The following is a 72,089-nucleotide window of genomic DNA, read 5'->3' as shown; positions in this document are numbered from 1 at the left end:
TGCCACATAGTTACAACTGGTTTTGCTGATCATTTTTCAAGAGAGCTAATTTTAAGAAAAACAAAAGGATGAAAGAAAAGGGAGCTATGCTGCAGGGAAAGCAGGTTTCTGATCATTTCTTGAGGACTTCATTTTCTGATTTTTCCTGTATCATTACTTAACAGCTAGTCTCCAAGCTAAGCCTTAGACTTTTCCCTTACCTTTGCTTTGCTTCTTCATGATGGAGACTCTCTCCTTTCATCTGTAACAGTATCCAGCCTATCCACCATCACCTCCAGGATTACCATGCTCTCAACACAGCTATCATTTATGGTTTTAAATTCTTAGAACAACAGCTAAGGCCACTGCCATTGTGACATATGAATTGACTTCTCTCCTGTGAGCTCTTTTAGCCAGATGGATTAAGAAGCAGAAACACATCATTTTGTGAATCCCTGGTGTGTAGAGTGAATCTGTTGAGACGTTAGTGATGGTAAAACCTGCCTGAGAAGACAGATGCTTGCATTAAAAAATTCTGTCCATACTACTGTTATAAATTCACCATCTGTAAAACGTATTGCCTATAACTGATGCTCAAATAACAAGAGATGAATTGGTCTGTTTTTCTGATATAAGTTTTCCTCTTGAATAGATTTTACCTGTAACTCTTACCAGGGATTACTCTTCTTAAATAGAAATACACTTAACTTCCTTAACAAATCAATTTTTAAGGCATTTTAATTATGGCATCAGTACACATTAGCTAATTGGTATAAATTTAAGTGAAAATAGATTTTTTGAGAGGAGTGGCTCATCCAAAATTAGTGTATTTTTGTACTAGCAATTAGAGGATGGTATAAAACCCATGATAAAAGCAAGCATATTTAAATCATGCAATATTTCTTAGTAAACACACAGCAAAAATTTGCAGGGCCTTTTCAATTTTATTTTTTAATTTTAATTTTATTTTTTGAGGTTTTATTAAGTATATTTATTCATTCACTTTATATCCTGACTGCAGCTCCCTCCTTAATTTCTCCCAATCCAACCATCCCACCCTCTGTTGGTATTCTTGTGGCGTTCTTGTCCCCTCTGGGTCCCTAAACTCTTCTATAAGAGTCCCTGAGCTCCACCTAATGTTTGCCTGTAGGTCTCAACATTTGTCTCAGCCCACTGCTGGGACTGAATCTCCCAACAAGACAACCCAAGCTTTAAACCTAAAAACTCCTGGGTCAAAAACTGTCTCATGCATGTCTCTTTATGAGGGACTCTTAGACACACCCACAAGCAAAAGACCGCCTATATCAGGCAGATGGAAATAAATGGAGTGAATTTAACATAACAGAGGTGACTTACAAAAAATGTAGCTGTGTGTTCCAGTAAGGGTTAGGGTTAGGGCTAGGGCTAGGGTTAGGTTTAGGTTTAGGGTTAGAGTTATGTTTACCTTATCCTCCCACACCTGACCAAGAAACACAAGCCACTTTTAAGGTGGAAATGAGGAAGGATTTATTAACAATCATGTTTCTTTCCCCAAACATTACATTGTTGTACACGTGCAGGTCAGACACTGCCTACTGATCCTGACAGAGCTGTCAGGGAACTTTCCTTGTTCAGCTCACACAATGGTGCCTGGGAAAACTTCAAGGAGACAACCTAATTTGAGTCTACATGCAGTTTAAATACAGGCAATACAGTCTAAAACAATATGGATAATTAATATATGCTCTAAACAACCTAGCGGTTTCCTAGTATGGAGCTTCCACAGAAATTAAAAGATAATTAGCCTAAATAAATAGCAAAAAAATGAATAATTAATTAATGCTCAAAACAACTTTCAACTCATAGGAACTCTAACTAACACAAAATAATTAATTCCTTTAACCTCACCACTTGGGCAAGAGGCAAAACCTGGGCTACATAAGACAGCCTTATCTCCATAAAAGTAATAATTATATCTCTGTAAAAATATTTTTAACTCATCACAATATTATTCTAATTTATCAACATAAGGATGTTTATATATTCAATGATAATATTAATCATCCCCTTTGGGGAAAATCAAGATACAACAGACCTCCATACAAACTGGATTGCTAAACTGGATCTTTCCATGCTTACAATAACTTCCAACTGGAGGTACAAAACTATATTATGTTGGAAGGGAAGTTTTATGTTTATGTTAACAGGAAAAGGAAAAGGGCTTCAGACTTCACAAGATAAGAAGGATCAGATATGACCGGAGGGGACCTCCTAAATATCTTGCCTACACACACAAGAAGAAAAAGGTCAAAAACCAAACCAACAAACAGGACAAATAACAAAATCACTGATCCCTCCCCATAGGAACAGCTCTAAAACCAACTGAGACATAAAAATGTCTCCAGGCAGAACTTCAGCTGTGGCCAATACATCCTTGGCTACAATATCCTAAAGAATGCATCACGCCATTCTTTTAAATGGCTTAGATAAAAATTGATATTACAGTTTAGTTTACAATCCAGACTGACTTATGAAAAGATGCCTTTTCTTCGACTTACACAAAGAGCAAAGAGCCATCCTTAATTGATCTGTGCATCCAGCACACATCATATAATTACAATTTTAGGACTGCATAAAACTTACGAGAAATTATGTTTTCAGAACAACTCTGGATGGGACCTGACAGGATTCATCCTCCAGCAGACGGAGATACTTCCGTTTCAGTATCCTGTATGTCCCAGCTTCGCTGCTGCTCATCAAAGCCTGCTCCCAGGTTTACACAAATACTTTTAAACTGATATTGCAGACTGTTTAAGATAATTAGGTAATATAAGTTAATGAATAGTCAATCCGATTCATGGTCATGTCAAATACTAGTCTAATTTATCACAGGAATATACATCCTAGGTTTAACAAATAAATATGAGTCTATAGACAGATTGTATAAAAATAGATAAGGTCTTCAAAAACTTCTGAGACCTGCAGAACATGGCATTTCAAGGTGTTTTCATTATTTTAAGGATTATTTGAAAACAAGACAAGTCAACTCCTAGCAGCACCCAGCCTACCTCAAAGAAGATGATGAGCATTGAAGAACCTCCTTATAGAGATAGCATCAAGTGTGGCAAAGCTACCAGATAAACAAAATGTCCTCATTTCTACCACAGACAAAATTCTGCCTGAAAGGGCAAGTTTAAATGCAGGCAAAGTCAAGTGCTGAACTCTGCCAAGACAGCGTAAGCAATCCCTTAATAATTCCTGCTTCAGAAATATATGTCAGATATACTGGGCCAGAAGGCTAAAGATGATCCTCCAACATTATAGAGATTTTTGGGTGGCTGTCCAAGTAGCAAACTGTGTCCATAATTTTTCAATTTTGGAAGCTGCTAACCTGCACTTCCTATTTACTTGCGTAATTAATTTTATTTCTTTTCAAATCTCTGATGGGGTTGAAGACTAGATTATTAGAGTTTTACAACTAAACTTAGTTGTTTAGGAATTAAAAAGGTGTTTTAAAGTCTACAGAGATGTTTTAAGTTAACAGGATGATAGAAATTAATTCAGGCTCAAAACTTTAGAATCACCAAGATAGGATAAATAATATTACTTCAAGGTTACCAAATACCTTTTAATTAAACATTGTGTATGTAAGTCTTACCTATTGGTTTCATGGTTGTTTGATAGTTGTTCTTACTATATGTTGTTATATTTTAAAATGCCCTTTTTATTTAGACAGAAAAGAGGGATTATTGGATTATGACCTGGTGCTTCGTACTTGTTAATTACTTGCCTCCTGAGCCCCTTACTGCAGACTGTCACATACCCCACATATTGTCATTAAGCTTGCCTCCCTGTTTAACTAATAAAGAAAACCTGTACCTAGGTAGGGCTGGAGGAAGGCAGTCATGGCAAAGGCTCACAGGCTTCTGGAGCAGAGAGGATCTTGGGAAGGAAGCAAATGGGACAGGAGAAGGACTAAGAAACAGAGTCACCGTGGCATAGGGAAGAGACACATTGACCCAGAGGAGAAACTCTGAAATTTCACAAAGAAAAGCTGGCCTAGATGAACAGCCTGAGCAGGCATTTTGGGATTATGGAGGGTTGATAGCCCAAATAGAAAGTATTAAAAGCAGATGGCATGGGATGGAGGCTGGGAGACAATGGAAGGTAGCTTAGGAGGTAATAGTTGCCATTCTCCAGGTGAATTGAGGCTATTCTAAAATATATCAGGTATTTGTATCTTTATTGATTGTGAAAGTGGGTAAATAATACCACCATTATAATTATAAGGCTAATAATAGACATTTATTAGGCCACATTTTAAACTAATAGCAACAACCCTCTTTTCTGCCTCTACTAGGAATGTCATGCTCACTCCTATAGCTGGAAACCAGTCCCTCAAACGTGTTTTGTTGTCCATGATAGCTAGTATTCCCTGAGAACTGAGCTGAAATATGTTTTTCTTATCGTATGATGTTTTGTCAGATATTATGTCAGAGAAAGCAGAGAATTAACTAAGCCACCACCTGACCACACTCTAAGATAAACTAAGTAAAAGCGAAGAGTATTTCCTGCTCTCTTGTGTTCAGAAAATAAGATCGGGTAGTGATGACAGAAAATAAGATCGGGTCATGATGACTATGGTCACATGCCAGTCAAGTGTTGGTTACATACTCTATATCACCATCCACCTATAAATCAACGTCCGTCCAGCCAAGTTTGCTACTTAATCTTCTCAACCTGATTTTAATCTGCAATCCTCTGAACCATGCATATTTAGGCAGGTCTGTGAGGGCTCTTTCAGGAAGTATTTCTAAGCAAGGAAGACCCTCTCCCAGAGTGAATGGTGCCTTATGGTGGGCTGCCAGATGAAAGAGGACCAAACCAATGATGCCAAAATGCCTTCTAAATATTTGCGTGTATACCCATAGATTAGTGCGACTCCCAACCTGATTCAGGCATTACTCAGTGCAAAGACTAATAACTGGTCAAAGTGCTGAGATTTTGTGACTGTTGCACTCAGCACACTGTATGGGAAAGGTGTAGCAACCTCCCCTAAGCTCAGAGAACGTTACTGAGGAAAAGGGGTAGAAAAATATGTAAGAGCCAGAAGATGAGAAGGAGTGCTGTAAAATCCTGTCTTCTGCATAGGACACGGCCCTTGTGCTCAGGAACTCACATCATCCATGCATATCTGTACAAAGCCTGCACTAAATGGAACTAGTCACTATTCTAGCTTGGATAGGGAAGGGACTCTCAAGACTCCATCTCGAGCTGAGGAGATACTGACAGCTTATGGCTTCTGGAGGAGTGTGCTGGATAGTGTCATGTCAACTTGACACAAGCAAAAGTTATCTGGAAGAAAGGAGACAAGCTAGTCAGCTACCAAGAGGGAACAATTTAAAAGCTACTTCCTTAATATTGTGGTGCAGGCTAACCTGTAGGGCAATTTCTTAGTAACTGATGGGGCAGACCCTACCTTTTGCAGGTGGTACCATTCCTCGGCTGGTAGTCCTAGGCTCTATAAAAAAAGCAGGCTGAGAAAGCCATGAGGAGCAAGCCAGTAAGCAGCAATCCTTCATGGCCTCTGCATCGCTTCCTCTGCCATGTTCCTGCCTCATTTGAGTCCCTGCCCTGATGTCCTTTCACGATGAGCAGTGCTGTGGAAGTGTAAGCCGAATAAACGCCGTCCTTCCCAAGTTGCCTCAGTTGTGGTGTTTCATCACAACAGCTGTAGCCCTGACTAAGACAAGGAGAGGGAGCAGTTTTTCCTCAGAGGTGTGGCCTCTGGTGAGCTGCCTTTACTCCAGTCAGTTGATCTTCACACATGCACATGTAAGCAGTACTAATTGAGCTCCGTGGGCTATGGGGAAAACAAGATGAGGACACGTGGCAGGGAACGGTGGGCTTTCGGGGCCAGGCAAAAGGGGAGATGTGGGAGAATATGATGAAAATATCTTATATGAGTGTGTGAAGTCGTCAAGGAATAAATAAAATAATTTTAAAAGGAGGCTAGAGAGATAGCTCGTATGTCGAAAGCCAGGGAGGCTCTCATGCTTTTAGAGAGGACTTAGCTTGGGTTCCTAGAACCCACACGTGGCTCACAATGACCTACAACTCCAGTTCTATGGGCTATAACGCCCTCTTGTAGCCTGTTGTCAAGACACATATGTGGTGCAGACACACACATAGACAACACACACACACACACACACACACACATATATACTAACAAATATTTTTAAATAATATTATATAAAATATGTTATTTTAAATACACTACATATTATTTAATATATATCAATAATTTAATAACATATTATTTTAAAAGACATTAAAAAACAGGTTAAAATAAAGATCATTGCTGCTTTCCAGGCTGCCTGCTCTGTTTGCTGGTGAGAGCTGCTGCTGTAGCTAGAGCTGTAATCTCTCACTGATATTGAATCTAGCTTCTGGGCTTTCCAGTTCACAGGAAAGACGAACAGCTCTCCACAGGCTTCCTCCAGGCCCTTAGCACCTTGTTGGAATTGGTGGCCCATTCAGCTTCATGGACTGAGAAGCTGGCAACCTTACATTCTCTCCAACATGCATATGGTAGAGTTTTTTTTTTTTTTTTTTAACATTGTGGCCATTCTAGGAAAGCTTACTATCTTTGAGCTGTTTTCCCAACCCTGTCTTGGACTGTTTTATTTTGACTGTAGCCCACATAGGCCTTCAACTTTTGATCCTCCTCCCTCAGAATTCCAAGTATCTGGAACTCCATATCTATGGCAGTAAGCCCAGTTCTTGAGTTCTTTGAAATATATTTTCAAATAGAAAATTTTATGGGAAAACGGAAAAGTTCAATTATAATATTTAGTCAATTAGAAATATATTACTTTGATAGTTTGAAACATAAAGTTATTTAGCTCATATGTTGCAGGAATAGGAAGCTCTGACTCTTTGTAGGAAAGTCATGAAAACAAAAAGCCTTTTGGATTGGTTTGCTCATTGGACTGACATCATGAAGTGAGAAACTGCACAGCTCTGCTTTTTACTTATATACATGATACAATGTACATGACAGGTGAAAAGTTAAAGCTATTACACACATAGGTCTATACAGAATAGGAGCTCAACATTCATTTATTGAGACAGTAGATTATGTTACCACATTTCACAACAGTGCTTGAATTTTCCTGGGGAAACTATAGCAAATGTCCCAACATTGGTCCACCACTAAACCGGGGAACACATTTCTTTTTGGCCACCACAACAGAGAATAAGGAAATTGGTTGGTGTGTTTTCTTCTAATTACCTCTTCCTTTCAAAAATGAAATAATTAATAATAATTCATGTGGACAAAATATTAAAAATAAATTATTTTTCATTTTTGTATAGTCAGCTGGATTTTAAATTCCTTAAGTGCATAGTATATGCTCTCTGAGTAGTTAGAACAGAAATCTTTATCCCACTGTAGAAAAATATTAAGGATTTAATAATGATCCTGCCTTAGGATTACTTAGATTCTTATTAAAATTGACTCCTAGATTCTGAAATCACCACACAGTCTTGTGAGACTGAATAATTAAACAACCTCTACTACTAAAATAGGGAAAATTGTGAAAAGTGGGGAGAGGTTGCAGTGATCCATCTCACAGTGGACTAGTATTGTAGACCACCCTATAAATTCATCTTGGCTTCACACTCTTTTCTGATGAAAACTCTGAGAAGCTACCTAGCAGTAACATTGAGAATAATTTTTTAAAAAGCTATAGTAAGTAGTTTACAAGCATTTGCTTTGTACTTCCATTTTCCACAAAAATGAGAGCAGGATTTTATGCCTCATCCCACAAAAAGGCAAGGAATAAGCATGATGACCAGGAATATGTACTTTTAGAAGGTAGTGCTATGTTTAAAACTCAACAAATCCAACAGAGTGCTACAATAGTTAGAGGCACACAATAGCCAAATCAAAAAGCTGACAACTTCAAAGATATGATAACACAACTAATCCAATTTGGATTATAATAAAAGGCATAAAATCAGTATCTATGGGAAGTACTAATGTTAGTGCTTGACTCATTAAATTAAGGGAGATCTAATCAAATTGTCCTAATGAGAATTGCATGTAATTTATGTAGGTACCCCATTTTCCCCTATTATATATTTATTTAATCACTTTTCAGCCTGATCACATCCCCCTCTTTCTTCTCTTCCTAGTCTCACCTTCACACCTCCCCCTTTCTTCCCCCTCCCCTTCTTCTCAGAGAAGGGAAGCCTCCCATGGGTAACAGCCTACCCTGGCATATCATTCTCAGCAAGACTAAGTACATCCTATCCCATAAGGCCAGACAAGGCAGCCCAGCTAGGTGAAAGGGATCCAAAGGCAGGCAGCAGAGTCAGAGACAGCCCCTATTCCCATTGTTAGGGGACCCACATGAAGACCAAGCTGCACATGTGCTACATATATGTAGGGGGCCTAGGTCCAGCCCATGAATGCTTTTTGGGTGGTAGTTCAGTCTCTGTGAGCCTGACCATTGTTCTTTAAAACTGATGATGTCATAAAAAAAAAAAAAAAATAAGGAAAGCCGCTGAGTCTTGTGGTATAGACTAGTTCCCAGCTACTCAGGAGGCTAAGACATGGGATTGTTAGTTGAAAGCCTACCTGAACTACTGGGTGAGTTCAAGTCTAGCCCAAACAATAAGATTCTTTCTGTTTTACTTAGGTTTATAGTGCTATGATAAGACATCACGATAAAGACAACTTAGAAAAGAAGACATTTAGTTGGGATTATAGTGTTAGAGGGTTAGAGTACGTGATGGTAAAGCCAGGGATGACACCAAGAAACCGTGAAAGCGTACACATTGATCTACGAACAGGAGACAGAGAGGAGCACACTTAGAGTGGCATGAAGGTTTCGGACCCTCAAAGTCCACCCCAGAGAAACTCTTCTTCCAGCAAGGCCACACTTCCTAATCTTTCCCAAACAATTCCACCAAATGGGGACTAAGTATTCAAGCATATAAGCCTGTGGGACTGTTCTCATTTAAACTGCTACACTGCTAAAAATGAAAAAAAAAAAAAAAAAAAAGAGTGAGAGATGGTGTCAGGAGACATTTACCTTCAACAAGAAGGTTCTGACCAGTCTGCACTCAGAAATCAGTTGAAGCTTAACTGTTGTGATTGGCTGAGGCACAGCTATTTGTTATAGGATTCTGAAGTTAGGTTGTAGTTTATTTATACCTAAAGGATTTCATAGTTTATTACATACAAATTCAAAGAATTGAGGCTGTTTTAAACCAAATTTAATGTAATTTATCAGCGGCAAGGAACTTCATTCTCACCATTATGGTTAGTGTCACGCTAGAAGTCTTAGATAATTCCATTTAAAATGTTAGTAAACAACACACAGACTGAGGAAACCCAAATCAAACTGCACTTCATTCCAGAGGACATAATAATATTTGTAAGATAATGTAAAAGTTTACCAAGAAAGTTATTCAAGCTAAAAATAAACTATAGAGAAATTGAAGAATACAAGGTTAATATGCAAAAGTTCATAGCCTTCTTATAACAACAATGAGAAGAGGTAGAATTTGACATTTAAAATATAATAACACATATTAACATGTAATAAATCTAAATACTTATATATATATTTAAATTTGTAAATATCTGATATGTATTTGAGGAAAATCACTACAATGTACAAAAGAAATAAAAGAAGAAATTAATAAATGGGGGAGATTATATGCTCACAGACAGGAAGTTTCAATATCACCAAGAAGCCAGTTGCTACCTGTCTTGTCCATAAATGTAATGAGATAACAATCAAATGGTCACCGCTGAAAACTTATATACAGACATTATATGGATTCAGCAAGTTATATTTAGGAATATATAGTGTATATACAAATACAAATATGCACACAATTAAACAGATCAAAAAGCGGCCATGGATTTGAAGGAGAACAGAGAAGGGCATACATGGGAAGGTAATGAGAAAGGAAGAAGAAGAGGAAAATATTGTAATTAAATTACAATCTCAAAAGTGAACAAACAAACAAAGCAAACCCATAGATAATTTTGTTAATATCCACAGAGTCTAAAGTTTCTATTGTAGGCAAAAGATCCAGGACAGAAAACTCAATATTGAAGGGCAAGAAACCCAACAGCTTAATGTTTTCCATCTTCATGACACGGCATAAAATAATGATCAATATGATGGGGTGAGATGAGTTCTCAAGACACGGAAAAAAACATGGAAGAATATTAAATACATATTGTTTAAGTGGTAACAGCCAGCGCAAAAGTCTATGTGTGATGAGGTTAACTATTTGGTATTCGGTAGAGAAAAGCATGGCAACCATGAAGACTTCAAGGCTAAATAGTGGATCGAGGGAGGAGTGGTCAATTTGTAACATATCTAGTACATACATAGCATGAAAAGTGCCTTATCTGGGACCATGGGCATCACTGCACATTTTTTTCTGAACACACAACACAACAAGAATGAATGTTAAAATTGCTGTGGGCTTTAGATGATAATAAATCCGTGTAGTTACTTCAGTTACCAGAAATGTACCACTCATGTGGGAGACATTGAACACAGTGAGGTGATGGATGGATGGATGGATGGATGGATGGATGGGGCACAGAGAATATAGCAATTTCTTTGTTTTCCAGTCTTTTGGGTTTTTTTTTTTTTTTGTAAACTTAGAACCTGCCTGAAATAAAAGCCCTTTAAAAATCCAACACCACAATCCCAATCAATGCTATATTATGTTCGGGCATCTCACTGGCTATTCTGTTTTAGCAATCACTTATTTAATTCACTTGACAACTCATCCATTGCATATTATAGAAAATTATGTTCTCTGTCAAATGAACTCTTACACGATCAGTAAAAGACATACATGTCTAACTAACTAGTCTCTTACAAAAGCCTAACTTAAGTTTAATGGAGGGTGTTCTCAAACAGACCAAGGAAAGTGTTATTCTACTTTTGACAAGTAAAAGCATTCTCTCTTTAAAGTAACAGCTGCATAATACAATAAAAAGTTTCACTTATAAATTTGTAGAGAAAGCAGTGTTCTTATTAGCTATAAAACATCTTTTCTATGATCATATTTTAAATGAAACAGCAAATAACAAATAATCTTTTAGTATGAAATCACCAAGAAAATCCACTTTTATAAGAAGGACAAAAGTTCTGTGTATTTAGCCTAAGCACTAAATATCAAGTACATACCTGGGTTAACTCCCATCTTATTCTTTAGACTATAGGCAAGTACATTGTAGATTTCTTAATTGTGCTATAATTTTTCTAAAGAAAAAAAAGGATTAAATAATTGTTACCAAAATAACTGTATCTATTTTATAGTGGCGTACGGAACTGGCATAGTTACTATGCAGGTTATCCCTGCCCTCAAGCCTATGAGATATGTCTGATCAGTGAAATGCTGTCTTTTCTGGCTTATGCCAATATGCTCACAGCTGCCTGTCTGTATGTGTCATAGTTGTGGGTTTTGCCCTTACATACTGGAACAAGCTTGAAGTCAAGACTGACCCTCACTACCCTGCCTGAAACAGCCCTGCTGTCAGTAAATAAAGACTCCATATCGCTTTGTCAGACATATCAGAGTTTTTCTCGTTCAGCTACACCATAACATTATCATTTTTGCCTTAAATTAAGTAAAATAAACTGGGGGCTTAAAGCCTGTTAGATTCTCATCGAGAATGGGTCTCAACCTTCTGAATGCTATGGCCTTTTAATGCAGTTTCTAATGTTGTTCCATGTTTTCTCGGTTCCCCCAACCATAAAAACATCTGTTGCTACTTCATGACTAACTCTAGTTTTGCTGCTGTTAGGAATCATAACGTACATATCTGATATGCGCCTCCCGGTTGCGACTGCCACGTTGGGAACCATTGATAGCAGGTTTGCGTATGTTATTGTGTGGGATTTCATTGTACGTGCTGTTACCACTCTGTTCGCCTTTTCTTTTCTTTTCCTTTTTTTTTTTTTTTTTTTTTTATTAATTTATTCTTGTTACATCTCAATGGTTATCCTATTTCTTGTATCCTCCCATTCTTCCCTCCTTCCCATTTTCCCCTTACTCCCCTCACCCATGACTGTTCCTGAGGGGGATTTCCTCCCCCTGTATATGCTCATAGGGTATCAAGTCTCTTCTTGGTAACCTGCTGTCCTTCCTCTGAGTGCCACCTTTTGCAGTTCGTCTGGACTCCCAACTTGAAACATCAGCGACAAGGCTAACTTCTCCCTGCGTGCCACAGACCTCTCAAGTTACCAAGAGTTTTGCGGGAATCACAAGCGAGACCCTGCCTCAGAACTGAGAAGACCCATGCATGCTGAGCATGTTTGTTAGGAAGGGAACTCATTTTAAATGCAGTTGGCTTACAAACTTTACCAAATTCTGTTTAGGCCAACAACACCTGTGAGGCTCTTTTCCACCCAGGTTTTGTTGTTATGAAAACTTCAGAGACGGCCTATAACGAGAAGAAGAACTGTGTAGTGAACGCGATGTCTTCTATATTAACGCGGCCACCACGCGACATTTTAAAAATCCACACAGCTACTCTTCATCCCTTTGCCTATCATTAAATCTGCTTTCCCCCCCCCCCCCAACATTTTAGAGTTCCAGATATCACGGTATTCTAATCTTTGTAGATCACTCTTTATGCAGTCGTGGAATTTATGCAGGCTAGAATTTAAAAGCTTAAATGTATATGTACCTAGTATACATATTCAAAAGCTTACCAAATTTATGTACTCAAACTGCCAACCAACCAGTGATTGCCAAGACATCAGTTGCTGCCGTTGCACTGAGAACTCACCCTGTGTTCCTGATAAGCAGTGCCCACTACACTATAATATGCAGACCAAAGCGCAGTCCTGCCACTCCTCACAATGTAGTTAAAGCAATGTCAGGGCCTCGTTCACTCTCACCTTCAAAGTCTGTACTTACGGGAAATGATATTGTTCTGAGGTCTTTTAACTATGCCTTGCAGTCACCCTCTGTATTTTTGTGGCTGTCATTTTTATTACTTCCTAGTTTTCGGTTGTATACTTATATCCAATGTTGTTCACTTATTCATCATTTTATGAGCAAAACTATTTTCACTTTTAGGCTATTCTGAATAATACTGCAGAACATTTACATATTTGTTTCTGCGTAGAAACCTGGTATCACTTACTTTGGACACAATCCCAAATGTGAAATGGACTGCATTGGTAGTTATTGCCTTTAGCGTTGTTTAAATACTGGGAAACTATGTTTTTGGAGGTAGTTCTCTCGTTTTGCACTCGTGCAAGCATTGTACGAAGGCTACATTCTCTAGATGCCCTTGTCCCCTTTTTGCAGTTTGTCTTTTCAGAATTATATCCACATCAGTGCCATGCAGTGCTATCTCTGTGAGAGTAAAATTGGCATTACACAAAGGATACTCTCAAAGAGCAAATTCTCATGGGTTCAACCTCGACTCTTTGTTGAAATGTCTCTCCAACTATTCAAATACTTTTCCAATTAATAATTGTAACTGGAGGGGGAGGATCCAAGATGGCAGCATGAATCACATACTGTGTCTGATCAGCAAGATAGCAGTGACCACACAGTGACTGACTGATCAAACTGAGAGCTCCAAAACACTAGTGCTGGTGTTTCCCAGGTGAGAGGAAGAAACAATATGAAACTCAGGAAGATATGACTTGGGGTCTCCTGGCTAATCAACACAACAGGTCATGGGTCCCTGCAGGTGTACACACAGTCTTCAGCTCTAGCCTTAAGTCAGGTATCTCAGACTGATCTATGGGCCACAAAACACCAGTGTCTGGGTCTTCCAGCCAAGAGGAGACCCACAGTGTGGAACCCAAGGGGATTTGACCTCAGGTCACCCAGCTAATCTTACAGAAGAAACTAGATGGAGAGGAAAATTCAACCCAAAGAGGCTAACTATGCCCCAGGAAAACACAAGAAATAGATAACTTCACTTTAGAAAAAAATTAGACAAGCATACAAACAGACTACCACAACCAACACCAAAATAAAAGAATCTAATAGTCACTGGTCATTAATCTCTCTCCGCATCAATGGACTCAACTCTCCCCACCCCCCCCCCAAAAAAAAAAGAAAGAAAGAAAAGGACAAAAACTAACAGAATTAATAAATGTGTAAACAGGACCCAGCATTCTGCTGCACACAAGAAACACATCTCAGCCACAAAGATAGATATTACCTGATAGTAAAGGGCTGGAAGAAGATATTCCAAGAAAACAGACAGAAGAAGCAAGCTGGACTACCAATATCTAATAAAATAGGCTTTCTGCGGTGGAATTTTTGGGTCACTTACGTATACTGTTATTTTATCTGTGATACTTTGACTTCTCCCTTTCCAAATTTTATCCCCTTATGTCCTTTAGTCGTCTTATTGCTCTAGCTAGAACTTCTACTGTGTTGAGGAGGTGTGGAGAGAGTGGGCAGCCTTGTCTTGTCCCTGATTTTAGTGGCATTGCTTTGAGTTTCTCTCTATTTAATTTCTTGTTGACTATCAGCTTCTTGTATACAGCCTGAAAATGAAGAATTTAACCAATTAACATTATTTAAAGAGAGAGAAATATAGATTGTACCTCACTGTTCAAAAAAATTTAAATTCAAAAGTGTTCTATCATCATAAACATTCTGAATTCTGACAAGTTTTATGGAATAAAATTTTGTCTCCAAAGCAAATTCATAAAAGCAAACAAAAACTGGAAAGGTAGCTCAGTGCTTAAGAGAAATGGCTGTTTTTCCAGTGGATGAGGTTTCAGTTCCTAGCACCTTCATAAAAGTTCACAACTTTGTCTAACGCCAGATCTAGAGAACGTGATGCCGTCTTTTGGCTTTCACAGGCACTGCATACACAACATACATGTGGATTCATTCAGACACAATAGTCATATGCATAAAAATAAACAAAATTTTATATAAAAGAAACTTATAAATTGGAAACATTATAAGACTTTACATCCAGGCTATAATTAAAACATAAACTTCACATTTAATCATGAATAAAATTTTCAAATGATCTAAGTATTTATATCCAAATATTTTAAAAATCTAATAATGTAAATACTGTAATCAAAAAATATCTGGACACAAATATTTCCAATAAAGTATACTATCACATGGTAGCAACTTGTGTCATATTGCCACTGCCTAGATTAAAGGTAGGCACATTAAACTTAATTAAAATATAGGATTGGCAAAATGTATTTTTATGAGCATAATTTAGTATGCTGTCTGTATCAGGCTTAAAAGAGAAGTAAAGACACAATTAGTTTGGAGGGCAAACAGATGAAGAAAGACAACCTATGTAAGTTGTAACTAAAAGAAAGAGGTTATTACACACACACACAGAGAGAGAGAGAGAGAATAGGCCTTACATAAAAATATCTTTCCAGCCTAAAAAATGTGTGCAGAAAACTACAAGGTTTGGTTTTCGTGAGCTGTCACTCCTGTTAGGTTGGACTTTTTAGTAGAAGTTCCTTTTGAAATACCTTTGCTCCTGTAAGTAACTTTTCTATACTCCTGTTAGAGACCCCGTAAAAATACATTGGTTCACCAAGCTGGACTTTGGTGCAGTTATTACATTGGTCTATAATGGGTTCCCTTTCTAAGGTAAATGATGTGTGTGTGTTATTTGCCCAAGAAATATCTCTAAACAATTCATGTTTCTAGTTTTATGTTTTAGCTATTTGGTATTCAAGAAACCCTCTGTCAAGCATTAGCTGTCAGGGTTGGATAGACTGGCTCAGTCAGCAGGGTGGCCTGCTGCACATGCATGAGGACAGGAATTTGGATGCCCAAAACCCACATAAAAGCTGGACAGTGGGTACCTGTCACCTCAGCAGGGACGAGGGTTAAATTGATGGTTAGCTAGACTTCCAGAATGGGTGAGCCCTGGTTTTAATGAGAGACACTATCCAGTACATAATATGGAAAGAGGCTGAGAAAGACACCCAGCATTGACCTCTGTTCTTCACACACATTAGTGTATATACACACATGTTTAAATACAGACACATATTCACAAACAGACACTAGCTACCAGGCCAAGCACAGCTCCAGCCTTTACAAGAATGAAAAAAAGGGCATTTTTCAATTGAATTCACAATGATAATCTTAACAGCTTCTATAATGGCCACTTTTGCCTTTTCCAAACCTCAATATTCTCATTTAACTTCAGATTAAATAATTCCCCAGTTCTTCCCAAACACTCTTTTTTGCATCTGTGGAAAGGAAATAATTTGATCCTACTAGTTTTGACTATTTTATTTTATGCCTGGGGGTGAGAGCCTCATATATAAAGAATGCCACATAATTTCTCCCCTTTCATGTTCACAGGGTAATGAAGACACAGAAAAATATCACCTGTAGAAATTATAACAGAAGTACCATGGAGGGTAATGCCTCACCCACCGTGGCATTGATGGAGGTCATGGAACATTCTCCTTCATATCTGGAATGAGTCTGAGCAGTGAGGAGGATTAACTTCACAGGAAGTGGCTCCCTCACTTTGGCAGAGTTTGTGTCTTAATTACTGTTGTAATGCTGTGAAGCAAGGACACCATGACCAAGACAATCCTTACAGTACAAAGCCTCTGATTAGGGTTTGACTTAAAGTTTCAGAGGTTTAGCTTATGATCATGATGTCACCTTCAACTTTACATCCTAATCCACAGGCAGCAAGAGGGAAAAGGGGGCTGGACCTGATGGAAGCATTTGAAACCTCAGCACTCACTGCAGGTGACACAACTACTCAAACAAGGCATTTCCTAATCCTCCTCAAAATAATGTCACTCCCCTGGTGACAGAGCATTCAAATATATGAGCCTATGGGGTGCATTCTTATTCAAACCACCTCAGCTAGGAGTGTCAGGCAGGGGAGGATTTTTCCTTTCTATTCCCCCTCCCAGCTATACCTAAAAAAGACACAAGGCAGATGTAGTAAGCAATTGGTCAAGAGGACCCTGGGAGGCAGTGAAATTATTAGCAATTCTTTTTACTATTGAAAAGGAGGTAGGGGCATTTGCAGGGTAATAAGCGGTTACCCAAAGCCAGGGCGTCAGTCATTTGACCAGCAAATCTAAGAGCAATGATAGGTTGCCACAATGCCCTCTGCTTACCAGATGTTGTTGAGCGTCAAAAGGAGAATACTCATTGCTTTAAGTGCTTTAAAACACTGGGCAGATAGCCCATGGCTTACCTTGGGATTCCATCCCAGTAAACCCACTGGAAGTTGACTATATCATAAGTTTAAAATGCCTTTCAGTTAGCTCACTCCTCAATGTAACTTAAGCTAATTAACATTAAACATACACAGAATCTAGTTGGACAAAGCCATCTAACAGAAAGCCCATTTTATTATAGAGGATTAAATACCCCCACGTGGTTTAAGTGAATATAATGAACGAACGCAGAATGCAGATTATCTGCCCCTGTGACAAAGGAAGCCATGGCTCTCTCTTTCTGTTGGCCATTAGCAAAGACTGTCTTGTGACATTATTAGTAGCTCATGGAAATATCCAAGTTTGAACTTAAAAGTTCTGCCGGACATGAGTGCTTCCATGCCATTGTAAAATTTAAAAGGACTAAGTTGAACCAGAACAGAGGCAGTAGCTGAGAGGTCACATCTAACCCACAAGCCACTGGCAGAGAAAGCATTAAAGTGGGTCTGAACAAAGCGACAGCCTACAGACTTGAAGATGATCTTCACCAACCCTGCATCTGACAAAGGGCTAGTATCCCAAATATATAAAGAACTCAAGAAATTAAACTCTACCAAACCAAATAACTCAATTAAGAAATGGGATTCAGAGCTAAACAGAGAGTTCTCAACACGGTAATATGGAATGGCTGAGACACACTTGAAGAAACACTTGATATTCTTAGTCATCATGGAAATGCAAATCAAAACGACTCTGAGATTCCATCTTACACCCATCCGAATGGCCAAGATCAAAAACTCAAGTGACAGCACATGCTGGCAAGGATGTGGAGAAAAAGGAACACTCCTTCATTGCTGGTGGGAGTGCAAACCTGTACAACCACTTTGGAAATCAATATGGCACTTTTTCAGAATACTGGGAATAGGGCTACCTCAAGACCCAGCTCTACCACTTCTTGGAATATACTCAGAAGGTATATACCCACCACACAGCAAGGACATATGCTCAACCATGTTCATAGCATCCTTATTCGTAATAGCCAGAATCTGGAAACAAACTAGATGTCTCTCAATCAAAGAATGGATGAAAAAAAAAACTGTGGCATATTTACACAATGGAATATTACTCAGCTATTAAAACCTAGGAAATCTTGAAATTTGAAGGCACATAAATGATCATCCTGAGTGAGATAATCCAGACCCAGAAAGACACACATGGCATATACTCACTTATAAGTGGATATTACCCCAACATAGATGTCCTCTGAGAGTCTCTACTCAGTGGGGGACTGAGACAGATGCTGGGACACTCCTGGACTCCAGGTGAGAGTAGTATGGAAGAATGGGGTGACAGAAGGACCTAGAGTGTCCAGGAACCCCACAAGAAGACCATCAAGGCCGGCGGGTCTGGATCTAGGGGGGCCTGCAGAAACTTCTGTACCAATCAAGGACAATGCATGAAGTCCTTGTTCAGATCTAGCCAATGGACAGCTCTCCACAGTTGTATGGTGAGCAGGAAATGTCTCTGACATGAACTCTGGTACTCCCAATTTGATCACTTCTCCTTGGTGGGGAGGCCTGGCAGCACACAGAAGAAAGGGAAGCAGGCTATCAGGATGAGAGTTGATAGGCTGTGGTCATATGATGGGGAGGATGGCATCTTCTGTCAGAGGCCTAGGGGAAAGGAATAGGGTGAAAGGGGGAGGGAAGGGGAGAAACAGGAAGATACAAGTGAGGGGATAACAATCGGAATGCAATCTGAATAAATAATAATAATAATAATAATAATAATAATAATAATAATAATAATAATAATAATAATAAAAAAAAAAAAACAACGGGGTCTGCCATAGGCTTTCGATCCCTCAAAGCCCACTCCCAGTGAAGCACCTCCTCCAACAAGCCACACCGTCTACTCCTTCCTAAGCAGTCTACCAACTGGGTACCAAGGATTTGAAATTACGAGTCTATAAGATTCATTCTCATTCAAACCACCACACCAAGGAAGGCTCAGAAGGACAGATACTTCCAAAGATTTTTCTAAAATTTACAAAATCAGGATTATTGCTCTAGAACTATTTCTAAAGCATCCTATAAATTATGATACCCAACACCAACGGCCCAGGCCTTAATGTCAACAATTAATAAATGGAACGTCATGAGGTTGAGAAGCTTCTGTAAGGCAGGAGACACTGTCAAGAGAACAAAGTGACAGCCTACAGACTGGGAAAAGATCTTCCCCAACCCTACATCTGACAAAGGTCTAATATCCAAAATATATAAAGAACTCAAGAAATTAAACACCACCAAACCAAATAACCCAAATGAGAAATGGGGCTTGGAACTAAACAGAGAATTCTCAACAGAGGAATATCAAATGGCTGAGAAACACTTAAAGAAATGCTCAACCTCCTTAGTCATCAGGGAAATGCAAATCAAAACAACTCTGAGATTCCATCTTACACCCATCAGAATGGCTAAGATCAAAAATTCAAGCGACACCACATGCTGGCGAGGATGTGGGGAGAGAGGAACACTCCTTCATTGCTGGTGGGAATGCAAACTAGTACAGCCACTTTGGAAATCTATCTGGTGCTATCTCAGAAAAATGGGAATAGGGCTTCCTCAAGACCCAGCTATTCCACTCCTTGGAATATACCCAGAAGATGCTCCAGCACACAACAAGAAAATTTGCTCAACCATGTTCATAGCAGCCTTATTCATAATAGCCAGAACATGGAAACAGCCTAAGTGTCCATCAGTAGAAGAATGGATAAAGAAACTGTGACACATATACACTATGGAATACTACTCAGCTATTAAAAACAAGGAATTTCTGAAATTTATGTATACATGGATTGAGCTAGAAATGATCATAATGAGTAAGTTAACCCAGAAGCAGAAAGAATCAAATGGTATATCCTCACTTATATCTGCATACTAGCCCAAGGGGCATGTCGCACGAAAGCCTTCACTTACCAGGAAACTGGGACAGAGGGGAGGACATCCTATTGAGACTCTAGATGAGAGAAGCATGGGAGAATAGCAAAGTAGAAGGATCCAGAGGGTCCTAGAAATCTACAAGTAGAACAATATGATAGGCAGATTTGGGCCCAGGGGTCCCGCTCAAACTAAGGCACCAGCCAAGGACAATACAGGCGGTAAACTTTAAACCCCTACCCAGATCTAGCCAATGGTCAAAACAGTCTCCACACTTAAGTGGACAGTGGGATATGACTTTTTCACGTATTCTGGTGCCTCACATTTGACCATGTCCCCTGGAGGGGGAGACCTGGTGGCACTCAGAGGAAGGACAGCAGGTTACCAAGAAGAGACTTGATACCCTATGAGCATATACAGGGGGAGGTAATGCCCCTCAGGAACAGTCATAGGGGAGGGGAATAAGGGGAAAATAGGAGGGAAGGAAGAATGGGAGGATACAGGGGATGGGATAACCTTGAGATGTAACAAGAATAAATTAATAAAAAAAAATAAGTAGAAAAAAATTATGATATCCCCCATGTTTTGATTGGTCAATTGCAATTCAAGTGTGGTAAATTAAAACTTAAAAGAGGGTCAACACAAAGGCTTATGGGATGCCAGGAAACTAAGGGCTTGTGGGAAAGAGGCCCACAGAATTTCACTAATGCATCTGAATAATATTCGCATTATGTTCAAATGTGCACTTTGAGTCATAGCCACTGATTTTAAAAAAAAAAAAAAAAAAAAAGTCGATGCTTTTGAAAACATCTAGTGCTTTTGATGATTCTGTTCCCTGAATGGTGCTTAAAAATCTATAAGTAGAGGGAAGCTGTGGTTAATTTCGAAGTATGGTCTAATAAATGCTTATTATTGGTCTAATTATTATTACGGTGGTATTTTTTTTTTTAACCTGGTAGCAATCAATGAAAACACATTCACCTGAGGAATTTTAGATTAAACCTTTCCTCGGGGCAAGGCAGTTGTTACCTCCTAAACTATCCTCCAATAACTCCCAATCCCCATTCCATTCCATCTACTTCTAATAGCTCCTGTTTGGGCTGCTTCCTATTCCATTATCCCAAAGTACTTGCTAGTCGTCTCCATCTCCTTCCACGTGGAGCTTCAGAGTTCCTCCTCTGGATGCAGGCAGTTCTCTTCCTACCCCCTGGCGATCCTCCTCCTCCTTCCTCTGTCCTGGCTCTCCTTTTCCTCAAGATTCTCTCTGTCTTCAAAAGCCTGGGAACCTTAGCCATGTGTACCTGCTTTTTATTGGTCAATCAGGAATAAGTTTTTAGGCACGGTTACACAGCAATATTTGGGATATATTAAAAGACAGCAAGCAGTAATTAGCATCAAAATACATCAGACCAACCTCCAACAATTTCCCTTTTCTGTCTCAATAAAAAGGCTACATTTTATAATATACAGTAAGAACAATCATGAAAAATATAAAAAGCCAACAGACAAGATTTACATACACAATACTTAGTCAAAGATATTTGGCAACTTTGAAGAAAATATTTATTCTATTTTGGTGAGTCTAAAATTTTGAACCTAAATCAATCTCTACCAACCTAAAATCATCTATCTATACCTAAAGCCTTTTTTTTTTCAAACTCCAAAACAACTAAGCTTAATTGTAAAACTGAACTATCTGTTCTTCAAGCCCATCAGAGACTTGAGTAAACAGGAAGTGTAGGTTAGCAGCTTCCAAAAATGAACAAATGACAGAGACAGTTTGTTATCTTGACAGCCACCCAAACCCTTCTATAATGTTGGAACATCAGAGGGACATGCTGTGTCCTCCCCAGGACTGAAACTAAGAGGCTAAACAGGACCTTTGTCTGAATTCCTTTTATTTTCCTGTTAGGGATAGAAAGTTGTTTAAGGCAGGGAACTATATATCATTTTTTACATATATTCTCAGTTCTTAGAACACTGTTTGGAATATAAAAGGGACATAGGAAATGTGTCCTAAATAAATAAATGGTTTGTAATGCAAAGCTGCTTTCCAGCTCCTAAATCTGGAATTGGTCTCCCACTGACATATATTCCCTGGCTCCAAGTGTGTACACATACTTTCAGAAAAGTATAGAAGAGGTGCTAGAGTGAAGACAAAGGGAAAACACATCATGAAGCGGATGCTGGATCAGAAATGCGTGTGCAGTGTCATTCTCTGGTCAGACAGTGGTGCTCACAGGACTCACAGGCAGATGAGGACATGTCTGCCGAGAGCTAGACTCAATACATCAGTCGTTGTCATCTTCAACTGGTGCTCTTTGTCATGAAGGACGGATTCTGTGCCAGTTTTCTTTTCTTTTTTTAAACCACTTTCAAGGTCTCTGTCACTACTGCGATCTGGCAGTAAGTCTGGCTTCTCAAAGCCAATTAGGCTCCCTAGCCCCACCTCTGTCAGAGTGCAATCCCTGCCTGGCCGCACTCCGGATTCTTGCCCCTAAACCCTGCTGCTGTTCTCTGAGGCCAGCCACCTTTCCTGTTCTTCCCGTGCCTGCCCTGCGTCACACTCTCTAATCTTAGCCCCATAAACTGTCACGTTGTTTCAGATACCGCATTCCTGATGCCTGGCCTGCTGCAACTGTAATATTGAGTCATCACCTTAAGGAATGCTTTAGAAGGAAAAATATGGATTAATCTATGCCCTAAGTCCAGAACCAGGATGTTGATTAGTATCAAAAAATAAAACAAAGAAAAGAACGAATAGATCCCACTTAAAACACAGAGTGATTATATAAAATTCCATGTCCATCTTCTGTCAGTTTCTGTAAATTGCTTTAAAAATGCCTTTCCTTATATTTTTGGTTGTGAGCCTAGCCTTTAAAGACTAAGCCATCTCTCCAGCTGGGGGTGGTGGAGCATGCCTTTAATCCTAGCATTCCAGAGGCAGAGGCAGATGGATTGCTGTGAGTTTGAGGCCAGCCTCTTCTACAAAGGGAGTCCAGGACAGCCAAAGCTATACAGAGAAACCCTGTCTCAAAAAAGCAAAAAATAAATAAATAAATGCTGGCCTTTCTGATCTCAAATAGGGTCTGTTTCTCAAGAGCAGTGAGTTTGTCACAAACCTTCATCGTGACAACTGTCCACATAGTCCTCTGTCCTGCCCACAGTAACTATCTGAACTCCACTGAACTTTCTCACCCCAGGTAAGGCACTGGGGAAGTTACTGTTCATACATAGAACATACAATTGAGAGGCCCTCTCTAAATCCAGTCTAGAGTGGGAGCTGGTCTGCAGCTTAGCCTGAAGAGATGGACAGCAACTAGGAGTTTAAGTTCGCCCCCATTAGCTGTCAGATGCACTGTTGCACTGCTTAATAGACTGGCTTGGTGGAATGCAGAAGAAAAAAAAAAATGAGAAAGTGGCCACAGAGCTGAGACCTCGTGGCTTTCAGCCGTTTCCCCCCCTCATACACTCTCCATAGCACCTCTCTCTGCCACATACATGCACTTAAAACGATGTACAGATATCTCTGTCTACAACATACACAGCAGTTACAAGATAAAGCCATCTACAGAAGGGTATAGCAGACAAAAAAGTAATCCAGTCACAAAGTACTAGACATGTTTGAAGTGACACGAAGTGCTTTTGTGAAGCTAGAACAGAACACGTAAGCAAGCAACTGCCTTGTGTTGCCTTTGGCTTACATGCCAATTTTCTTTTAAACAATTATGCAACTATGCGTTTCATTGTAGCGCCACTTTTAAGTGGAGGGAGTGTGAATATAAAACAAAAAGAAAGGAGCTGACTAATCTAAACGTTCAGAACACACGCGTCTTCTGAAGGAAACCCCATCAACAAGGGCTTGAATTTAACCCACTGAGGCCCACTAGAGGCAGAGACTGCCCAGAACAGGCGGGTTTCTGAAGTCTCTATCCCGTATGGTGTAGTGAAGTCCTCTGAGTCCCGCGCTGTCCTTTTGCATCCCAGAAGGATAGAAACAGCTTGCAGTTAAACTCGGGAATGGCCTTAGGGTCTGGAGTCCTCCATTCTAGGGGAGCAGGTGATTTGACTTGAGATGGGAGTGTGAACTTGGGCAAGTGCTAGCTCCGAGCTTGGCTGTTCCCTCGCACCCCGTGCCACACCAGGGCACTGTCCGCAGCTCCCGCCCAGCACTACTTTGCTCTGACGTCCGTCTCCTGAGCTCTGACGATCGCCCCCGCCTGCCGCCCTTATAAAGAGACTTTTTCCAATACTCAGATCGATCGCCTCGCCCCTCGCAGCCCTCAGCGGGCTCCTCACCCGGCCCCTCGCCTCCCTCCCTCGCTAACCCCACACAGCAATTGGGCTCGTGGGGTGCCCGGACCCCCAGTGGAGCTCCGGGTGGCGCCAAGGTAAGAATCCTGCGGGAACATGAGCTGGGGCCGCGCCCTCGGGGCCGGAGGGGAAGGATGGACTCTGCCCAGTGGGGATAAACCCTCTGCTCAGTTGAGAGGCACTTGTGGCTCTCGGGGTGCCAGATGCTGTAGAGTCTGGGTTCCCGAGACACAGGGCGCCTGGGGGCCAGGGCCAGGGGCGGCCGAGCGCCTAGGAGCTTGGGCGGAGAGGGAATTTGGTGGCCCTGCATTGACAAAGGCGGAGCCCACCGGGTTGGGGCGCCCCCGAGCTCCCTGGTATTCCGGAGGTGAGTGCTTACAACCAGCGCCTCACCACCCACTTGCAAAGCTTAGACTCCCACAAAAAACTTCTGGTGTAAACTGGGGTACAGGATATAACCCCGGTTTGTGCGGAATAAAAGAAGAATTCCATAATATCAAGTTTTATTTTAGAACTTAACATCAGTCTTTTCCGTTTCATTGTGTTCTTCCTATCTGTGACTGTGGTTTATACACTAACGTATTTTTAAAATCTTTTTTTTTTTCCATAGAGACCAGGAAGGGGAACACGGAGAAATGGGGGGGGGGGAGTGGGGCGGGGGGAAGAAATTAACTAAGGACAAAGGAAGATTGAGAGAGATTGAGAAGGTCCTCCCTTTGTCATAGTAAATTAAACCCCTGTTTATGCATGTTTAAAAGGAATTTCCTAGGTTTTTCTTTTCCCCTGATATTTTTATTTTGAGCTACTTTTGGACCTGTTTCCTGAAGTCATCTGTAAGGATAAGTAGAGAATGAAGCATGAATACACACACACACACACGCATTTTCTTCGAGTATTCCTTTAGGATATACTTAAATTAATAAACAATTATGAAATATCGTCTTAGTTTCAGAGGGCAAATATAGACATACTCATTGCAAACGATCTCTTGACAAATCAACTGAGTTATAAATACAAAACAAACTTAACTTTAGGGTATTTATAAAATATAAGATTATTATAATTGTATTTGTGCTCACCCCCTTTTTTCCTGTTTTTTTTTTTTTTTTTTTTTCTTTCAAAACTCAAAGCATTAACTTGTTAAACAGAAACAGATCAGTGTAGGACACTTGTTGGCCATGATTAATTTCACAGTGATTTCAGTGCAAGCTTCTTCTTTCTTTCTTTCTTTTTTTTTTTTAAAGGATATCTGGAGCCAGCTGCTTATTCTTGGCAGCCTGTGTAGGCATAGTGCTTGGCTGCTTAATAATGCATTGCTGTATTTCCTACAGAAGACTTGATGAAGTAGCCCACTGTGGAAGGATCTGCCCGTTGCCTTAGATAGCAATGGCTTTCCATGTGGAAGGACTGGTGGCTATCATCCTCTTCTACCTCCTTATATTTCTGGTTGGAATATGGGCTGCATGGAAAACCAAAAACAGCGGCAGCCCAGAAGAGCGCAGCGAAGCTATCATAGTTGGGGGCCGAGACATTGGCTTGTTGGTGGGTGGCTTTACCATGACAGGTAGGTTTCCCTTGCTCCCTTCCCATGCTGGCTTGTGTTCTGAGTGACAGATCAAACATTGCTCTTTGTCCTTTGGAGTTCTTTCAATCCACAACTCACATTTTAAAGTAATTTCATATTTAACTTAAAACAAAAGGGAAATGGTTTAATTTCAGCAATTCTAGCCAAAAATGATTGACAATAAATCACTGAACTTAACGTTAGCAAAGCAAATATAGTCTCTTTTCTCAAGCTGGTGGGTAGAGGTGGGTGGGTAAAAACAAAGGGGTGGAGGAATGCAGAGTCATAGTCTCTCAAGTTGTGAATCTGTGAGACATCATGGCTTCTCGACATCTTCGTTAATACAAGCTTGGGGTTGTGACTAAGTTCTCTTAAGTGACAAATACTACCTAGTTGTCGTTTTTAGCCTGAAAAAAAGTCATTTTGGAGACAATGTAATTCTAGTCTAATTATGTCTATTGGAAACCTACTTCCTCGTTTACTAACCATTTTCCTTAAAGGAAGGATTCAACAACGCTAAAAGTAAGGTTTTTCATGATCCTTGGTATAAAAAGGAAAAAGTCAACATGTGTCATCAAAAATCCTCGGTTCATCATCTGCATTTTTCTTCCTTTATAATTTTCTTTGTGTTCAGAGCCTTTGTGTTTTTTTTGGTTTTTTTTTTTTTTCTTTCTTTGATCTCAGAGTGATTTCGGTGGTTTTTCCTATTTGTCTTGGTCATTAAAAACAATTCTAATATAAAATTTTGTCTTATAAATGGTTCGTAACACTTTGCCTAACAAGACATTTCATTTGTTGAGTTTTACTTAGTGAGTATTTTTAACAGTAGCAACATAATTCATGCTAGCTGGAACTCTTGGCCTCTCATTAGAAAAGCATCTTACTAGAAATCAAATCCAAATGAAATATACATTTCTGTGCAGCAGTGCTATTTAAAGACAAGTGAGCCAGTGTGTTAGCTAGGGACCTAACTCCCCTGTGGAGATGGTCTCCCTGTTCCTTCTGGCCATGTGAAATCTACAGTATCCTGTATACTTTGTAGATGTTTGATCTTGTGACCTCTGGTATTTACTCACCAACTGTAGATGGATTCATGTGCTCTTTGCAGCAGGCACTGTGGAAAAGTTGCAGAGTTAAGGGACTCTCCAGAGTTGCTTAGTTAACAAAGATCAGGATCCCTCCATGTTGTGCTGTATGCATCTTTCTTACTGGTGTACTATGTTTCTTTAAGAAGTTACTTTATACACAATAAAAATGTAAGAGTAAATGAGCTGCTGAATGTCCAAGGATTTTATTAATTGCTGATTACTATGATATTCTACTATCCTATAATAATCTATTTCACATAGTCATACAATATTGCAGAATTTGTTCTTTCACTCCATGCAGATTTAAAAAAAATATATGATACACCATTAAAGTATATGAAATCATCAAATGAGGCTCTTTCTTATAAAGTGTTACCACAGTCTTTCTGACTTGTTAACAATTCTTCCTCAGAGCTCAGAAGACCCTTGGCAATATGACCATTCACTTAAGTCTGAACCATATCTTCTAAGCCTCACTAGATTCAGTTGCTTACATGCATTTTGTGAAAAATACAAAGTGAAAAATATAGCTTCTTTAAAAATATAGTTTGGAAGAACTTTCGTTCTTGCTCACTATTTGACACAAAAACGTATATCAATGCGAGGAACAAATTCTGGTCCAGAAAGGGCTACATACATCAATAACAAATGGAAAGACTTTTAAATTATGGTAAATGATCAAGTTTTCAGTTCTGTATTATAAATAAATTTAATCACTCAGGCACCAATTTTACTTTTGGATGAGGGGCCAAAAGCCACACAGTGAGAAGTAATTGCTAAGGAGCTCTGTGCTCCTACGACGATCTGAGAGCCAGTTTCACTCTGCACCAAGGTACTGCTGGCATGGTATCATTTTCAGCCATCTTAGCTCGAAGATGAAGTCTCGTGTTCTGAACCTTGTAAGAATATATTTCTTCTGGTCCTTGTTACATGCTCAGTGTGTTATATAGGAAAGAAAAAATTCTAAAATTTCAACAGGGTTATAGAGTGAGTGAAGCAGCGAGTGGCAGTGTTTAGTTCTCTGCACATCACGTGTGAAAGCTTCAGTGAAGCTGGGCGTGGCTGGTGTCCTTTTCATGCCAGGGTTCAGTACATACATCTCACATTAAATGAGCCTAAAATTTCTATTCAGAAAATCTTCTCAAGTTAATATTTTTCTTTTATTTTTGATATTGTAGTACAGTTGTATCATCTCTCCCTTGACTTTCCTCCCTTCAAATCTTCCCCATGTACTCCTCTTTGCTCTCTTCCAAATTCATGACTTTTTTCTTTAATGTTGGCACACACACACAAATATCCATATGTTTATTTTTTTTAAAGTGGTATTAACCTCAACACACTCTTTAGCCTGTTGGACTAAAGGAGAAATAAATTGTGACATGAAAACAGCCAATCATGTCTTAGTGGCATAGACAAGATTTCTGTTCATAGATTGCATCTTTTTATGTTGCATTCTTAATTGGATGATTCAGGCTCCTGTCTGATAAGAGTATTAAAAGCTTTGGACCCTCCTGACTTTCACACATACTCTGGTGCCTCATATTTGACCACGTCCCCTGGATGGGGAGACCTGGTGGCACTCAGAGGAAGGATAGCAGGCTACCAAGAAGAGGCTTGGTACCCTATGAGCATATACAGGGGGAGGAGGAACCCCTCAGTCACAGTCATAGGGGAGGGGAGTAAGGGGAAAATGGGAGGGAGGGAGGAATGGGAGGATACAAGGGATGGGCTAACCACTGAGATGTAATATGAATAAATTAATTTTAAAAAGCTTTGGACCCTCAGTATCCCACATACATTGCACCGAGGGATCACTTGGAGTCTTTCTCATACTCTCAGAAGTACGTATAAAATTTTAGTTCTGTTAACTTTTTTTTTTTTTTAGTAAGAATAAAATACTATGGATCTGTGAGGAATTAGGGGAAGGTATTGGTGCTCAATATGATAAAAAATTATTATATGAAGTTATCAAGTAATTAATAAACCATTAATTATATTGAAAAATGAAGAATCGGCTCTGTTAGGTTGTAAGAAAATTTAGTAGCTTGTAAGTCAGTCTTGGCCAGAGTTTGCTTAGGCAAAGCCTGCTTCCTTTGGTTCTTTATCTGCTTTCATTCAGTGATAATGCTACCGCACTTTTATATATCTGAAGGAAGCACATCTAGCAGATATCTCAAGTAGTACTAAGTTCATTGCAGAGCTTGACGCAGCCCCATGAAGGCAGTAGCCTCTGTGTTGGGCAGGCAGGCTTAGGGCACAGCTGATGAGCAGTGTTGTTACCTCATTCTTTGCTCTGTTTCAGCCACCTGGGTTGGAGGAGGCTACATCAACGGGACAGCTGAAGCAGTTTATGGACCAGGCTGTGGTCTAGCTTGGGCTCAGGCACCCATTGGATATTCTTTGAGTCTGATTCTAGGTAAGTGGGTGGTGGTGAGATCTCAGTGACTCACTCAGTACTCAGCATAAAGTATAAATAATAAGTCAAACGATGTGAGCAACTATTGTGGGGGAAAATTTTAAGTAGCAATTACCAGAAATTGTTATATAGCAGAACACCAAGGCTGAGATTACTAATCTCCTCATTATGAAGTGTGTAAAAAATTCTTTGATCCTGTAGCCACTCGAACAGTGAATTTCTTAAGCAACTGTGATGTATTCCTTTCAAGATCTAGTTTGGATATATCATTAAAGCCTATCAACTCCACTGTACCTAAGTTCCTTTTGTTAAGCCAAACTGCTAGAAGTTTGAATATTATATAAGAGTTCCTCATTTTGTTACACAAAACATTTTTATTGGGCTTTGTGCTTATTCAAAGTGTCTAAAGGTTGCACTGTGTGACACAAATTCACCAAAGCATTTTAATACGCAGTGACCTGGTCCATGCCTTTAAATTCACGTGCTTCATTTATGTCATCCGGTTGCCCGATGGGCATAGCAGTGTTAGATGTGCCAAGGAATTTACATTAGGTTGCTAAATATTTCTTGGTACTATATTCGTAAGATACGTTCCTCAGTACATATAGGTATCATAAAATTTCATTTTCCTAGGGGGCAGAGATAGCGTAGGAAGAGTATCTATAATAACTTTGTGTTCTCACAAGCACTTATTTGATTTGTTCTAGGTGGTCTGTTTTTTGCAAAACCTATGCGTTCCAAGGGCTATGTGACCATGTTAGACCCATTTCAACAGATCTATGGAAAGCGCATGGGTGGGCTGCTGTTCATCCCTGCGCTGATGGGAGAGATGTTCTGGGCTGCAGCGATTTTCTCTGCATTAGGTAAGGGCTGAAGAAGATGGTCCTACTGGGACTCCAGTTCCTGAACACAGGATTTGGGCTCTTAAAAACTATTTAAAGCCATGCCCACAGCCATATTTATTCTTATAAAACCCCAATATAAATTCCATACTTAGTAAACTATGACTGTAGATATGAAAGGATCTAATCTCAGCTTCATTCGTTTTTAACCTGAGTCACATCATTAGAGCGTAGCTATGACTCATAAATGTCATGAGTTGCTTTGTGTATAATACAGGTTATATACAATTTAGAAAAAAATACATTTAATTAAGTACAACTAAAAGGTATAGTTTGTGTGCGAACTTAAAGAAAAAAGTCCATGAGCCAAAGGTTTAAGGGGATCCCTGCTCTTAAATAAGTTTGAATAAATGATTTTTACTTTTAATCCTTCCATTAACTATTCTCACTTCTCTGAACACCCTTTACCTCTTTCTGTTTTTCCTTCTAATGACTAAATTACTAAAATTCATAAATGTATGTAAACTAAACTTCTTAAGGATTTTTAAAAGCAGTAATATTCTTACATAAGATGTATCCTATTAAAAGAAAAAAAAAAAAAAAAGCAAAGTGCGAATCCTAACAGTAAATAACAGTTGCAGAGAAATGGGACCTCCCAGCCTGTGGACAGGGTACACAGGCATTCAAGCAAAGCCACCAATTTTACATGTCAGTATAAGTTCTTTATGAAAGCATGCTAGGATATATGGGCAATCATTGGTAAAACCTGAGAATGATAGAACACAGCAAGAATTCTCTCAGCACTTTTAAGTGTTTTCTTTTTCTTTTTTTCGAGACAAGGTTTCTCTGTATAGCCTTGGCTGGCCTGGACTCACTTTGTAAACCAGGCTGACCTCGAACTCACAGAGATGTGCCTGCCCCTGCCTCTGCCTCTGCCTCCCCAGTAGTGGGATTAAAGGCATGTGCCACCACGCTCTGCAAGTGTTTTCTTTTTAATTTATGAAACGTTTCCAGCCCCTATCTTCTCTTCACCCCAGTCTACTTACTCTTGGAGATGGAGATTTAGCAGTAAAGACAACCATGGCCAATTGCTGGAATGTGAACAGTCTAGGGCTATTGAGGCAACTGGAGATGTGGACCCTGGAAAAGCTGTGCACTGCCTCACTTACATGGCTGCTTCCTTCATTTTTCCAGCCTCACCATGGTTCTGTCCCTCTCCGTGCTACTCAGTCAGCCTCCACCCTCAGTCCTCTTCCCTGGCCCAGCCAGGCCTTCCTCACTGAAATCAGCAGGGGACTCCCTGCTTGCCATGCTGCCCTCATCTCTAGTAGGCAACTTTCCTAGCTCAGGCTTCTGCATCCTCTTTTCTTCTAAAACCCAAAATTTCAATAGCATCTATAAGCATGATCTACAAGCCTTTGCTTTTTCTTTTAGTTATGCCTACTGCATTCTTTCTTCTCCAGGATGGTGAGTTTTCCATCGTGGCCCCCAACACTTTAAAAATCCATTGCCTGGGCTTTGCACTCATATCGTGTGTTTTCCATGGGGCTATGAGAGCTCTCCTGTCTCAATCCACTACCTTTAGATCAAAGGCAGACCTGTCTCGGCCTCCTGTGTGTGGAGCTGGTGAGCAGCTACACAGTGGGACCCCCACAGTCCTCTTCGATGAACCAGGTGGCCACCTCCACACATTCTCCTACACACAATGTCCATCTCTTCTCCAGATGAAAAAAGCAAGACTAAAGGAACCAGGTACTAAGTGGTTAGAGCAAAAGGAAATTTCCTCTGTGTTACATATGCCAAACCATGAGCTTGTCTCCTGGCTCCAGTATTAGTATATGTAGCCGCTGTAATGGGCTTAGTTCACACCAACGTTGTGTCTCCCTTTCCTTCCAAATTCCTATAAAAGCTAAGATAATTTTCTTGGTCTGTGATTTTGGAATAAAATGAGTGATGGTGCGAAAAGGAATACAATAGTCTAGTTTATAAAATACACTAATAACTCTGAAAAAAATGACACTCCCCTGTGCTGGACAACAGTCCTCAGTTTAAAGCCTAACGACATAATGTTTCCCCAACCTCACTCTCATTAGCTCAGAAACAAAGGGATATGGTTTTTTTTGCCACAGGTTTTGACACTAGGAATTTGGGGGATAAGAACAGACTACCTGGTGAGGTATGACAAAAAAGAAAATTCAAAATTATCTCTCTGGCTGAATAAAAGTTTTGAATAATAGTCCTAAAAGGTGAATAGAATTCATGAGCTAATGTTTCTATGGCATTTTACAAATACAAAACACAGTGACTAAACTCAGCACTTTGATATAATTACTTCTGCAGACATATTTGTTTATGTCTGTATATGTATTTCAGAGTATATGAAAACATGTTAACAATCTCTATGTATACACAGACATTATAAGCAACACTAAACACACGCACACACTCATGCACACACACACACACACACACACACACACACACACACACACACACACACACACACTACTGCCCTTGATAGAAATCTGTCTTCAAGCATGGCGTGTGTATTATAAAACTATTGCCTTTTTTCCTGAAGTATAATTGCTGGATACATTTTGTAACAGTGTTTTTAAGCAATAATCCTGGAATACATAGGAACAGGCAAGTAAAAGCCCTTCCTTTCACTAAGAATGACCATGGCAATGAAAACAGGTGAACATCTCCTCTGTAATTACAACACTTACTTACGGTAACACCACCACAGGAGAGATCATTCTCACTGTGTGTTTGAGGTAGGAGCAGCCTCACAGAACCCCTGGCAGACAGCTGCGTTCACAGATTTCATATGCACCGTCACTTGTCTGGTCTTCTCTTGTTTTACTGTCCCGAGGAACCTCTTCCAGACATGGCATTTGTCCTTCTCGTGTGTTAAGCAAGACTTGTTGCCTCACAGTCAGGCCCATCTATCCCTGAGTGGGGAACACTGACATTCTGAAAGTTCTCTGGAACCTGTGACTTCTGCTACATCTTTTTTTTTTTTTTTTTTTTTTTTTTTTTTCTTCCTGTGTCTTTTCACTTGACATCAGCTTGCTGAATCAAGCTGCACTGTGATAACATTAAATACAATTCTATCCCAGCCTGGTGCTGCCAGGCCATCTGATTATCATCATGACCCAGAAATGAACCAAAACTGTCCCTAACATCTTAGGATGCTTGAATAAGATGTTTTCTTGTGTTTCTAGTAGCTAAATTCAGTGATTTGTTTTATAACATTATACCAGGAGAAATGAGGTTTTTCTCATTATAATTAATGTAATAATGTAGAAAATATTTTCAGAAAAACCTAACTCAAATGTAGTTGTGGGAGAGAGGTGAGAGACTTAACTAAAGGCGCCAAGTTGAAATCTAACGGTAGCATCTCCAGAGACTGAACATCTAGTGCTGTGAATTTAGCCTGTGATTAAATTGCTTATAATATGTGGGGTTATAACCTGGAAATATTATGAAAACATCACAAAAAGAATGGCAGAGATTTTCAACTAAAATTCCAACATTAAAAAGAAGCTTTAACTAAGTAAAGCCCCTTACACGCTGGATGTAATGTACCACATGAATGAGGGATTCTTCTCCTGTTATGATATTGTTTGGACTTTTTACAAAGGATAAGAGATAAGCTTCATTGTACTTATCATGAGGTGAACATGCAGAGTTTGGGACATTAGTAAATGACAGTATAGTTGAAGTCATGTGGGTTGCTGATATCTTTGACAATTTATTTAAAACCCCAAATGAGTATTTAATACATGAAGAATGAAGAAAGATTTTTTAAAAGTTGTCAGTAGTGTTTTGTTAATATTTTATCCATGGGCTGTATATGAATGGAACTATGATAATAGAATGTAAATTTCGTTTTATTTTAATAAACTATAAATTTATAATAATAATAATAATAATAATAATAATAATAATAATAATAATAATAATAATAATAATGAAGCTTTAATTAATCCCAGCACTCAGGAGGCAGAGGCAGGTGGACCGCTGTGAGTTCGAGGTCAGCCTGGTCTATAAAACAAGTCTAGGACAGCCAAAGCTAACACAGAGAGACCCTGTCTTGAAAAACAAAACAAAACAAAACAAACAAACAAACAAAGAAGCTTTAAAAAAATAGCCTGCTAAGTATCTATACAGTAGCTCCACTATTTGTTAAAAGAACTGATAGATACTTGGCACCCCTTGTATTGGAATGATAGTTACTATATTTCTCTTTTTATTCAAGGAAGTTGTCTGTTAGCATAACCAAATGTGAAAAGTATGCTGTACTGTTGTTTTAGAACAACCTGAATTGTTCTTTTAATAATGTATGTTCCTCCCTGGTTGTTGGTATACACTGTGAGCATGCCTATTAAGGAGTAGAAAGAGACATAAGTGTTCCAAGCTGCCCATTCAAAAAGTTCTCAGCAGAAAGACAGGAACTTCCAAATATAACAAACAATGCCATGAGGCAAGAAAATGAAGAAATTAAAGATGAAAGCTACTAAAACCATGATTTTGTTTTTAACTTTAGATTTTTTTAAATGTTTTACTATTTTGTGTCTGAGTGTTTTGTACATGTATGTATATGTACTGTGTGCCTGGTGCCAATGAAGGTCAAAGGAGGGTGTCAGATCTCTTGCAACTGGAGCTGTGATGCTTGTGAGCCATTTGGGTACTGAGAATTGAACCAGGGTCTTTTACAAGAGCATTATGAGCTGTAACCACTGATCCATCTCTCCAGCCCCAGAACTATGTCTTCTTTTCCATAATATTTTTATTGATTATTTAGGAATTTCACATCATAAACCCTAAGCACCCTCCCTTCCCAGTCCTCCCAGGTCTAACCCCCATTCTTAGGACCTCCTTCACAAAAAGGAGGAGGAGGAGGAGGAAGAAGTAGAGGAGGAGGAGGAGGAGGAGGAGGAGGAGGAGGAGGAGGAAGAAGAAGAAGAAAAATAAGGGGACGACGACAAAAATACAAGTCAGATTTATATTGCCCATACAATCGCTGGGACATGTTCAAAATACAGGTGCTTAGCCCGTTAAAGAAAACTGAGTCCTTCCTCACCCGTGCACCCCTGCCAGAAGCCATCAATTCTGGAGAGCTATGCTCCTACTGGCTGCAAAGGACAAGGGAGCTACTTTTGCCATGGTACTGATGACTACAGACTCATAGTTGAGGATGAGGGATGTAGAAGGCTTCTGTGACAATGCTTATCCCCCTCCCTCAAAGACCCAAGGAACAGCCTAGACAGAAAACCATCAATGAGAACTTTTAAATTATGATTTCAGTCTGGATTCTTCAGTATATTTGCAGTCTGGGGAGAAGCCACACATCTACCAACTAAACAATTTAAAGAGATCCTTCAAGACTTTGATAGAGAAAAAATGATACATTCAATTACCAATTTCCTTATTTTCTTCTACAAATTTGCCTCAGTTCCTTGGTATCTTGTAGAATTTTTCTGTTACAGTGGGTTAGCAGAGGATAAAATAGAAAGAAATATTCATTTTAAATTATTAAATTGGCTGCTCATGCCTTCCAGAGAGACTTGTTATGGATGTAAGTGATTCTGCTATACATGTTTAATTGTTAGAATTTCATAGAGTAAGAGCATTAGAAGTTCTGAGAATAGAGTTGAGTTTCTCTCCATTTCTAGTTGTTCTGATGGTATGTGTTTTAGATAGGTCTTACACAGATTGACAAGCAAAAGTCCAGTTTCTGATGTATCCTGTTAAATGTAGAGAGATACATACCTAATTCATTAAGAGAAAATTTTCAACACAGCAGTGTAGCCAGTCTTTGCTACTTTGTGGGTTCTTCTTTTTCTCACCCTTTATCTAACCGCCCCCACAGTTTCACACACTATCACTAGATAGGAGAGAAAGAAGGGCCCCGGTGGGGGGGAGAGGGGGGAGAGAGAGAAGGGCCCCAGTGGGGGGGAGAGGGGAGAGAGAGAAGGGCCCCAGTGGGGGGGAGAGGGGAGAGAGAGAAGGGCCCCGTGGGGGGGGGAAGAGGGGGAGAGAGAGAGATCCTTGAATCTAGCTTCTTTCTTGTTTCTTCTTTGAGAACAGTTACTAACAAACTGTGACCAATCCCCCAGAATGACAAATAAATAATAAACAAATAAATAAATAAATAAAATAAATAAATAACACCTATTTTGGGGCTCTACATGTATATACCTCTGAAAAATTGCCAGAATTTCAAATATCACACAATCACAGAAACTATCTTCAGCTGGCAAACTTATGCTTCTGTAGAGCGTAAGGCAAATCACAGTCAGCTGCTGCCAAGCTGCCCCATATCCTTACACCTGGGATTAAAGAGAAAGCATACTCTTACACTACTTCTGTGCTTTTAATGAAAACAAAATTCCAGAATTCTCACTTCACAACAGTTCTTTTCCACTGTTGTCATCATGTACCTCTCACAAGCCCCAGGGACACATATGCTGTGGCTGTGTGTCTTGGAGGCAGAATCGCCTGTACATTTCACCGAGCTGTCTGGTCATTATTTTTCCAGGGGCCACCATCAGCGTGATCATTGACGTGGATGTGAATGTGTCGGTCATTGTCTCTGCACTCATCGCCATCCTTTACACCCTAGTGGGCGGGCTCTACTCTGTTGCATATACTGATGTTGTACAGCTATTCTGCATTTTTATAGGACTGGTAAGTGACATTACCCTCATATTTTGTCTCCTTCCCTTCTATTTTCCCTTCCTTCCTTCCTTCCTTCCTTCCTTCCTTCCTTCCTTCCTTCCTTCCTTCCACCCTCCTTTCCTTCCTGCCTGGCTGCCTTACTTCATTCTAAAAAAATAATGTTTATCTTAACTCAGAAAAAAAAATCATTTTCCATCATGAAAAATGCATAGCAGATTTAATACTATATGAAATACTAATTATTTACAATGAGTTCGATAGAGCCAAATTCCTGGCTAATTTTTATAGATTTTGACAGAAAGATGTCAAATTGGCTGCGAATGCCTCCCAGAGAGACTTCTTATGGATGTAAGTAGTTCTGCTCTACATGTTTAATTGCTAGAATTTCAAATAGTAAGGGCATTACAAGTTCTGAAAATAGAGTTGAATTTATCTCTATTTCTCATTGTGCTGCTGCCATGTTCTAATTTATCCTACAAATGTCTCCATCCTACTTTCTACCCCTATTAGTTTGAATCTAACTTACTTGTGGTCCTCTTTGATAGCCAGTTGTAACACTCTTCTCATGAGCAAAGCTAAAGTTCAGTGGTAACCAGGGAAGAATGGTTCTCATTTCCCTCAGTTACTACGAGGTGACTGAGAGTATATAACAATTACGGCATTAGAGAAATGAGAGTTATTAGTCTTTACTCTCCAACATCTAAAAATGAGGGGTTTAATTACATAAGCAATTAAAAAAACGTTCTATTTCTATTACTCCTAGGATAAATTAGAACATACACATGCCTTATTAAGTAAAGAATGCGGTCACTATGGAGTCTGGTGGCATGTTATGAGCTATGAAAGAGTAGGATGACAATGAAAGCACTTTGGGACATGTTAAATGCATCCCACTTACTTGGCATCCTCAAATCTCAAAAGGCAAAAGTAACAATTACACTTATAACAGTGTGCAACATGTAATTCACACAAAATAAGTAGAAATGGGAACGTGCGTGCATTCTGTGTGCTGGGCCGACACGGGTGCGTGTGCATAGTCTCAGCAAGTACAAGCACCATGTCCCCTGTCCTTGTGCAGAGGCACAGACAGAGCATGTGTAATTTTCCTGATCTGAATTAAAATATCCTCAATTCCCTTCTCTCTGATTAGTTTTCTTAGAGTAAAGTTGTTCAATGACTATTTTAGTTTTTAACCTTCATGTTTGGAGATGAAAAACTGAATCTGATAACTTTTTATTATAACTTTTATCATCAGTAATAATATCCCAGAGAAATCATTTGACTGCAATATGACTTACACTGTAAATGTAAATTCCCATATAGTCATAAAACCTCGATTCCCATTCTTCTCCTAGACACTGTTATGAAATGTCATTAAAACATTTTAAAATTAAATTTGAGAATATTTAATTTGCTCAAGAATTCCCACTTTTTATTTTCAAGTTGCCCAAAATAAGTGGATGTGCTAAACTTTGGTTTTCACTCTACATCGTCATAGCCGTGCATGAAGAAAGCAGAAAACACAAAAGCTGTTCTCCTGTAGCATCAGAGGCGAGGCCAGCATAGGTGACAGCAGCTCTCATAATTCATACACTTTTTATCCCAAAAGCTCCAACCTCAGGGGGATTAATCTATGTGCCATTGATGTATATCCTGCCTCATTGCTTTGAATGAGACCAGAAGTAAGATACACAAACTGATGACTCAAGTGTATAGGTGTAGGAATGGAAGGACAAAGATATGTAAGGGTATATGTTGAAATTTATTGACCATAAAACATAACTAGGTGGATAAGTTATACGGATTAACTGTTTTTTTAAATTCCTGGGTTAAATTAGATCATTTGTGTGTATTGTTCAGTAAAGAATATTACATTTTTGTGGGTTTCTTAACTTAAAGCACTATAGAATTGGCTGTCTAAATATAGATTGTTTTCCATGATTTACTTCTTATATGCATACATAGTCAATTTATACTTTATGCATACCTTCCCAAATTCTGTACTTCTGTGAGTTTTGTACTCATCCTTGGAAACTAAAGCTGAACACTTGATTTACTTAGTTTTCCCTTTCTGGCACCTGTGCCCTATCCCAACCCAGAGACAGTTGACTCTGCCATCCTGTTGTTATAAGCATCTTTCAAGTCTCAGTGCCACTGATAGACTTCAGACCTTTCTCAGGATGTATAAGAAACCACCCGCTACCCTCACATTTGTTGCTGCATTTTGAAACTCATTGCTAATATCCATGACATTAAATCAAAGAAAGTCCTCCTGCTTCCAGTTATCCACAAAACTAAATTAAAATGCTTTAGCTTCAAACTCAAGCTTTTTGAGTCTGTCTTTGTCTCTATTATCCAGAAACCACCCTTCTCCCACTGAACCTGAACACACACACACACACACACACACACACACACACACACACACACACACACACACCATATGTAACTGATCCTTTCATTGAGATATTTTCATTTAGGATATTTGATTTTACAATGATTCAAAAGTCAAGCACATTGAAAAGAATTCTGTTTGAGTTCGCATCTTTTTCTAGGCTTGTAAAATTCAGTTCGGTCCTCTCTGATGTTCAGCAATGTCAGACAACTACAGTTCCCAGTCAATCACACAACTACAAGGTGAACAACCTGCACATTTCAGTGTGCTTTGCTGCTGAGCAGTAGTGTTCAGTAGATCCTGAGGGTTAAGAGCATGTTCTACTTACAGTGATTTATTTCACTCTACATATCCTGTTGTAAGTTGAGTGGTGTCTGTATGCTTCCATTTCTTGTCTCATTCCTCCCTGGCTCCTTCAGCTCTGCCTCTCTATACCAGTCTGGGGGCACATCCTTTATCACCTCTTTTTTGTCATATTAATAGACATATATCTTTTTTGAGTTCACAGACAACATAAAGACGAGTAATGTGTGTGTGTGTGTGTGTGTGTGTGTGTGTGTGATGTAATATTTTCTCCCCCAAAAGATCAGCTAACTGCTTCTAGGGTTTATAGGATCCAATGTAGCCAAACACATGAGGATTCAATGTATTTTTTTTTCTTCATTTTTTTAAATCAGTGTTTTACGGCATCCTATAGAGAACATAATTTCAGGTACTTCTCTGTCTGAGAAAGAGTAGCTATCAAGCTGCGCCATCTCTGTGAAAGATAAACTAGGAGCATGACTCCAATGTCACTCTTTTTTTCCAGTGGATCAGTGTCCCCTTTGCCCTGTCACATCCTGCAGTCACTGACATTGGATTCACTGCTGTGCATGCCAAATACCAGAGTCCTTGGCTGGGGACCATTGAACCAGATGAAGTCTACATATGGCTGGATAATTTTCTGTTGTTGGTAAGTAATACAGTGATCTGAGAAATGTGGTCTACTTGTTCATGAAATCAAAGACATGCCCAGGATTTCATATGTGTACTCAATGCTTCACCTGCTGCCTCATAGCCATATCTGAGTTGACTCTTGTCTTGGAAGGGTAGAGCTGCTTGCTGACTGATAATGTCCTGCACAAAGTGGACAGCTAATAGAATTGTAAAGGTCTAGTGTCAAATCATTACATGTTCTGAGTCTACAGTCTGTTGTAATAGAAACCCATAAATCATGTAACCCCACTCTGTACCACAAGGGCTTGCCCTAACTGGATATCTGGGCCATTTGAAGCTTTTAATTTGTGTTTTGGAACAAAGTATTGAAATATAATTTATTCTGATATAAGTAGCTTATCTCCGAATTACACAGTATACCAACTAATGGTGTCTAGGCCCTCAACGCGTAAGTTGGAATGAGTCGAGAGTGATTCCAAAGATGACTTAAAACACACAGAACCCTGATGTGACGGCACTGTCAGTAAGAGAAGGGCACAGGGGAAATCACGGAGGAGCACAGGCTGAGGAAGACGGAAGACCCTCCAGATCCTATGACTCTTCTAACTAAAGAGATTATATAGGGAAAAAAAATCCACATTCCAGCTCATTTTAAAGTAATACAGTGGTTATTTTTTGTTACATAGTGAAGGGGAAATTGTTGTTTGTTTGTTTGTTTGTTTGTTTTAATTTTTAGCGGATAGAATGTGTGTGGCGCTTATCTGAATAGTAGCAATTCCTCAACACTCAAGGTGGACATGTCTTTCCCAGTAAAGAAGTTCTCAATAAGAGGCAGGAAACTTGGGGGGAAATATGTTTCCAGTAGTATCTTCTCTCCTAAGAATTGTGAAGGGATCCCCTGGCTTTCTTTATAATTATGAACATAAAGATTGACATGTGAAATTACACCTGCCTAGCATTGTGTTTATAGTTACGTGGAGATGGTGAAAGGCAAGAAGCCAGCAATTTGTTCACTATTAACCTGTGTCTGAACTAGTAATTAAACCAAAGCATGAAAATATCATGGTTCTTTTTCCTACAGTACATTGATGTCCTTGTAAGACTCAGCTATGAATAAAACATACCCATTTCTTAGATATATTATTTCAATTGTAAGACAAGTAGAAGTCAGACGCCGTATGTTGAGTGGAAGGGGAAGCTATAGAAATAAGCTTTGAATTATAGCACTGATGGATTTTGATCTTATGGTTATTTTCACACGTCTTTACGTTAACATGATTTCTAAGCACTTCTAATGGTACTGGGGGCTCTCGCAGCCCCATCATCCCTAGTTGGCTCTATATTAGACCTAGTCTCCTTCCCTTGATCTCTCTGCTGCCATTCTCCCAAGCTTATTTTACAAATTCCCTTCTGTCTCCATCAGTAGGGCCCCCACAACAAAGCACACATACAGAAGTTTATTTTTCAAATCTGTAGTAGCTAGTCTGATAGCAGGGTGTCCACAAAGCTAGGTTCTCCCAAAGGTCCTCCTCAGGTGTAGGCTGTGAACTGCTGACCGTGACCTTACACGATAGGAAGAATAGGTACATACCTTCTCCATCCCTTTCTCAAAGACCACCAACCCCATCTGGAAGAGCTATACTCTTATCATTTGATTATCTTCCCAAAGCTCAATTTAGTTCTACTCTTATTAAGTTGGGATCTCGTTTTCGGCATATGAACTTATCTGTTTGAAAACAGCAGTTAGATTTTACATTACGTAAAGCCTATAAATGTTCAGGGTGATTTATTTCTATGTATAAAGAGTGCATAAATTCATATCATTCATGTACATGGGAGATGCCAATGATGAACTAGCTTATAGGTTTAAAAAATAAAGAAAATGATTTTGGAAGAATATAAACTTGAGGAATGGAATGAACAATTTTAGAATTTATTTTGAACTATTTGTTTTGCCTTTGAATATGTGCAACCTGTATAGGAAGGAAAATTACTCTGGGATTCAGTATATCAGGCACTGATCTTGGCACAAATGAAATAAAAATAAATAAGACAGCCACACCAGAGTTAAATCCCTGAATAAAAAACTTAGGGTGACATAGTAGGTTCCTTCAACTATTCCTTCATTCATATACTACTTCCTGAATGCCAACTTTCCATCCATCTGAGCATGGAAACCTGTCAATACTTTAGGGGAAAGTCAATAATCTCCCTTGCTTCTCCCTGACCACTGCTCTATACCCTGAACTCTATACCCTGAAACTCATATCATATATTCAGTGGTCTCACAGATGCCCAGGTATCAGTGTGCCTTTACTTTTTTCATATTAGCATCTCTTTAAGAAAGTCTCATCTTCCTATATGCCCAACTCAGATGTCATTTCTGAAGCCTTTCCAGATTGCTATGTAGGCAGCAGGCATCCACTTCTCTCAAACCCAAATAATTGTCTCTCAGTTTTGTTTCCATGCAGGCCACTTATAGACTGTTTTAATGCAGATTAAGGCCACCAATCATTTTATTTGTGTCTTTAATGAAAATATTAAGCATACATCTAGGGTACATACGTACATTTGTTAATTGTTTATGTTTACTATGCTAATATATGCCATCTAACTGGAAAACTATATCACAGCAAGGTATTCAGGAAAAATAAATATAGACAGAGGTTCTGATTCAATGAGTATTCTGCACACTCCCCATTAGTAAAATACCACAGTGCATTGACTGTCCCAGAGGATGTGAAAATGTTTACTCCCCCCCCCCCAATTCTCATGCTGACTATATGATTAATATCTCTACACATTCACTGGGTTGCATGATTCAATTTCATCACATTATTTTCAGAATTTCAATTAGTTTTTAAAAATTATTTATGATGGTTGGAATTTCTGTCTTAAACTAACTTGATCTTTTGTTTGTTCTAGTTGTTTGATACTAACTAGGTTCATAAGGACTCCATCTTCATGATATAATTAATTCACCCAGAGCCAATAATAACATGAATTCCTTCACCAGGAAGATCAGAATTTAAGTTGACAAACTTGTAAGTGGGCAAAAGTTTACAACACTGCGAAAACAGTTGTAGCTATGGGATTTGTGGGCTATGGAGCATTTCCCACACTTCACAACTCTACTGAAACTATTACAAATGCAACTGATGCAATGTGACAAAGCTCATAAGAAATAACTCTGTCATTTGCTTCTTTCATTTGTCTCACTCTGAATCCCTGGGTTCTCATGCAGATGCTGGGTGGAATTCCATGGCAAGCCTACTTCCAGAGGGTGCTCTCTTCATCCTCAGCCACCTATGCTCAGGTGCTGTCTTTTCTGGCAGCTTTTGGGTGTCTGGTGATGGCTTTACCAGCCATATGCATAGGAGCCATTGGAGCGTCCACAGGTAAACCTCTTATACTTTTGTCATGTTTGCAAGGTAGTGCCCCAAACCAGGGATGGCTGTTCTCTCTATCCCACATGCCTTTTACCCCACATAGGAAATTAATTCTTTCTACATGACCACATCATATCTTTGTTATGGCATTCAACAGATAGAATTCTAGTTCCATGATCTCTACCCACTTTTTTGTTGCTTCCTTAATGATGAAATATCTGCGAACATCCAACTTTGGTGTATCTGCAACTGCATTCTGACAACCAGGAGATAACAATGATACACAATGATTAACCAGAGTGCTAGGATGCTTAAAAATATCACTGCATTCTTGCTACTTCACTGTGAGTTTTACTATAACCAGCAGAGATTAACACTGAGTCCATTCTACAATCCCATTGGCGAGCCAAAGAAAAGCAGAAATTGCAAGCCCCTGGCTTAGGAGAAATCCTCTTGCTGTCAGTATGGTCTCCACGGACCACTGTGAGCATGAGATGTTAACTTATTTTCAACAGTTTGTTAACCAATAAGGCTTATTTGTTTTCTCACAGAAACTAGGCAATAAATATATTGGCTAAGAAAAAGAAAGTAATACTAAGACAACAAAAACAAGCAATACACAATGTCTATTTCCCTGTTGGCTTCTATGAAGCATTTCTAAAGTCTTGCCTTTAATTTTTTTGAACTTAATTATTTCTGCCACTCGTGTTTCTAAGAGGAAGCAAGATCCCCTGCAAGGGCACCAATCTCTTTCAGGAGGGCTCTGCCTTTGCAACTTAACCACTTCCTTGCCTAAATCAATATCATCACCTTGAGAATTTAGGTTTCAGAGACGTAGAGAGGTGTAACCATAAAATCATATGGGCATAATGACAGAAACTGCGAGTTATGGTCAGGGGAACATTTTATGAACTTCAGAACTAAGTTACAGATAATTTAATTGTCATTATAAGGCAAATTTTCACATGTATAATGAAAATATGTAACACTGACCCACTTTGAGAAACATTCTCCATGTAGGTAATTAAAACAAAACAAAACAAAAAAGTTCACCTTCTACCTTGTTGTCTCTTATAAAAGAAAGGCCATTTATTAGATTATTTTTCATCTATTTCTATTTTAGTTTTCAAAACAGAAGTCATGAATCACAGCCTAATCTTCCCCTTCCATGTTCATATTTGATATAAAATTATAACTAATTGATAAAAATATTGGCAGACGTCTTCGTCAGCATCTGCGTCTGTAAAAATAAAATAAGGCTTGCAGATAAACCCACCACTCCTGTAAGTATGCACTCATGGACATTTACTTACTCATGTAAGTAAGGTGACAAAAAGCAGCATACAGCTACTGTTTTCTTGGCTTGGTTCTTATCCCTGGTAACTTAACTTCTCCATTGCAGCTTTAGCCCTGATAGCACACAGGCCTGGCTTTAATGGTGGCAATAATGGGAAGGGGGGAAATGGCAGGATCCAAGGAAACCACTACTTCTCGGTCCTGACATAACATCAAAGAGTGTCATCAAATATCAAAGAAGCCAACTAATGTCCAAATCCAGGTCCCTTGTCTTCTTTGACACAGACTGTAAAGAAATAAGACAACAACCCAGACAGTGAGATGGCCCAAGGGGAAAGGCACTTGCCACCAAGTTTGATAATCTGAGTTCCATCCTTGGAAACCGGTGGTGAAAGGGACAAAATGATTTCTACAACTTGTCTTTGACCTCCTCACTCATATGCCATAGCACTCGAGTGCTGCACATACCCAAGCACGCGCGCGCGCACACACACACACACACACACACACACACACACACACACACACACACCAGAAGTAGAAGCAGTATGTTCAAAGACAAACTGATGGTTCAAGTTATTCTATCACACCAAATTTGAAGACCTCCCAGATCTTTGAGCCCCGTAAATGAAAAGGTCTTGTCCTAGCATCATCTACCCCACTTTTAAAAAATTATTTATTTATTTTTTATTAATTTATTCTTGATACATCTCAATGGTTATCCCATCCCTTGTGTCCTCCCATTCTTCCCTCCCCCCCATTTTCCCATTATTCCCCTCCTCTATGACTGTTCCTGAGGGGGATTACCTCCCCCTGTATATGCTCACAGGGTATCAAGTCTCTTCTCGGTAACCTGCTGTCCTTCCTCTGAGTGCCACCAGGTCTCCCCATCCAGGGGACATATCTACCCCACTTTTTATAAACAAGCGCCTAAGCAATGTGGAATTGCTTAGAAGAAAACTAACTCAAAGGCAGCTCCCAGGCTATAATGTCTTCAGGAAAAGGGAGAGTGGGGGAAAAAACCTGCTGTGATCTCAGCATGACCAAGGTCCCCGGATACCACAGAATGAACGGTAGGCATCCATTCACCTTCCGGTGGTCTAAAGAAAATGCTTTGGTTTAAAAAAGTGTTGTATCTGCTTTTGAGTAAGTGCTCCTGCACACAAAGAACAGCTGGGTGCCAGCAAGTGCATCTAACCCTGTGTGCTATCAACACCCACTGGAGAGAGGCAGGTCAGACATCTTCCATGGCCTGCATATGGTCTTCCCACCTCACTGGGAAGTGGCCCTCCCACCACATGAGGACTTTCAGTCATGATGGTTGTTTCTGCTCCACAGACTGGAACAAGACTACGTACGGGTATCCAGATCCCAAGAGCAAGGAGGAAGGAGACATGATTCTCCCAATTGTTCTGCAGTACCTTTGCCCGGTGTACATTTCCTTTTTTGGGCTTGGTGCTGTTTCTGCTGCTGTCATGTCCTCAGCCGACTCGTCCATCCTCTCAGCGAGTTCTATGTTTGCTCGGAACATTTACCAGCTTTCCTTCAGACAAAATGTAAGACCAGCCTTTTACTCTGTGATTAATATCATTTTGTCATTGCCACTGTGTTCATTGTGTTTATTGTATATATAGTATTATAGATAGAGACTCTATCATCTGAAGTGTTAAATTTGGAATGTTACAAAATTCAAAATATTTTGAAAACCAACAGTATTACAAGTGGAAGATGCCATACTATGAAATTTTGCTTTATTCATAAAATTACTAAACATGTATAAAATTAACTTCAGGCCATATGTAAGAGGTATATATAAAATGTTTAATTTCTGTTTTAAAGTTAAGCTTCATTCCTAGTGTATCTCATTATAAACATAAAATGTTCCAAAATGCAAAAATAAGCTGCTCTCCATATAAAACAATTCTGCTGTAAACCATTCTTATGAAGAATACTCATTCTGCAGATACATACTGAGTCTATATTGAAATACAGCCCTTATTTAACACACATCTTTAAATATAGTAAATGTATTTATCCTGCAAATGAATCATAGCATGCATGTTGTTGTTAATTTTCATACTAAGGGAAGCTTTTAGTGTAACTGTTTCCCAACAGGATGTCATGTGACCAAAGCTTAAATATCTTATCTTTCTGGAAAAAGATAATACAGTTTCAAACATTTTAGGAAAGCATTTATTCTGATTAAATATGCTAGGATCCTAGAGAGTCCTGGTAGCTGCACGCCATGGTGAATTACTTAACACTAGTTTTATAATAACTTATGTGGTCTTTGAACTCCAAAGGACACCTTTAACATACAGCAGCCTTTCACTTTGATTTTCCTAATTGAACCAAATGGTTCTAGGACAGCTTGCTACTGTAGTCCTTAGGGAACAACGGACGGCTCTCAAGAGCTTTTCTCTGCCAAATACAATTAGCCAGAACACCATGAATGTAACATTCATATAATCCCTGATTGTTTCATGGTTCTTCTTGCTGCATGTAACTTTTTATTTATGTGTAATAATATAAATATATATGCCCAAAATTAAAATATTTAGAGAAAAACAAACAAACAAACAAACAAACAAAAAAGAGCTTTTCTCTATCATATAAAACTTGACCTCTCATCAAGTTCCTAGGACATAGTAAAATAAGTCCACTGGAGGCAACAAGATGTCTCTGTTTAAAAAGAAATGTCCTTGCTCCCAAGCCTAATGACCCACATTCCATCACTGAAACCCACGTGTTCAGAAGAACTGACTCTTGAAAAGTGTCCTCTGACCTCTACACATGCACCATAACATGTGTATTTGCACACAGGTATTTGTATGTACACACATAACTTAAAAATATGGTCCAGGAATTTCCTAGAAACATCTGGTTTAAGGCACCAAAAAAAGTAGTTCTTTTTAGTCCTCATCAGAGTCCTGTGAAAAAAGTAATTTTCTCTTTTGGTAGGACTCCTATGAGGACAGACTGTAAGGTTGGCTATATACTCAGTGCCCTGTGTGGGTGAGATCTCTCCTTGTCATACTTTATGTGTGACATATGACCTTAGCTCAACTCAGCTTTTCCCCTATACACTCAGAAAAGGACTTCATGGTTTCACTTTGTTCTTTTGATAAACAGAGGCCCTCGCACCCCAGGTGCTATACATAGGTTACACCGGCTTTGGACCCAGAAGACTGTATAAGCTCAGTTTTAAAACATAGAAGTTTATCCTTTATATCACTTAAAGAGCCAGCACATTGCTTGCAAAGCTGACCCGTTCATTGATTCCTCACAGGCATCAGACAAAGAAATCGTGTGGGTCATGAGGATCACTGTGCTTGTGTTTGGAGCATCCGCAACAGCCATGGCCTTGCTGACGAAGACTGTGTACGGGCTCTGGTACCTGAGCTCGGACCTTGTGTACATCATCATCTTTCCACAGCTGCTCTGTGTACTCTTCGTCAAAGGGACCAACACTTACGGGGCTGTGGCAGGTTATGTTTTTGGACTTTTCCTGAGAATCACTGGAGGAGAGCCATATCTATACTTGCAGCCCCTAATCTTCTACCCTGGCTATTACACTGACAAGAACGGTATATACAACCAGAGGTTCCCCTTTAAGTTCCTCTCCATGTTTACTTCATTCTTGACCAACATTTGTGTTTCTTATCTAGCCAAGTATCTATTTGAAAGTGGAACCTTGCCCCCGAAATTAGATGTGTTTGATGCCGTTGTCGCAAGGCACAGTGAGGAGAACATGGACAAGACCATCCTAGTCAGAAATGAAAACATCAAACTAAATGAACTCGCACCTGTGAAGCCTCGACAGAGCCTGACTCTCAGTTCAACTTTCACAAATAAAGAGGCCCTTCTTGATGTTGATTCTAGTCCCGAGGGATCTGGGACTGAAGATAACTTACAGTGACCCCATCTAAGCTATACAGACTGGAGCGCTGCTGTAGTCTGTAGTCCTGGGAAGGTTTGAAACATATCTAACATTCATCAAAATATAAATGTATAGGGAAGAAAAGGTTCCCAGAAATAAAATAGGTTATAATAGTTGAGTTCAGAAAAAACAAAAACGATTGCACAGTGAGAAGAAAGCAAGTGTGAAGGCAACAGCTTTACCTTTTCATCAGAGCACTTTTAATTTTGAAGAGCTTTGTTAAGCATGTAAAACGCATAAAGGCCCAGCCAAAGAAAGTGGCCAAATATTATTTATATTTATTATGGAAAGATGAAATATATATATTAAAGAGTCCACGGAAAGGAATCTGGATGGTCCCGATCGTCTTTACCGTCTAACGCACTGGAAACGTGGAGGTTGTGCATTTATTCTCAGTCACTACGGTAAATGATGCAGCGAGCTAATCAGTTCACTTTCCTCCACGTGTGGACTAGCCTGCTCTTCCATGAGCTGAATTGTGACATATGCTCAATTTTCAACGTACACTCTCTTATGTTTTCTTGCTATCTTGCATGTGCACTCTCTCTCCATCCATCCCCCCGTCCAACCTTCTCCCTCCTTCTCTCTACCCCCTTTCATTCTCTTTTTCCCTCTCCTCTCTCTCTCTCTCTCTCTCTCTCTCTCTCTCTCTCTCTTCTCTTCTCTCTCCCTCTCCTCCCCCATATTTGTGTGTGTGTGTGTGTGTGTGTGTGTGTGTGTGTGTGCGCGTGTGTGGTGCTGGAGATCTATTGCAGAACCTCACACATGCTAAGCTACTGAACGTTATCCTCAGCCCAACAATCAATTTTTTTTTCATCGATGCCATATATTATTCTAAGCACAAGCAACACAAAACTTATTTAATAGTGACATTTTTACATATAAATGATGGAAAACAGAGTCTATGTTGGGGCAGGAAAAAAAAATCACTGGGCTCTTTAAGGTTGTCCGCAATTGCTATATGCTCAAAGAAAAGTATCCAGGCGTGAGATGGTTGTTGGGCAGCATTACAGCAATAAGTCAAGATGAAAATTATGAAAATGAGAAGAGGAAAAACAGATTGCTATCTTCAGCTTTTGTATATTAAGTGTTGTCACACCTTACAAATATAATATCTTGGCCTATATTCTAAGTCAGGATTGGATGCAAAGTTGAGCAATATGTAAAGAAAGGCCACTGTCTAACCCTGTTCTAAGTGGTGATCACTGCAACACCATGCATTTGCTGCATATTTATTGCCAGCAGTTCCCAAACACCTCACCGAGAAACTGGAAAACAAACCCTACTGCTCATTTTTGGACATTCATTAACGGAATAGCTTAATGTTAAGGATCTATTCTGGGTACTTTTCCACAGAAGCCACTTCTAGGGACTGGACAGATCACCACAAGTGTATCTGTTGAATTTCAAAATGTAACCAAAAACAAAAAGTAAAAACAAGTCCTAAAGAGAAGAAGCCATCATACGTATTTCAAGAGATCAATCATTAAATGTAATTTTGCTCCTCTTTGTAGCATTCAGCCTTAGGTACAAAAACTTGTACCCTGAACCCTACAGTTCTTTTCTATAGGTTGCAATTGAAATTAATGCATCAAAAAATGGACCTTCTTTGTCTAAAAATGTGATTTAAACAGTCTTAGTGTGACTTTTAAAATGTAGAGTTAAATAAGTTTACATACTTTAGTGTTCTATTTCTCAGTGCAATCCCAATACTTGAGGCTCTTTACTGAATCATATGTGTACAAAAATTCATTTACATACCCACCAGCCTTTTTCAGAATCAGCCCGATAACTGTGTAGTGCTTAAAATATGGAGTCTGAGATTCTCAAAAGCGGGGTGAGAAAAGAATCAGAGAAAAATGAAAACATAGACAAAAAGAGAGAAAAAAACTTGGGGCATGTAAAACTATTAGTGACAGAGATGCAATTTCTGGTGAACATGATATTTCAGACACACCAGGTCTCCCATCATAGACAAAAGAATGGATTTTGCCCACCTCATCATCGTGTGTCCTCCCCTCAGATTGCTGAGGTGTGTACTACCATACACACACCATGAAGCCTTGCTCACACTGTGGAGCACACAGCAAAGCAGGTTTGTTTCACAGATATTACATTTTGTAATGATCTTAGTAAACAGTTGTCCAAATAACCTTATTTAGTTACAGTAAAAAATATTAATGGTAATTAGAAGAGAAACATTTGCCTTGCCCAAAATATTAAAGTTTTAAAAAACTGCATAGACTAACAGTGTGATTTTTTTTAAAGCTCTAATATACTCTGTCAAAGCAGATTTCAAAAATCACATATCCATATTTGTTAAATATAATCAAGATGATATTTAAAGTAGTAAAATCATAAACCAATGACAGAAGAACCCCAAGGCATTTATTTATGCACCCCTCTGGAATGCGTTTCCTCTGATTTCCATGCAATGAAAGAAGCTTCAAGGTACAGAAGATCTACTCTGTTTTGGCATGATGACATCTCTAAGTTATTTCCGATTCAGGTAGTGGACCTCATTTTCATATCCATGCCCAATGAAATCAAAATGACTCAAGTGTTTCATGCTCTCACTTGGGAACTAATACCTGTGGATTATATCAGAGCAAGATAGGACTCTCATTCCCACACTTTACCAATCACTGAACCATGTTTCTTAGGTAATTTATGATCCTCCCCACATATGCAGAATGTCAAGTTCGTAGCTGGAGTGATACATCAACAAATGTTCAGTGACAAAATCCTATTTCACTGCTACACTTAAAAGTAATGAATTTTCTGTGAATACAATATGATTGTAAGCTTGAAATGAGTGGATTTAATATACTGTGTATTGAAATTTTTATTTGTAAATAATGAATTAGCATTATATTTTAAACATAAATTATCATTTTCCTTTTTTATCCTTCTACAAAACTTATTCTGGTAACATATATAACTTGTTATAAGTTTGCTATAAATTATGTTTGCTATTGCATAGACAAATGCATATAATGGTTGCCAAACCTATATTTTTATCTGTCAGAATGTTACACAAAGTTATACTCAAAATAAGTAGATTTAAAAGTATACATATATGTGTTTAAATGTAATGATATTGTATTAAATTATTTCATTGCAAATTCAGGATATCTTGTCTAAATTTGATGTTTTGGGGGCCACTCTTTAAATATAAATGGTGCTTGAAGACAAGTATGCAATGAAAGTGAAATAAACAAATGTATAGAAAGATACCTAAAAGACAAGTGGCAAAACTGCAACTTATAGAGTTTTGGGGCAATCTCTGCATCTTTTCTCAGAACAAGATGCACCTTCTCCTAGGTGAAACATTATAGGTGGACTTTCTTTGAATTAAATAAATATCAAACTGCCATTCCATCCATATAAACATAGATATCTTTTTTAAATGGCTGTCTTATCACTGTTGACACAGAACATATAGACCATACACAGGGGCAACCCAGTTCTCAGCATGCTCCAAAGACACACGCCAGTTTCCTGTCTAAGGTTTTCAAGGAGTCTTTAAAAGTGAAATTTGATCTAGCCTCAGAACTTTGGCCTCTTAGGCCTTAATCATAAGCATTTTATCTTTAGCCATGGGCAAGGTGGATGGAACTTAAAAAGTTTATGAAAAAAGGAAATGTATTTCTGACAGGAAAATACAGCATGCTCATCCATCATTGTGGATAGTCATTCTTCCTTATGTCCAAATTGGCATAACATTCTGTTTTATCTCAAACATTTTACAATTGGAATTATTAAAAATGAAAATACAGAAAGCATAAAAGCAGAGTCAAGCCTGGTAGGACAGGCCTGAAAGTCCACCTGTTTGGGAGGCTAAGGTGAAAGAATTGGAAGTCCATGGCCTCCCTAAGCTACAGAGCAAGCTCAAGGCCACCCTGGGCAACATAGTGAGTCATTATCTCAAAAAAGAGGATTTTTTAAACCTTACTGCAGATATAGTTCACTGGGTAGTACGCTTGCTTAACCTGTGTGAAATATCAGGTTTGATCACAATTACTAGGGGATGGGGTACTTAAGAGACTGGAAAACGATGCCCCTGCCAACTTGTACCATCAGTGTATCAGCTCCAAAACGGCACAGTGAAAATATCCGTCCCTTCTTGCATTATTTGGAGTCTCCCAAAAAGATTAAGATTCTCTAAAATGAGTTATGATGATTCGGTTTTGACTCTTAGTTGGAAAATTATGGTTGCCTGTTCTTAAAATGTACTGTGTGGTGTATTTTGGAGCCAAACTTGAGTGTTGATTTAACCATTCGTTATGTACAAACAATGAAGCACGTGAACCAAAGAGGCCTTGAATCTAATGATAGAATTTGGTGCAGTGGATACAGTGAAAGAAGTAACTGCAAATAGGTTCCAATTGAAAACAATTCAGCTGAGTCAAACCATAGAAGGCATGATATTGGAATTATGCTTACTGTCACAGGGCCTGGGGTTGGAGATCGTTAAGATTATTGAAATTCTACAGTTCTGTTTCAGCTATGCTATTCAAAGTTCAAAATTCAAAATCAACTTTTGACTGGAGCAACTTTATGTTCTGGAAGGGTCTCTCTAGTTTGATTAGGTGCCATTTAGTTGGATAAAGCATAACATGGTAGACAGCACCCAAGTCCAGGGCCCCAGAGGAAGAAGGCACATGCCTTGACAGCTATATTTTCTTTATCAACTTCACACTTGTGTATGCCTCTGTCTTGCTAATAAGAATGGCATGTACCCCTTAAGTTATAAGATGCATAAATAAAAGTGATAAGATACACACAAGTTCATACTGTAGACCACCCTTAAGATAGAGCGACGTAGAACCATAAACTCTGCTCGCCAGCTGAAAAGCTGTGACAAAATACATCTAGCTACCTTATCGTCATTGTCACCGTGGAGTTGGCATAACCCGAGGAGAATCTAGAGTTCTGCCTCAGTGTGTTTGGACCTGCAGATCACATCTGCTTTACAGACAGGTTTCTCATGCTGCTCCATGCGCACCCAACTTTCACTCTATATTCCCCTGACCCCAACTATGAAGGCTCAGCTTGCCTCACGGTGTATGTTAGATTTTTGGTCAATGCCGCCTGCCCAGCCAAACACTTTGAGTACATAGAAAGAACTAAAAAGCGAAAAATGTCCTTGGAGCTTTGGAAATGACAGTGGAAAGTTTTAGTTTATTTCCCACGTGTGTTTCTGATTATTTGGATGAAAGCATAAAATGTTTTTTTAAAAAAAATTTTTTTTGGTGGGTCTCACATTACCCAGGCTGGCCTCAAACTCATCATGTAGATGAGGATAGTCTCCTGCTTCTGCCTTCCAAGTGCTAGGCCTACAGGCGTGCATATCCTTCTTAAATAATCTTAAAGAGATGTGGGGGGAAAAGAGGTGTGAAAGAGGTATGAGATTAGTATTGTAAAATTTAAAATCTGATAAGCAAGCAATCCTGTCCTTTAAACAATAATGTGGTGGAGGACAAGTGCTGATGGCCACAAACAAGATTACTTGGATTAAAAAACAAAACAAAACAAAACAAAACCAAGGTCAAGAAAATATTGTGAATTGTCTAACTCTATGTAGGTTAAAATGTCCCAGACATAGATGTAGCCACTGGCATGACCTGTGAGCTGTGACTAAGTGCAGCAAACAATGAGGGCTGAACTCATGAGAGAATGTTGCTGTCCCAAACCATTAGCTCATGCTCACAAAGCCTAAGTGTAGCCTGGATACCCTGTGTCTGAGCCAGCATCAAGTTCACCTTCAGCCCTTAGGAGAAACCTGAGCTATATAGGGCCCACTTCCTAGCAGATTTCTTGTCATTTTACTCTAATTCATAACAGTTAAATGCTTTGCAAAGGTTTTACCACACGTTTTACTTTTGAGAGAGACATTTAAAGTTACAGAATGTGCACTTTTAAAGCTAGCGACATACGGATGTAGCATGAGGGGAAACAACAGGATCAGGCCCTATTATCATTGACTCGATCAATGTCGTGTTCTTTTCTCACCTATTACATGCAAAAAAATTCTGATATCACAGTTATTCATAAATATGGCCCTCAAAAATAAAATTCATAATTTAAATACATTCTACATCTAATTCATGATTATAAAGTTAAACATTTTAAAATTCACATTCATATTAAGCAATGGTCATGTAACTAGCACATTAGGAGTGGCTATAGAGACTAATTCTGCCGTTTTATCTCCTGTATTCAGAGTGTTGCCCTCAATTCTGCTTAGTCTCTTCATTATTTGGTACTGAATGGTGAATTGGGGTTTTATGATTTTCAAATAATTTTCTGTAAATGGTATAAATAATCTTTAAGAGGTTTCTGCTTTGAAATTTAACAAATGCACTGGTCAATGTCTCTTCATACCTGCTTGGACACATATTTTAATTCATATTGGAACATTATGAATTATTCTGAGATTTTGTATTGAGTATTTCTATTATTTGAAGTGTTCTCATCTTCCTCCCCAATCACCTTCTTAGGTTAAGATGCAGTACATCTCCTAGGAAAGAAGAGTGTGTCCTTGATAGGAAAGTAGCACTTACCCCTTCCTTCCACACCCTACTCTCCCGTCATCAAAGATGAATAGTCTCTGTCTGTTTATAAGTTCTGACGATTTGGTAATGGTAGCAACTTATAACTAATACTTTCTATAACTGTACGTTCATCATATCTAGTCAGTTTTCCAAACGCCAGGAATTGAGCAATTCCAAATTATACAACAAGTGGTCTTTCTAATTTTCTGACTTATTCTAGTCAACTCTGAAACATCTGGCTCCTAAGCTAAACTGAACTGAGATCCATTAACTCAGGAAAAGCTAGGTTAACTTCTATGTATGTTTACATTTTTTTCATTTATTTAACCAACATTTTTATTGACTACTAGCTATGTGCTGTTACAGAATCTGAAGATACACAAATAAAGATATACTTGTATTCATGAGGACTATGTTCTCATTAGGAGCAAAAAAAAAAAAAAAAAAAAAAAAAAAAAAGCAGAATAAAGAGAGAAAGACAACTAAACAATAAAAAATGTGGGTTAAGGAGAGAAAGACTATAAGACAAGTTAATAGCCAGAAGAAATAATTATCAATGAAGAAACTACATGAGGTATTATAGAAGATTGTATAGAAGGAAAAATGCCACTTTGCATCAACTGAACCTGGGAGGCCCCAAGAAGCAGAATTTGAAAGGGAACAGCTAAAATACATTGCAAACTGCAGAGACCAGTGAGCCAGTGGAGAAATAGGAAGAGGTTGCTCAGGAGAAGCACAGGAGGGCAACACTCACAAAAAGGGAATAGTCCATGCATCAAGTTACCAATCTTTATCTTAGCACTGCTGAATTTAACTTCTGATTATAGTCAGCTACAGCACGCTCCTAGGCTTACCACCATCTTCCTTTGTTTAATGATAATGCGATCTTGGCTATTCTGTGTCAGGTGGCAAATTCTGGGAAATTGCATTAAGTGATTGAGTAAAGCAGGATACTCCATTGGAAACAGACGTTAAACGGGATGAGATTAATGAGCATGGGCCGAACAGGGCAATGACCTTGTCCATGTAAAAGATGGAAAGAGCAGGAGAGACAAGAAGTTGTTTCTTAAAAAAATAAATAAATAAATAAAAGAGAAAAGACAAATGCAAACAAGACGGCTCAGCTGGTAAAGATGCTCCTGCCATGCCTGATGTCTTCACTTTAATCCCTGAGAGTCACAAGGTGGAAGGAAAGAACCAACTCCCCCAAATTGTCCTCTCTCTTCCACACATACACCATAGCACAGGTACACAGACAAATAAATAAATAAATAAATGTAAAATTTAACAGAAACCAACAGATTTACTATAAGGCTCAGAAGACTGATTTAAACATATTAGGATGAGGACAGGTGCTGATTAAAAAAAAAAAAAAAAAAAAAAAAAGTGATTTCCTTTCCTAAATCATTTGTTCCTCGGTGTCCAGGAAGAATTAGTGACAGCCTCCAAATATCTACTACCCTATGGCTACTGAAATCCATGATACTTCAGGGCTTTGTATAAAATGTCATGATGTTTACAGACAGCCTGTGTATGCTCTCTCTTGTTATACAAATTACTCACAAAACCTAATGCCAGGCTGTTCGGAGCCAGCCCGGGGTCATTCAAAGCTAAAAGAGTCTACTGGCTATGGAAAAATACTGATGCCCCATTCCAAAGCTAACTTCCTCCTTTCAGCCTCTGCATGACTTCCTCCTTTCACCCCCTGCAGATGTTATTTAGCAGGTTAGCTCGGGACTTCCCGAGAGACAGTTAGCTAAGATAAGATAGAAATTGCTCCGAGATAAACCATAGGACATTCCCCTGATGGTATCATCTGGAGACATTCTCGCCCTCTCCCCCACTGCTTAGTTCCTGCCTCCACCCCATATAAGCTTTTGCTTTTGATTCAATAAACGGACCTTGATAGGAACGCTACTTGGTTGGTCTCGCCTCTTTCTTTCCCATCTCATCCCTCAGGTATGGCTCCCCTCACGACCCCGTAATTACTGGTCCTGTTGGACGGGACACCAGGCAAATGCTATAGAAATAATTGCAGTACTGATGTTTATAAAATAATGACAAAACTCTCTGCTTGTTTAGAGCAGATAACATTTTTTTTCAATGCTTTAAATTCACAGCCTGCTGAACTCACAGATTCAGAATTGGAACATTTTTTCTTTTTTTAATCTCCAAGTTGCTTCTTTTTAAAATAATCTAACAGTTGGGACCCCTGACCTGTGAATCTCAAAGTGTTAGCTCTATTGGTCAGTTAGCCATTGTTGGAGGTACTTGGCCAAGAAAGCTTTTAGGTCCTCTTTAGAAGCCAGTAAATGTATCTCTTAAAAACTGTATTAAAATTAAACCAAACAAAACATTAAAATTTTTAAAAATAAATCTGATCTTTTTTCTTAGTCAAATATGAACGGTTTGTGGTGATCCCCAGAGGATTCAGTGGGACCATGAAGTTTTATAGGTGCCACATTTTTACTTGTAGCATGTATATTAGCCAAGATGGTGGTAAAGTCACATGACATTTGCCATCTTTATAATATCATTAGCAAAATGACAGCCACGTCATGTGATTGCTTCCACCTTGATAAGCCTCCCTAGCCAAGATGGCAGGAAATCACATGGTTGTTTTTTTGTTCAAGGTGAACTCAACCCCATGGTAAAGTAAGCCCATGCCCCAATCTGGGGAATGCAAATCTTTGTAGAATCCACCATTTTGAAAGTCAAATTTGGATTGCTACACCCTTAACTTTAAAGACACTAGTTAGGTAGATTTATATGAATATAGGAGGAGATGGTAGCTATGTCCTAGGCAAATAGGCAAAATGGCAAAATAAAGAAATGGGAGGAATTTCATAGTCTCATCTTAAGGAAGCTGAGTCTGTTGGTAGCTGATAGAGTACTTAGCATCACAGCAGGAAGTTTCTCTCAGAGTTGGAGATTAGCTTCCTGAGGAATGTCACCAGGCCAGTTTCATGATGGGGAAAGAATTGCTCTGTTTTGCTCTACTTTTCCCAGGCACAAAGTGAGAAGCCAGCCTGACTCAGGACAGGGATTTGGAGGACAAACATTATTCTCGGATGGGAAGGTTGAATCCCAGCTTTGGCCAGCGTCTCATCTTTAACAGCACAGGAAGTTTAGGTAACAAAATATGATAATATGTTCTGCTTTTGATAGGGAGGGGCTGTATGTTATGCATTCCCACCAGCCTGCTTCTAGGCTTCCTGGCAATCTCTGCTGCTGCCAGGTGCTGGTCCTGGGAAGAGATCTTCTAGCGGGAAGGAAGGAGGAGCCTCTACTTCCTTTGCTCCTCCCATTGCCTAGTTCCAAGCCCATGAACAGCTTCTATTTACATTCTCCTAGCAACCTAACCTACTAGTTCTAGGGAGCCATTTCCTTCACCAGCCTCTCAGGTGGACCCCCAAGACTGGGATGTACAAAACCTCTCTGTGGTTAGGCACCATACCCATGTGGTCATGTAGCTATGGGACCCTACCCAGTATATTACCCAAGACTCACTCTCAAGAGTCTCAGGGGATTTAAGCCTATTATTTCTGACCTTCTAAGAAAAATACTTCTTCGCAGAACCTCTACTCTCTTTAACACCCTCTACTTTCAGTTAAGAAGTGCAGTGGATCCTACCGTGTAGTTCAAGATCTCCAGCTTCTCAAATCTGCAGTAGTTCCTCTCTACCCTACACTCTATCCTACACGGTTGCTAATCCTACACACCTTTCCACTATGCCCTCAGGAACCTCCCACTTCCCAGTCCAGGGTTTCAAGGACACATTCTTCTCTATTTTCTTTGACACCCAGTCACAAAACTTCTTTACTTTCACCTGGAGTGACCCTGATACCCACTTCTCTATCCAACTCACCTGGACTGTTTTACCCCAGGGGTTCTGGGACACACTGCACCTGTTTGGCCAGGCCTTTACCTCAGATCTACTCTCCTTATCTCTCTCTAAATCTGAACTTACACAGTATGTACAGGACCTTCTCCTCTACAGTCCATCCCAGCATATTAGCCAAACTAACACCCCTGCCCTTCTAAATTTCTTGTCCCACTAGGCTACATAGTCTCACCTACTAAGGTCCAACCGTTCACCCCTCAGGTCATTTACTTGGGACTAACCGTTACCCCAACCCACAAAGCCATTACCTTAGATAGAAAATGCCTAATCCAACCTCTAACAGTCCCCTCTACTAAAAAGGAGATTTTATCATTCCTGGTAATGGCTGGTTTCTAACACTCTTGTAACCCCCTTCTTTTTCCATTTTGCCCACCCCCCACCCCGATATGAGGCAGCCCTAGGCTCCTTGCATGAATCTCTTCTCAAAACTATTACCAAGCCCTTTCATAAGTTCCAACAGGCTCTTCTTCAGGCCCGAGACTTACACCTCCCGGACCAAACCCACACCTTCTCTCTCTATGTAACAAAAGAAGAGGGATGTTCCCTGGAAGTACTACATCACCAACTGGAGCCCCCATTTGAACCCATAGCACACCTATCAAAGAAATCAGACCTCACACCCCATGGATGGACATCCTGCATATTTGCTTTAATAGCTGTTGAGCTTCTTATTTGTGAATCCAAAACACTAACATTTGGGTCACCTATTACTGTCTTCTCACCTCAAAACCTGTCTCATCTTTTAACATATGAAGGCTTAAAAACTTTCCTTCAGTCCAGGGTTCTTTCTTTCCAGACGGCACTAGTAGAAAACTCTACACTAATTTTCCAACCATGCCCATCTCTTAATATCTCAAATTGTCTTTCTTGGCCTATCTCTGACTATTTCCCATCTCTTTCCTACCTTGAAACCTTAGAGGAACTATTGTACTACTCTTTCTACATACAGGAGGGCACATTGCCCCAGGCCATCCATACCTGGTACAGAGATGGCAGCTCCTTTTTACATGAAGGAGCTCAAAAAACTAAGTTGGTTGAGGCACAGGCTCTCCCTGCCCACACCACTAATGAGCAAGCTGAACTAATAGCTATTACCTATGCCTTCCAATTGGCACAGGGACAATCCCTAATTATCTACACCGATTCTAAATAAGCCTTTCATATCCTTCTGTCTGATGTTGCCATCTGGACAGAGCTCAGGTTACCTACAACAAAGGGAGGACCTATAACCAATGCAGACCAAACTACAGCTATACTAAAAATCCTTCCACCTCCCTGCAGCTAATGGAATTGTGCACTGTTGGTCCCATCGGAGCGACAATACCATAATCTCTTGGGAAAATAACTGGCCTAAGAAGGCAGCTACAGTTGTGGCCCTTGGAGGTCTAGAATCATTACACTACAAGCCACACAACCCCTGTCATGCCCTGACACTTGTCAAATTCTGTCCTATCAACACCAACTCTTTGATTCTAATACTCAAGCCTTGTCTAACTTTGTTAAGACCCACCAACATCCTACCACTGAGGAACTACATTTCTTAAAGACTCTTACTACCTGCTCTAAAACTGGTCAAATATCAGACCCCAACTCCAGATAGCATAGCCTCCCTTTCCATACCCACCAGGCTAGGGACTTCCTCCCCAGGACTGACTGGCAACCTGATTCTACCCAGATGGCAACAGCCAAATGTGTCCCATATCTCTTGGTCTTGGTGGGCACCTTCTCAGGGTGGGTCTAAGCATTCCCCAATACCAACAAAAGGCTTCACATAGTTTTTTTTTATCTCCTTCTTTGTGTATCATGCCTCACTTTAGAGTCCCCCTTTCCCTCCAGTCAGACAATGATCTTGAATTCTCCTCTTGAGTTTGTCAGATCTTATATAAAGGCCCCAGCATTTCTTGGTCATTTCTTGGCAAAGGCAGGTGGATGTCTGTGCGTTAGAGGCTATCCTCTTCTACACAGCCAGCTCCAGAAAACATCAACAAAAGAAAGGAAGGAAGGAAGAAAGAAAGAAAGAAAAAAGAAAGTCAGATAGATAGAAATTATGGAGAAATAAAGCTAGTATTTGAAATATATAGCATGTACATATACATTATAATATAATACATATTATATAACATATATAAATACATATAATGCTGAGTCTCGTGGAAAAATCTTGTGACAGAAATTTTTTAGGTATCATATTTGTGTTAGATGTTAAAATGTTTACCTTTACATATCGAAATCTCATGGAGATGAGATTCAATTAAAAACACAAAAATCATTGGTACCTTAGTGTTACCTTATATATAGACATTAAAGGTAATTTTACATATTTTTAGTATAGTTACATTGTTATTTCAGTCTTTCACAAGAGGCCTACTAGTCTGTCATTTCTGAGACAAAAATATTTTGGAGCAAGTTGTGCTAGGATTTTCCACTTGGAGATGCTCAGCCTCTGCACAAAATTTAATTTGGTTAATGATTGTTTGAAAATAGAAATGATTTTTTAGTCTTTTGCTTTAATAAGGCCCCTTTTCTTATTCCAGACTAGTGTGGCTGCTTCCATTTCCAAGCATCTTGTGACACTCCCTGAGCAATCTTACTAGAACTAGTTAATATCCAGCCGGTACTTAATGAGTGTGTGGATCATTGTTTTGTTGAAGAGGATCGGGTAGGGGAGTTAACCCTAGTGATATCTTGAGCCACTGTAGTTTGAGGCTGCCATCTCTTCAAAGACAATCATCTCAAACAGATAGCAACAGTCTTAAAAGCGCCTCTTATTCAGACGTAGTTTCTTCCCAGAATGCTTTTGTTTCGTTTATAAAAAAGATAAAGTTGTATGGCCAATTGCCCTTTGACAAATAGAATGTGACCAGTTCTTTGGTTGTAACTATACTTAATTTTCAGACCTCTATTAATTTCCTGTCATATAATAAAACTACTCACTTATAAATCCAATTTTTCTACGAAAGTTGCACAGAAGTTTTTGTAATGGCATAATCATAACCAGAAAACATAAAAATGTAATTTACGTGAAACCAAAAGTAGGAATACTTTAATCCATGTGTATAAGTGTGCTGCCACATTGCTTTGCATTCTCAGTACTACAGAACGATAAGCCTGTGGAAACAAATCTGTGGTCAACCACCATCTTAGTGACTCTAGATTTAAGAAGAGGTTCTGACTGTTCGTTTCTACAATGACAACTTACTGACAATTGGAATATTAATTTAAAGGAGAAAACACTAGCACTCTACCTCCTCAGTGCCCCATTTTTCATTTTGTCATCATCGCATGCATGTTTTTTAAATGCTTGGCACATTTCAGAAAATGTATGACATGTTCCCGGGCAGTGGCTAGGACCAGTCACATCAATGGAAAATAACTCTACACCTTGAGAGCTTGAGTCTGAGGTCATGTGGATCTACTTCTGGAGTAAACTACATGCTGCAATGACTCCAGAGTTACGGCAGACTGCTTGACAATCACAGTTGCATCCTTGTTATATGGTGATCAACACCTCAAAAAAATTAAAAGCATGGAGAGAGGTCCACATATACCAATCTGAGTCCCGTTTTTGCATTGCCCATGGCCAGGACACTTAGGAGACAGCCCTTATCCCGCCGCTGTCGTCTAGAACATTAGCACCGCAGGGTGTATGGACTGGGAAGTACAGGAACGCAAACAAGCCCATAGGATGACAAGCTCTATGTGGTCAGCAGAGGCTCCTGGTGCGCAAAGAAGAGAAAGTACTAAAGCGAAGTCAGCTCTGGTAGATTCCAGACACTTCATCAGGGAAGACTCGACAACAGCAAAAATCACAGAAAAGACCACAAGAGGAGTTCAAGAGCTCCTCTGATCCCCCCACCCTTGCAAACACCAGTTCCTAAGGACCTGCCAAGAAGCTTCCCAACACGTCATTCGCTAGGTCCCACCACTGTTTTAGGATTTCTGCTATACTATCATGAATAATTGTATGGATTTTGTATTGTATATTTTCAGGGAAAATCTTTTGGTTTTGGTTTCCTTTCATCATCTTCTATTTTCTTTTTAGCTTTTTGTTCTTTTTCTCTTTCTTCTTTTTATTTATAGCACCCTCGTCGCCTCCTAACTTACTTATTCTATATTTTACCGCATCCTATTCTCTTCCCTTATTTCATTTGCTAAGGAAAAGATTGAGACAATAACACATTCAGGCATATATAAATAAAAAATATGTTTATGTTTATCATCAACATGACTAATATTTCCAGATACTCTGGAATATGATCAAAAGACCATTCATAACAGGAATGGGACTTGTATATTAAAACAACAGTCCTCATGTTTGACTTTTTTTTTTTTTTTTTTTTTTGTCTTTTTACTGTGGGAGATAAAATGAACTCAGGGCCTTCTGCATACCAGGTTGGTTACTCAGCTTTCTATGGCTAAGATCATAATATGTGGCTTAAATACATTAGGGGAGAAATGATTTCTTTACACTCAAAATTTAGAGTATCCATGTGCTTAGGCAGGTGTTATAGTACCAGGAACTTATAGTCAATGGAGAGTCTTTACCTTATTGCCAATAGGAAGCCAAGGGAGAGAGGAAGGGGGAAAGAATACCGACACCTCCAAGAGCCTTCCCCCAACGATCAGCTTCAGATACAGCCTCCAAGGTTTCCAAAACTTTCCACATGAATAATTGAGCTCCAAGCATTTAGTACTCAAATCATAACCATATGCAAACATTCTATCACAGAGATAACCTCCCAACCCTTTTGTCTCTATTTCAAAGGGCATATTCATAATCCAACATGGTACACCAGCTACAAAAAGAGACACTGCTCACCACAACTAGACAGAATGCTACACCAGGCTCAACCTGCTGTACCATTCTCAGCTTTCAAAACACAGACAAAAAGAATATTATCCATGGGGGATTAAAAGAGCATAAACTTAATAAACTCATCACCCATAGAGTCTAAGCACCTCCTAGAGGCAGACAAAGAAACAGCAGAGACATTTATCAGTTGAGCCCTTGTGAACACAGATCTTTGCCTATGTAAGTTCTCATAAAAGAGGCCAAAATCTCTTGGTGAGTGCTATCCAGGAGGCAGGGTAATGGTGGGGAGCAGTAATGACATCTTCTAGTAAGAAAACCTAAGATACAGAAGGCACATTGCTCAAAGGAGAAAAGCAGCCTTTTTATTGGAATACATTCCTCCAGGGCAATTAAAATAATGCTTCTCTCTAAGTGCAATTTCTTCTGCAGGACATATTTTTATACATAATCTGCATACTGTCATAAGTGCACATGGGCAAATGTACACACACACACACACACACACACACACACACACACACACACTCTGACACTCCCATGTGAGGCAATCTTCACATAAACCTAAGGATCTAGGATTGAGCACGTTTACTACAGATTCCTATCAGCTTGCAGGTGTTCAGTGTAACTTCTTAGTTTGTAAATTAACTATCTTAGCCATTTTCTTGGCCAATGTGTAACAGAAAAGGTGAGAAGAATAAGATTTGTTGTTGCCACTGGTGCTCCATTTTCTAGTTTGTAGGCCATAACATCAATACATAAAATAGAAAGTAAAATTATGATTCATAAATGTTGGCAGTAGGTCTGAAAAAAAAATTACTTCTTCTAGGAGCAAGCTATGAATATATGCCTATTATGTTCATGAAAAATATTATTTACATCTTCAAATGTAATGTAGCAGTTAATCATATTTAGGGATATTATTTGTTTCATGTAATTTTGTGCCATGTTTCTATCTCCAAGTACAACAACAGTTCCCAAACAGATGGCAAGAAAGGGTGACATTTGGTAAAACAATTTGCCTTGCACTGTTTCTGTGTAAAGGTTGAGATTCAACATAAGCCAACATCCGAGAACAGGGTAAATTAAAAAGGCATCCACAGGAAATAAAGCATACACACAAATGAATAAAAAATAATAACTTTCAAAATTTGAAAGTGGTGTTTTTACAGCCTTTGTTTCAGCTTGGAAGAGAGAAATAGAGATAGGTAGATCTGAGAGAAGAGCGTTTTGTGCTTTCTTCGGGAGACTCCAAGAGGTTGTGGGAGTCATAAGAAAGCTGGAAAGCATGAATCTTTGCCTTCATTTTATCATAGAGTAAGATGAATAGTCTATAAAGTGTCTAGCTGGCTAGGAACTATAGGGAACTGAAAATCTTTATGCCTCCAAATGCCTGGTATAGAACATGGATTCACAATGTAAGGGTCTGAAAATAGTTGAAGGAAGACCACAGACACAAACAGCATGTAAAACAAAGAGCATTTATTCTACAGAAACAACCTGCATGCAGTGGTTAGCCAACCATAAAAAATGGCAGCCACTCATCAAAGGCATGCAGGTCTTTTTATAGGGAACTTCTAAAAGGGTGTACTACCGTCTAATTTGATTGGGTGGACTAAGGAGCAATCACAGGGAGCATAAGCTAATAGGCTCTGGTCTAATGGCTAGTCACCACAGTTACAGTCCAGTGGCATTAGGCCATATATGGTTACATTAGCTGCTGATTGGCTCAGATCTTTCCTAAATGTGGTCTTTCTGGGACTGAGACCATTCTGTTACATGATTCCAAGTGGGATTGGCTCGTGCTAGTCAGTGCCTGTATATGTGTCACAGGCCTTTTAGCAATGTCCGACCCTCTCAACAGAATATTAAGGAACTGCCTAGCTGAAACTCAACAGCAGTATCCTAGGTCTCATATTATTATCAATGCTCAAGAACACACTACAAATCATGGAATGGAGGCCGTGAAAGAGTGGCTTCTTGCTGTGTGCCTACACCCTGAGTTTTTCCACAATAGCTGAAATTCAAGATAATTTTTGTTATCATTTAAACAATTTTGATTCCTTAACAATTCATACAAAAAATAGTTGAAAGCTGAATAGAAAGTTTTTTTAAGACAACTCCATAGACAAAGGATGAGAAGACTGGTTCCCATTTGCTAGGCTGACCACCAGACATCCTGGCAGAATTCATTTCTGACTTTATTCCAAAGCCTAAGGGAATCATTCACTGATGTCCAGAACCAAAAAAATGACCAACGTAATAGGACATACACATAGAGATTCTATAATGACAGCCATGGCTATGGTACTTAAGAGCAGAAGGGCAGGGCATTGGAAAGAAAGCAAATTGATTTTTTTGTGGTAACTCTGACAGTAATGACAGTAACAGAAGAGACAAAGTCATATATTTCTATGGCTATTTCAAGATAGAGTAAGCTTATCTTCTGGGGCCACTCCCTGAGAAACAGCAAGGCCTGATACCTGATCTAAAGACTAAATGAAGGTTGAATTTGTATGGGTCTGGTGTTACTGGCCCTGGTGACCAATGACTTCCAATGACTTCCACATGTTGGGAAAAATGTTATGGAAAACACTCTCCAACATAAAGAAAGAAAAAGCAAAGATAAAGTCAGAGACGTTGCATGATTGTGGGGGAAGTCTTTGATCTTCAAAATGTGGCTTTGGACTAGCAGTTCTACCAAACCCTGAGTGCTTGTTAGAAGTGAAGAATAATGGGATGGGGGCATGACTCAGATGTCAAAGTTCTTGCCTTACAAGCATGAGGACCATCACTGGATACCAGCAGCAACACAAAAAGGCCAGGCACAGTGGTACACACTCATAAGCCCATCATTGGAGAGGTGGGGACAAGTAGATCTGAGAGGCTCACTGGCCAGGGAGTCTATCTACTTACTTAGTATGTGTTAGAGGATGTTTTTGTGCACTGGGTATTCAAATGCTCATCTGTAACTCTACAAGCCAGACTTTGGAACTGTCTTTATTATGAAGCATCTCCTGTCTTAGTATTTTGTAATCATTGTTCTCCATCACATCCTTATTGGTTTTAATAAAAATCTGATGGCCAATAAATTGAGGCAGAATTAGGAGGCAGGACTTCCAGGCTGAGAGAGATGGAGTCCCAGGTGGGGAGCATAGAGAGAGGCAGAGTTCCCACTGGGACTCAGATGAAGAAGTGAAGAAGAAGCCTCTAGGACAAGACTAAGATGGCAGGTAATGGGTCAAAGGCCTGGGAAATAGGCCAGGCCAATATTGCTGTGTTAGAATAGCTGAGTCTCTACCCAGCTATAGTGCCTGAAGCTTTTAATAAATGTAAAGGTCTCTGTGTCATTGTTCCGATCAAACGTGAGCATACAAAAACCTTACTTTTACAAACACCAGGCCAGTAAAGGAAACTGTCACAAAAATCAGTGTGGACACATGAATAAAGATACCCAAAGTTGTCTTCTGATCTCCATTATACACATATACACTTACGTGCCTATCCACATGTCTAAATTATGGTTTTAGTGCTGTAAAGAGACACCACGGCCATAGCAACCCTTACGGAAGAAAACATTTAAACAGGGCTTACTTACAGGTTCAGAGGTTTAGTCCTTTATCGTCAGGGTGAGATGTATGGCAGCATCCAGGCAGACATGGTGCTAAAGAAGGGGCTGAGAGGGCTGGAGAGGTGGCTCAGAGGTTAAGAGCACTGCCTGTTCTTCCAAAGGTCCTGAGTTCAATTCCCAGCAACCACATGGTGGCTCACAACTATCTGTAATGAGATCTGGTGCCCTCTTCTGGCCTGCAGATATACATGCAGACAGAGCACTGTATACATAATAAATAAGTCTAGAAGAAGAAGAAGAAGAAGAAGAAGAAGAAGAAGAAGAAGAAGAAGAAGAAGAAGAAGAAGAAGAAGAAGAAGAAGAAGAAGAAGAAGAAGAAGAAGAAGAAGAAGAAGAAGAAGAAGAAGAAGAAGAAGAAGAAGAAGAAAGAGCTGAGAGTTCTACAATTCAATCCCCAGGGCAACATGAGACTGCCATGCTAGGCCTAGATTGAAGATCTCAAAGCCTGCCTCTACAGTGACATGCTTTCTCTAGCAAGGCCACAGCTACCCTTAAAAGGCCACATCTCTTAATAGTGCCTTGGGTGGGGGGGGTGTGAGGGAGGCACAAATACATTGTGAGGGGCCACCCAAACTTACTGAATCAGAAACATGCCAACTCCATCTAATTGTTCTCATTAGAGTTTGAACAGCAATGATCTAACCCAGTGGTTTTTAAGCCAAGGTGTATATCAAAATTACTACATGAGCCTTTTAAAAATTCTAATTTTGCACCCCCAGAGATGCTCAGTAATTGTTCTGGGACACCAAGTGAGAAATTAGATTTTTCAAAACTCCCCAGTTGGCTCTAATGTGCAACCAATTTGATGCCTGTTTCAGAAAGATGTCCCTCTGTGAGAGCCAGGGGAAAACACAGGTGGCTAGATTTTAGGTAATATTTTCAAACTTAGGTATATAGGCAAACGGATGATAGGCATCAGGTCTTAGAACTGTGAGGGTCTTAGGTACAGAGCAAATGCTCAGGAGCAAGCAGCAAACTTGGTTACTGATCGATAATCAAAGAAGTCAGAGAGTTGATAAAAAATATGTAAAGTGGAGGAACAGTCAAGAAATGAGGCAGAGACTTTAGGACTATTAGCACAGGCTAAGGGAGTCCAGTTAGCTTAGCTATATCTCAAACTCTTAGAAAATGCAAATCTGTTCTAAATTAACTGCTATTGGAAAGGAATATTAGCATAAGGCAAATTTTTATTTTATATTTTACATGATTTCATCCAATAGGACACTGAGTAAATTCTGAAGACCCAGCATGGTTACACAAAGTGCTATAGTGCCATGGTTCAAAAAAACATACACACAAGGCCCACCACTACATCTGCTTGTGTGTCCTCTTCTTACATGAATTTTCTGTTCTTACTTAATCATGTATCATAAGCAAAATTTTCAAAGCTGTCTCCACCCCACTTTCCTAAATCTGAAGTATTATATTTATCATGTAATTCTTGCATAGGACACTCATTTTTGAAGTGCTTATTGTGGCAGAATTAAATATAAATCAAAGTAGATTTAAGATCAATTCATTTACTTCCAAGCCAGTGTTCTAATACTCCCCATCAAGGATGGGATAAAAAGAAAATTGAGTAAAACACCTGTCTCAGCCAGGGAAAGAGAAGGATGAAACTGACACAGCCCAAAGAGCATGGCTGCTCTTACAAATGCCAACGGAGGAAATGGAGGATGTCGAGGAAAGCAGGCACCAACTGCTCAGAGGGTGGAAGTAGCCTTGATGATGATCAGAGACCCTACAAGTCACAGAGGTAGAGTACTGCTGACATCAGTGAGCAGTACAGAAAGGCTGGTCCCAATGAGTGGAAACAAATCCTAAAAGATACATGTCCAGTGTAAGACCATAGTTGAAAGGGATTATTGAAGGTCTTATGGGACTAGGTTAGTTCCTGTGAGAAGGCACCCCCATCTTTCTCCTGCCTGCTATAGTCGCCATTCACACTTGTTCTCACAAGGATGCTACTTGCTATCTGGTGATAAAGCTAGGTGGTCCTTACCAAAGCTGAGCAGACAGCTGTTTCCAAGATGCAAAGTTCCTGAGAATCAGCCCCCTAGACTTTATCAACATTAGGAAACGTGGCACACAGTGCATCTCTCTATCATCTACTTCTTAAACCACTTTGAGGTATTAATTACACTGAAGACCTCACAGAAGGCTGAGTGTACAGGCACACACCTATAATCTCAGAACTCCACAATTTAGGCAGGAGGACTGCTGTTAAGTCAAGACCAGCATGAACGCTCTGCTAAAACACACACGCTCTCTCCTCTCTCTCTCTCCCTCTCTCCCTCTCTCTCTCTCTCTCTCTCTCTCTCTCTCTCTCTCTCTCTCTCTCCTTGTTCTCTTGCTTTCTCACTCTCTCTCTCACTCTATCTGTCTCTATGTCTCTGTCTGTCTGTCTGTTTCTGTCTGTCTCTGTCTGTCTCTCTCTTCATGTGTGTGTCTGTGTGTGTGTGTGTCCCACGTAGTATTAATTACTCATTTATAGTATAGGTTATTTTTAATGTAATATATTTGTGTATAAAGCAGTTTTTTTTTACTACATCCCAGACTAGTTTATGAACCTCTCCTGAACAGCCAATGTGTATGCATGTGCCAGGCCTCTTCCATGTCTCACCTACTGGCTTTCCAGATCTTTTCTGGGTCCCTATTAATTGGCTTCCTACTCTGTCCAGCCACTGGGAGGGAGACCTCTATCAGCTTATCTAGTGCCACCACTGCCATCCACACCCATCCACATATCTGGTCTTCCAGGTGGATGGTTATGGACCTGGATTCTCTTAGTGACACCATGTCAGAGATTTACTAATAGCAGAGCCTGTTGTTGGCCCTCAATAGACTAGAGACTGCAGTGACTTCTGGCTCTAACTGTTTTGGTCAAGTGATTGTTTGTTCCTTGTGTTTCCATTTTATCCACAATCCCTTTAGTCAACAACTTACAGGCAAGTTCCTGAATTCTGAATGTTTCTGTTTTGGCTTTTACTCAGTACCAGATATGTTGTGAAAACTCAGTAGGCATTTATGTGTTTATACAATGGACAGGAAGAATTAATTAAGTCAACAAAGATTGTGGGGGAAAGTAGGTAAGCAGGGTGAAGTGGCACATGATTTTAATCTCAATATTCTGGAGGCATAGGTAGCAGGTCTCTGTGAGTTTGACAACAACTAGGTCTACAGATTGAGTTCCAGGCTAGCCAGCGTTACATGGTAAGACTTTGTCTCAAATATCAACAACAATAATAACTAATAATAAGGAGAAGGATGGTGGTGGTGTTGCTGATGATGATGATACGGAGAAGAAAGAGAAAACCAAGTGATCAGCCAGCTTTCTGTACTGGCTACCTATTGGCATCCTGGACATTATGGACTACACTTCTGGAACTGGCTTTTTGAGACACGGATTCTCTGTAGACTTGACTGCCCTGGACTCATTTTGTAGACAAGGTTAGCCTCAAACTCAGAGAGATCTGCCTGCCTCTGCCTCCCAGAGTGCCAGGATTGCAGATGTGTAGCCACTGCACCCATCATGAAAGCCTAGTCTTGAAGGCAAGTATTTCATTGAAACTATTTAATCTATAATAACTGTTGATTACCTATAGGGAATAATGAGTTCCTATAAAACAATAGTCTTTTATTTTAAATTTATTCACTTTGCATGCCGATTGGAGCCCTTTTCTCCTCCTTTTGGTCCTGCCCTCCCATCCTCTTCCCCTTTTCCTTCTCCTCTTCTCCTCAGAAAACCCTTCAGCCCCTCCCAGCACTATAAGTTGCATCGAGACTAAGCACATCCTCTTCCATTGAAGCCAGGCAAGACATCCCAGCTATGGGAAAGTGATCCAAAAGTAGACAACTAAGTTCACATCAGAGATACGTGTGTCCTTAATTGCTAGGGGACCCTCATGAAGACCAAGGTGCTCATTAGCTATACATGTGTAGGGGACCTAGGTCTAGTCAATGCATGCTCTTATATGGTGGTTCAGTCCCTGTGAGCCCCCATGCTCCTCTGTTAGTTGACTCTGTTGTTCTTCTTGTGGAGTTCTTCCCTTCTCTGGGCCCCTCTATTCGCTGCCTCCCCCACACTCTTCTACAAGATCCCCTGAGCTCCACCTAATGTTTGGCTGTGGCTCTTGGCATCTATTTCAATCAGCTACTGGAGGGCCTCTCTCAGAGGACACTCATGCTAGCCTCCTGTCTGGAAGCATAGCAGAGT

The 72,089-nt window shown here is 39.5% G+C and overlaps 1 protein-coding gene across 1 annotated transcript; it reads left to right on the top strand.

Annotated features, from left to right (window-relative positions):
• Positions 1 to 24,183: 24,183 nt before the first annotated feature.
• Positions 24,184 to 48,970, top strand: Slc5a7 (solute carrier family 5 member 7). Its single transcript, XM_051153062.1, has 9 exons — positions 24,184 to 24,498; positions 25,753 to 25,985; positions 29,376 to 29,489; positions 30,197 to 30,352; positions 36,876 to 37,024; positions 40,219 to 40,362; positions 43,591 to 43,744; positions 46,370 to 46,587; positions 48,321 to 48,970. Exons 2-9 carry the CDS (start codon positions 25,808 to 25,810, stop codon positions 48,948 to 48,950), a joined length of 1,743 nt encoding a protein of 580 aa, XP_051009019.1. The 5' UTR covers positions 24,184 to 24,498; positions 25,753 to 25,807; the 3' UTR covers positions 48,951 to 48,970.
• The last annotated feature ends 23,119 nt before the right edge of the window (positions 48,971 to 72,089 follow it).

This window comes from Acomys russatus, chromosome 11 (assembly GCF_903995435.1).
Source record: "Acomys russatus chromosome 11, mAcoRus1.1, whole genome shotgun sequence".
Lineage (NCBI taxonomy): Eukaryota > Metazoa > Chordata > Mammalia > Rodentia > Muridae > Acomys > Acomys russatus.
This window is presented reverse-complemented; position numbering and strand designations above follow the sequence as displayed.

Bases quoted from the DNA above. Each gene is read 5' to 3' on its own strand.
- Slc5a7 (XM_051153062.1), top strand. From the start codon at position 25,808: ATGGCTTTCCATGTGGAAGGACTGGTGGCTATCATCCTCTTCTACCTC. The intron at 30,353-36,875 runs GTAAGGGCTGAA...TTATTTTTCCAG, and splicing joins AGCGATTTTCTCTGCATTAG to GGGCCACCATCAGCGTGATC. The intron at 43,745-46,369 runs GTAAACCTCTTA...TCTGCTCCACAG, and splicing joins AGCCATTGGAGCGTCCACAG to ACTGGAACAAGACTACGTAC.